Source organism: Camellia sinensis, chromosome 15, assembly GCF_055761805.1.
Source record: "Camellia sinensis isolate YWXY chromosome 15, ASM5576180v1, whole genome shotgun sequence".
In the NCBI taxonomy this organism is placed as follows: Eukaryota; Viridiplantae; Streptophyta; class Magnoliopsida; order Ericales; family Theaceae; genus Camellia; species Camellia sinensis.
In genome coordinates this window covers 13,815,261-13,887,349 of record NC_138975.1, presented here as the reverse complement: position 1 = coordinate 13,887,349, position 72,089 = coordinate 13,815,261, and the positions used below count along the sequence as shown (strand labels likewise).

Below are 72,089 nucleotides of genomic sequence, written 5' to 3'. Positions count from 1 at the left end.
AAATCAGGTTTTCTTACTTTTCAGAACGATCCAAAATGATCCAAAATGATCCAACATGGAAACACTTCAAATAATTTTTCAGTTTCTAGTATCTAGGTTTCAACTTTCAGTGGCTCAATAACACCTAGAAAAGTCAGAGGTTTCATCTTGTTAAATTTCTGAGTCAACCCGATAATGTCATTAATTATCGGTTCCACTTGCACTGAAGAAGGCGAAAGAGGTAGTTGTTGTCTCTGTTGTTATCTCATGGACTCGGTTAAAGCTTCTAACATTCTTTCCATTCTGGCATCAAAGGATTCAATCACATCATCACTTCTTGTTCTCTCCATTTGCTATAGGTAAATAGAGCACTAATAAAAATAGGCAAATAGCTCGTTTATAGTTTTCACAATGCTCAAATTCATTTCATGTCTAATTGTTTCAGACATGTCGTATAATTTCACATACACTAACACATGCTGATGTAATGCCCCTAATTCTTTCTAGGACATCTTGTAGCTTATATGGACTCATGTGTACGGTATAACTCGTGCTCTGATACCACTCTATCACGACCCAAACCCGCTACTATAAGTATGACCGGCCAGTAATCCTAAGATTACCGAAGGCCACTTAAATAGATTTACAAAATTAGGGGTTGGCGGAAGCAAATATCATAATTATTCTATCCATAGAGGTGTGCAGACATATATGCATGAAAAGAGTAATAAATTATTTTAATTAATAGTCCATAGCAATTTCGTACGTAAGAAGGGGAAAAAAAAAATTGGCACTTTGATGGGTAAGCATGTGTTTTGTAATACCAAATAATTGGTACGGATGGCCCGATAGATTCACATGGATAACTATCTAAAATGTAGTCCATACATTTAACCACCAACTTCAATTTAATTATCTCTAATTTTTTGCCATTATAAATTATCTCTGTAATTATTTTTTTATTTTTGTATGTGTAAGAAAAAAAAGGAGTAAATAAATTTAATTTTTTTCTTACTTTCCAGAACGATCCAAAATGATCCAAAATCAGTTTGTTGTTTTAATTTTATAAGAAAGCCTCTATGCCCTCTAAAAAATGGACGAGGGTTACTAGTTCACATAGGAAATAACTTTGTCATTAAGGTCCGGAATGGCACAAGTTGGAGCAAATCAAATTAACTTATATTTTCCATAAATCTGAACAATTACATCACCAGGTTAAAAAAATCTCTCTCAATGTTTGCACCCTGTATTTTATATTGTCCAAATCAATTGCGTCACCCTCTACTAAATATCTCTCAACCTATTTTATTTTTCGCCACTAATTCGAAAGAATTAAGACAACAAGTATACTTCTTGTTATGTGTTTTTTAGATTAAGACAATAGAGCAATGACAACAAAGAACATTCACGTTGAAAAGATAAGAGTCTTCACATAGGAAGTAAATGAGACACAATCTCTAACTCCACGTATAGATGAAATCTCAGCTGTTCTGTTATACGAATAAGAATAAGTGAAAAAAATGAGAAAATAAACAGTAATAATCAAGTTGAGACACAAATATATAGTTGACAAAATACAAATTGAATTAATGTTTCACCTCTACAGTTCCTTCAACCCTGGAAAATATAAATTGATAAAAAATTAGAGGGTTGCTTTTATTTGTGGCTTCTGCAAATTTTAATGTTTATTTTACAAGTACAATTCGATATATGTATATTGTTGATATTTTAATATTTATTGTTTCATTGAAGCAAGTATATGGCAACTGTTCCAATTATCTTTTACTGGGAGGGAAACATAATTCGGGATCCCGATGAAGGTGTGTCATATGATGCTGAGCCGAAAGGGATATATATGGTGCAACTTGGCACCACACTTGGCAATTTGGAGGAGATGTTTATGTCCAAGGTCGCAAGTTACGGGGAAACAGTCCGATTGATCTTCAAATGTAGATATCCTTATCGCCAGTGGCAAGCAACCAGCAAATACAAAATATTACCGATAAATGACGATGAGGCGTTGAACACCGTTTTAAGTATCGGTGGAAATTTTGAACCACCAAATTGTTTGGAAGTGTACATTCAGAAAGAGGTTGTACAGAATCTTCCGAATATAACACAGATGGATTCGCATCCGTTCACTACATTGCTGACACATGGGGTTGACACGACAGCATTTCAGTCTCCTATGTATGAATCAAATGAATGTTATGCAGCTGGCTACACACAACAGAAATTTCATGGTCATGGTGGAGAATCAAGTTCACATGGTGGATACGAGACTGAATTTCACAATAACACCCAAGATGTGCCCACCTATAGCCATCATACGACTCCAGTTGAAGTTGCTGGTAATATGGCTGAAACGGTTAATTTTGTGCAGTTTGCTGACAGTGACATGTACGGTCCTGATGTCGCCCTAGACAATGATGAGAATGAAATGTGTGATGAAGAAAATTTATTGGGCGGATCAGATGATGATGATGATGAAGAAGATGATGTCGATGCTCCCGTTGATATTCAAAATGCCCCCATTCCACCTAGACCTGAAATCACTTTCTTTGAAAACATTCACATGGGTGGTGATTTTGACATTAGTAACCGCGATGTCGTTCCCCGTAACCGAATCTGGAATGCTGAAAATCCAGAGTTGGACAAAGGGATGGTTTTCGTTGATAAGAAGCAACTCATACATGCTGTGAAATTGTACCATGCAACAAATAATCGAGAGTACAAAGTCGTAACCTCCAAGCGAGACGTTTGGGTGTGTGCTTGCAAGCACGACTGTAGATGGTGGTTGCGTGCATCTCTTAGTAAGAGACATGGGCTTTTTGAAATAAAGTAATATAGGGGTCCTCACCATTGTTTATACCCACGAACGAACAGGGACCACACAAATATTAGCTCCAGTTACACTGCTTCTCATCTTTTGGGACAAGTTGCGGTGAGTATACAAAATAAATGTTTACATTTATATACACATTGTTTATTTAAAGTGTTCACACCAAAATAATCTGACTCATAGGTATTGTTGTATGCAGAACGAACCTGATATGCCCATTAAGAATGTCATCGAAGACATAAAAAAGTCCATGAACTATACTATACATTACAAGAAGGCGTGGCATGCAAGGGCAAAGGCAATTAGAATGGTATTCGGAGATTGGGATGAATCATATATGATGTTGCCTAAATTCATGTATGCATTACAAACATCTAATCCTGGCACCATCGTGCATTGGAAGCATAGATATACCGGAAATACAACCATTATGCCCGTCTTCCACTTTGTTTTTTGGTCTTTCAAACCCGTCATCGATGGATTCAGACATTGTAGGCCTGTTATAACCATAGATGGTACATTCTTATACGGGAAATACACTGGTGTGTTGCTTGTAGCAACGATTGTCACCGCCAATGGCAAAGTACTACCGCTTGCATTTGCTGTTGTCGACAAGGAGAGTTTGGAGTCTTGGTCGTTCTTCATTTCAAATATTAAGGAACATATTTTCATGGACCGACAGGGAGTGACTTTGATATCCGATCGAGCTGAGAGTATTTTAGCTGCTGTGAGGCGGCATTGGTTGAATCCCTCGCTCCAATTTGTTGGATATCATCGGCACTGCCTTCGACATGTTTGTAGTAACTTTAACACTACGTTCAGAAATAAGGAGCTGAAACAACTTCTATGGAAAGCAGGAAGTGCTCATCAACGACGAAAGTGTAATGGTTACTTACAACAAATACAGGCTATTGACCAAGAAGCCATCACTTGGGTTTACAAGATGAATCCTGAGGAGTGGGCCCTTTCGTATGACGGTGGACATCGCTGGGGGGTATTGACTAGCAATGATGTAGAGTGCTTCAATAGCATCTTGAAAGGTGCAAGGAACTTACCTATCTCAGCTATGGTTGAATTTACATTTCGGCGGCTTGTAAAATATTTTGACGAGATGGGAGCCCAAGCTGAACTAGATGTACGAAATGAGTTCCAATACCCTAGACAGATGCAAAAAACTATTGAGGATGGCATCGCAAGGGCAAATACTTTCAAGTTGATATCATATGACAGGTTAGTTTGTAATATAAATTAAATTATTGTTATTATGTTGTCAATTTAACTACACCTAAAAACATGAACTTCATTAGTTTCTATTACAATTTTTTTATAGGCCACGCCGCGTGTTTGAGGTGCAAACATCTTTTCGCCATGGACGAGGTCGCAATACACAAATTGTGCGGATGAATCAACCCACGTGCAGTTGTGGGAAATATGAGATACGACACTATCCATGTTCTCATATGCTCGCTGTAATGTCTGAATGCGGTGACAATCCATTCGAGTACGTTGATCTAGTATATAGGCTTCCTGTATACATGAGGGTTTGGGAAACTAAATTCAATCCAATACCGCATCAAGATTATTGGGCTGATCCGCAGTGGACTTTAATGCCTAATGTACTACGTCTGCGACAAGTGAAACGGGGTCGTGCATCTATGTCTCGTATTCCGAATGAGATGGACATATCAGATAGGCGTTTGACCGCTCGTTGCAGTGAGTGCCAGCAGACAGGTCATGACAGGCGAACATGTCCGGCGCGACTTGGTCGATGAAGACTATGTAATACTTACATATTGTAATAGATCTTTTTGTAATTCTTTATTTGTAATAGATCATTTTCTTTTCTTTTGTAATTCATTATTTGTAAACGGGGTCATACATTTAATAGAACATTTTTTATTTGTAATAGATCATTTCTGTTGTTTAATTCTTTATATATTGTAATTGTTTTATTTGCTTGACAAAATTTACAACTATCATAGTTTTTATTCTCTACTTCATTGAAAATGTTTATTACAGAATTTTATTTAAAATCACATAGTTCTTCTTTCATTTTAAGATTTTAATATTTCGACTGATTCAAGCATTTTGTACATTTAGAATTTATGAATTACATGTACGTAATTTACAAATTTTTTACTTTATTGCAAAACAAAAATTACAAAATCAATAATGAAGTTGTCGAATATGCCATAAATGTAACGAATTTTGTCAAATATGTCAAAATCAATAATGAGGTTATGTCAAATATGCCAAAATCAATAATGAAGTTTTGAAAAAAAAAATGATCATTCCATTTTGTTTGTAAATATTGACATACAAAAACTATCCACATGTTATTGGTCATTATTAAGCTTATGTAACTGAGATCGTAAAATGACTTTGTAAAAGATTTTTATATTAGTCCGAAGCATAGATAACGATAGGTTATGTTGAATTGCTTATCATATTTAATGGCACATAATATGCAAAATTCTGATTTTAGTTAATTGCTTCCATGTTAATGGCACACAAATTTATACTTTTAAAATAATCGACCACATTTATTTTCCAAGTCGTCATGTACATAATAATTTGAGCTTAATTGATATAGTTAAATTACATGCTCACCAATACAGTTTTTCAAAATGTATTTGTTTTTCAACTGTATAGGCTTCATGGCACATCTACCTGATGAGGTCCCCCTTTTGAGTCATCCACATCGGGCTAACAGTATATGGGAGGACCCAGTATGCAATAACGTTTGTTGGACTTTACGCGTACAATGAAAATACACTGCATTTTGTTTTTGATTTCCTTGATAATGCTATAATTTAAAATACTCATTCTGTTATGCAGGACCAGTCACGCACCGTGGTGGCATGCCGACGGGGAGATTCCGGCCTGTGGGATCGTCCATTGGACCATAGAGTCTTGCAGTGTCTATTACGCGCGGGATTCTATGGTGTATATCGTATAGGCCATATCAGACTGGACCACCCACTCATTACTGCTCTCGTCGAGAGATGGCGCACAGAGACTCATACATTTCATTTCCCGACCGGTGAGGCCACCGTCACATTGCAGGACGTATCTGTCCTATACGGTCTACGGATTGATAGGCGAGCAGTTACTGGACTTGACCCATCATTGACGACGGAGCAGTGGATAGCGCTATGTGCTGAGCTATTGGGAGTAGCACCTACACCTGCAGACTTACAAGCAGGTAGAGTGAGGGTGAGGTGGCTGTCGAAGCATTTTCAGGGCGATTTTCCAGATCATGCTGCAGATGAGTTAGTACAGCAGCATGCGCGAGCATATATTCTGTGGCTTATTTGGGGGGTACTTCTCCTTGATAAGTCACAGAACCTGCTCAAGTTGATGTATTTGCCACTGTTGAGAGACATTGACGTCATCGGCTAGTACAGCTGGGGCGCCGCGGCTTTGGCATGCTTGTATAGGATGTTATGTCGAGCCACTCAAGTGGGTGTGACTCAGATCGGAGGACCCCTTGTCTTGCTACAGGTTAGTAAGAATTTTATTACATGTCAATTCATATTGTATGGCATATATCAGTATTGTAATTGCGTTCAAACTATTGCAGATTTGGGCGTGGGAGAGATTGATTCGCATTGCCCCGTCTAGGCGGCAACTAGTTGCTCCTGGTGAGGTTCCCATCGGGCAGGGAGACATGCAGATGCCGGCCGAACCTCGAGGTAGCCTGTGGAGGGTTAACATGAGCCACGAGGTCGTATCGACCCACGTAGTGGTCGTGTATAGAGACCAGCTTGACCGGATGATAGACGGCGAGGTATCAAATTTAAATACCTAAATTTTAATTGTCATATGGACTGTATATGTTTATGAGCGATTTTTAACAGACTTGTCGTTATTGTAGTTTATCTGGCAGCCTTATGCTGATGTCCTCCAGACGCTCCCAGACTACTGCCGCCTAGGTGAGGATATATGGATGGCGAGAGTACCACTCATTTGTTTTGACGTGGTTGAGTGGCATCTCCCTGATCGTGTCCTCCGACAGTTTGGTCGGGTCCAGGCCGTGCCGGATCGGTGTGACATCGAGTGGCGGTTGCATGCGACGGATAGACGTGGCCGAGCCAGCACTGACTGGAGTCAGCATCATATGCGATACATACAGTTGTGGGATGCCCGTCGCGACACTATTGTACAGGCTGACTGGAGCGATTGGGTCCTCCCCTCTCCTGACCCTTACATGTTGTGGTATCGGCGACATACACACCTACTTGTCGATAATCCGAGCCACCTGTCCGAGGCCGGATATCAGGGAGTTGGGCCTTCTCTCGAGGCATTGGTGAGTATCGTACTATATCTCCGATAATTGTTAATATCATAATTGATTATTTTCAGTCAACTATAGCCTAATATATCTGATTTTTTTTCCAGGTGGTTCGAGCTGGGAGGTCATATCACTTGGCTGAGGACGCCATTTTCAGACGTGATGGACAGCTTGGTCTGCAGGCCCTTGTAGAGATCAGAGAGTTATTGTACGAGGGGATCCAGCATGCCCATCGGGTAGATCGTCTGCATTTTGGAGACTACGGTGTACACAGTGCAGCAACTGCTCCAGACACATCAGTCCCGTCCACGTCAGTGCCTCCCAGTTCAGCGCCAGCCACAGCAGGTCCTTCGACTTCAGTCACCCCACCACATGATACCCCATACATTTCTCCATATTCCCCACACGTACATCTTACCCAGCATGCTGACCCTGACCTTGATTGGTCACCGCCCCGCTTCATGTATGATGTTATTACCCCACCCACCCAGTTACAGCCTACTTTTCTGGGGAGTACTTCGACCGCGCCCCGGTTCATGCATGATGTTGCTACCCCACCCACCCAGTTACCACCTGCTTTTATGGGGACTACTTCGACCGCGCCTAGGAGTACACATGATGCAGTTCTCACTGACATCTCCCACATTGATGATGAGGCCCATATTGAGCCCCCCCCAGAGCGCGAGGGAGAGGGTATGGTCGTGGGGGACGTCGCGGCCGAGGTCGGGGTGCGGGCAGAGGCAGAGGTCGGGGTCCAGCTGCAGATCGTGATACAGTTGCACCAGACGAGGGAGTGGGAGTTTCACAGCTCACAACAGTATCTGATCTACAGGCACAGGCAGGATCAGGGGCATCAGATGCAGGAGAGGGGGGGTCACACTCACACTCACAGGCTCCACAGGCAGTCAGTGGAGGGCCACATGTAGGGGAGAGAGTGCCAGATATTCAGAGAGTCTACCGTAGGAGACCGATGAGGGAGATCCACGGTCGGGGTTGTGGGACTGGGGGCAGGTTAGGGCATTAGCGGTTGCGATATGGACTATATAGGTTTTTTTTTTTTTCTTTTTTTTGTTTGTATGTGTCAAACTTGTACAGCTGATATAAGTGTCATACTTATTTATTCGCAATTATAATTTCACAATTTTTTATTCTTATTTATATTGATGAATCACACAAATCTGTTTCACATCTCTACCCCCCTCTCATTATCCGTAATTTAGGAGAACATAAATTACAAACGCGTTTGGTTTGAACAAAACGTGTAAAGAAGCTATAAAAAATATGTTTGTTCAAGGCTAAAAATAATTGAAATATCTCGCTTCATTGATAAGTCATGGATAAGCATTACAAATTGCATGCATTACAGAAATGCCCTGGGCGTTCATCCAAATAATTTCATTCATTATCATCATCATCTGACATCTCAATATCAGATTCATACATAACATCCATGCTCCAGGCGTAGTACTGGTGTGCATCATCCATTAACCCATCTTCGGCACGCTCATTTGTGGTCTTCATTAGTCCGGACCTTTGCAAACGTTGGGTCATGCGATTAACCTCGTCGCGGATACGATGCAATGCCCTTTGTAACGACTGTGGAGTGTCAGTTGGCATACGCATGGCTAACCAGCGAGGAAATTTAAGATTAACTTCACGGCATAGCTTAACGAGAACGTTTGCTCGAGTTTTGCGAAATTCCCACTCAGCTCTCATGGTATTGACGGTGGCACGTGAGTAACGCAAATTTGGATTTAATGGGTATTGAAATTCATCTCCATCTGCAACCCAATAGCGACCCATTGCTGAATATAGATCAACCACCGTATATGTCATGATGATATCGCTAGAAATAGCTGTAAAAATTTTGTTGTGGTATGCTACGATATTTATACCATATATACACATGGTAGCTGTATGTATGCAATTTCCTGTTCGATCACATGCATGCCACTGACCTTATCCAGTGCATTCGGCTGTCAGGACTCGACTTTGTGCAGTCATGAACGAATCAACGGCCTGTAGCATCGGCTATTGTGCCGCAGATGCAGTGATGCCTGTGACTTTGTGCATAATTCCAATGGGCACAGTAGGTAGGAGGTATGTGACTTTGTGCGGCGATGCAGGGATGCATCTGACTTTGTGCAATGATACAATGATGCGTGTGACTTTGTGCATCACTGCATCACTGCATGTGACTTTGTGCAGTGATGCAATGCTGCATGTCACTTTATGCAGTGATGCAGTAATGCATGTGACTTTCTTACTTTGCCATGCTTGTATACGTTGTGACTTTTTTCTTGACATTACGTGATGCATGTGACTTCTGCAGTGCAACTTACATGCTTTGTTTTTTCCGCACATTTCAGAATTCATCTAAGTCACATTATTACGACTGTGAAAAGAAGCAGAAAATGCTATTATGTTGGTAAAAAAATATGATGGACGGTTGTGTAATGACAATAAAAATCGGATGACTGTGAAGTTCATTAACTGAAAATAAGATAAAATACAGGCACCAAAGTTCCAATCATGTTTACCTACCAGGTGACCATTTTATTATGTTGGTGAGAAAAACAATGATAGTTTATGAACAATATTACTTTAATATAAAGAAAATTTCATTTTTCGATTTCATTTATAATTTCTCGAAAACACCTATACGTACTGAAATCGTCAATTCCAAGTGACTACTTATTGTATTACAAAAGTAAGCATGACAAAATAGTTTCATGTCGCGATGTGACAACTCACTACATTTTGTTTTATTTGACAACGCACTGCTCGAATATGAAGGGATTGCATTGTGATTCTATGGCCTACAATTATGATTTTATCTTACAACCACGTCCGTGACTACATCACAGGTACACAAAGTCACGGGTAATCAAAATTACATGAAATGAATAACATCAAATAATATCACGTGTATCACTTATTCCATAGTGCCCTAGCACCACTATGATGTCTATAAATACCCCAGTATGATGTTTGTTGAAGTCATAACAATAGTAATATATATACAATTACTATTATTATTATTTTTTTTAATTTTATTAACAATGTCTTCAAGAGGTGCAGGAAGTTCACGCCGGCAAATAAATCCGAAAGTGTGGCTGCTACCTCCATTTATGTATGACTACAAGAGCGAAAAGTACTCGAGTCCGAAGGATTATTATGCTGGTATCCGAGCAGAATGGGCGTTCAGGGTAACGAAGCAAGAAGGATTGTATAATGATCTACGTAACTTTGGGGCACCGGTACCTCATCGTCGTTCATTGACCATGGCTAGACGAAATGTGAGTGACTATGAAAAAGCAGTAAGCAGAATTAAGAAGGAGAACAGCAGGATGTTGATGCGGAGATGTCGACATTTCATGCTTCAGCTAGCCACTGAAATGGCAGAAGCAAGCAACAGAGATTTGACAATGGTTGAGCGAAATAATGTCTTAAACAATGAAAAATATCTCTCTGACTACTACATGTCAGATGAGGAATAAGAAATCAAACACCGTTATCTTTCATATGTTCGTTACTGGAGTGTAAGACAATGTTGTTGTTGGTCTAACGTACGGATGTGTTTCAAGTATTTTTGTTATGAACCTGAAGTTTATGAAATAACTACATTTATAAGTACACATTTATGAGTTCATGACTTTCTTTATTGAATTGCAATTTGTTAATGAATGTTTTGGATTAATGAATGGATTAATGTATGTTCAATTATGTGAATACTTAAAACACATAACATAGATCAGGCAACTCGGAGAAAAGGTTCCCTTAACTGGGGCTGCTGAAATAGGGATGAAATTACAACGAATTTCAATATCCATCGGGAAAAAAGAAAGAGTCACCTTCCAATTCTTGAAAGTCCAGTAAAAATGATGACTCCGGTAATGAATAAGGGGTTGACAAAAAACTAAACTCGGTGAATCGAACTACCGCCTTCAACAACACATAAAACATAACAGGTAGGTCGGTGAATAGCTTCCCAAATGACAAGAACAATTCAAATAGTCATACTTTTCAATGAAATACAAATAGCGGGTCGTAAGCTTCATAAGCTTCATTTTTTCACACATTAAGTAGTCAAATCGTGGAGAGACTTGTCAGTATATGCAGATAGATTGTGAAGTCATGTGACCTGGAGCACAGTCTTTGGTTTTATTGATTTGTTTATTACAGTGAGAACTCATCTCTTATTTACATATGTGGGATTCTCAACTCAGAAAGTCACATGGCAACAGTGAATTCACTGATTTACCTTACTGTCAGCATGCTTTTATTTTGTCTGTATATGCAGATGGATTGTGAAGTCATGTGACTTGGTGCAGAGGCTTTGGTTTTCTCGATTTTTTGCTCGATTTTTTTTATTACAGTGACAACTCATCTGTTATTGATATATGTGGGATTCTCAACTTAGAAAGTCACATGGCAACAGTGAATTCATTGATTTACCTTACAGTCAGCATGCCTTTATTTTGTCCTTATATGCAGATGGATTGTCAAGTCATGTGACTTGGTGCACATGCTTTGGTTTTCTCGATTTTTTGCTCGATTTTTTGTATTACAATGACGACTCATCTGTTATTGATATATGTGGGATTCTCAACTCAGAAAGTCACATGGCAACAGTGAATTCACTGATTTACCTTACAAACAGCATGCCTTTATTTTGTCCTTATATGCAGATGGATGGTCAAATCATGTGAATTGGTGCACAGGCTTTGGTTTCATCGATTTTTTGCTCGATTTTTTTTATTACAGTGACAACTCATCTGTTATTGATATATGTGGGATTCTCAACTTAGAAAGTCACATGGCAACAGTGAATTCACTGAATTACCTTACAGTCAGCATGCCCTTATTTTGTTCGTATATGCAGATGGATTGTGAAGTCATGTGACTTGGTGCACATGCTTTGGTTTTCTCTATTTTTTTCTCGACTTTTTTGTTACAGTGACAACTCATCTCGTATTGATATATGTGGGATTCTCAATTCAGAAAGTCACATGGCAACAGTGAATCCATTGATTTACCTTACAGTCAGCATGTATTTACCTTACAGTCAGCATGCATATATGTGGGATTCTCATTTATCCGTTCATAATCAACTATATAAACGAGTAAAGGTGAAGACACAACCTTACAACTCATTTCGCCCTACGAAATTATCATTCATTTGTTTTAAAAAATTAGCATGGCTACATGGTTCATAGGAGGGAGTGGGAGTCACAGAGGTGGTAGGAACTTGCAAAGGGGTGAAAGTTCACGACGAGGAGGGGGAAGGAGAAGTGGCGATGCTGAAGATGAAACACCATTTCCTTTCTTGGATGCCTCTTGTGCTTATCATGATAGGTTTGGGAAGCGACATTTTGTCATGCCCAAGTACTATCGAGATCCATGTGGTTTGGTGGAGGATCCATCAGAAAATCAAACAGGATATGGTTATGCAAAGGCTAGACTTCTTACGTGGCCCGCACTATTTATAGAGCGAGTGCAAAACGAAAGATTATGTCGGGAAAGACGACTGAAGGTGCCAAAAGCACGTTCTGTTGAGATCCAAAAGGAAGATCCTGATAATGTTGATCGACTATGTCAAACACTACAACGTGAGATTTCTCAAATGGGTCGTAGATTGGCCCGCGATATGCAGCTACTCATACTTAAGAAGGATGCCCAGAAGAACAAAACAGAACCAAATGTTGCGGCTATCAAGGCTATCATGGAGGATCCTGAACTTGTCTCTGACGCTGAGCTTTCGGATTGTTCAGACTCTGAGCCACCTGCCGATTTAAGCGCGAATTAGGTGTTAATGTCTACACTTCGGCAATATAACAACTTGCATTAATATGTAATGTCTGTGTTAGAGTAAGTATAACTGTTATGTTATGTTATGTTTATGTTTAAGTTTATGTTTATGTATTGTGTCTGTCAAATGTTACGGCTATTAATATGCAATATTAGGTCATGAATTAGGTGTTTGTCTATCTAACTGTTATGTTTATGTATTGTGTGTTCAGTTAAGAGTGTCCAGGATGTATGTAATGTGTGTTCAGTTCATGGTGTCCATAATGTATTTTTGTGGGAGAATTATGTCTGTACTACCTATGTAACTGAAAACTATTACATTTGCAACTTCAGTTATGTTGTTTTCATGCCCGTATGAGTATTTTGTAAAGTACTGACTTCGTATATTATGTATTAAGTATTATTACAAAAATGTTGAGAAAATTTATTTTAGGAGCTCTCGCTGTGGCCTTTGTCTTCTTGGCCTACTCCGCGGTGGTCTTCGCGTCTCACCCTTCGTCGTTGCTCGTCGAGTTGCACAGTGTGTGGGTGTGCTTCGAACTGTACAGCATGCATATCACATTCTAACCCATAACAAAGACGATACAAAAAAATAAATTTTATAAATGAAAACGGGTACAAAACAGTTTTACTAAACTGGTTTACTAAACTGATTTTCTGAATTACATTCTCACCTTCTAACCCAAAACAAAAGAATAAATATATACTCCCTCCGTCCCAAAATAATGGTCCCTTTTGGGGAATCCAACTTTTTTTGGTAGTACAATTATTGTACTTTTAAAAAGTTGGTTTTCCAAAATTACCCTTTGATAGTACACTTTTTTGAGAATATCAATGTCATAATTGTACTTTTTATATTATTTATAAATTTAAAAGAAGGGCAAAATGGGAAATTTATATTATTTTTGTACTTGATTTTTGAAGAGGGACTAATATTTTGGGACAATGAAAAATAGAATAAGGGACTAATATTATGGGACGGAGGGAGTATGTATGTTTAAATGAAAACGGCTTTCGTAAAACCAAAATAATTTTCTAAATAACACCTTCCAACCCAAAACAAAGACAAAAGAAAAAAAAAATTACATGAAAACGACTTTAGTAAAGCAAAAAAAAAATTATTAATTACATTATCACCTTCTAACCCAAAACAAATACAAAACAATAAGCAAAAAAAAAATTTACATGAAAACAACTTTAGTGAAGACGAAAAAAAAATTTTAATTACATTTTCTAAATCAAAATAAAGACAAAAGAAAAAATGAAAAATGTAACATGACAACGACTTCAGTAAAGCTAAATAAATGAACATGATTGGCTTAATAATATCTACATGAATATGATTTTGAAATTATATATATGAAAAATAGTATGTAAAATTAATATATGAAAAGAGGTTTTTTTTTCATATTATGTAAAATTTATGAATTACACATTCTAAACAAAAACAAAAACAAAAACAAAAGAAAAAAAAACATATTTTAACATGATAATGGCTTTAGTAAAGCCAAGTACTAAAATATATAGTGTAAATATATTTTTTAAAATATATTTTATGTTTTTTTCTTTTGTTTTATCTTGAAAATAGCGTTTTATTCCAACAAAGTTTATGTTAAAAACGCTGGGCGAAAAAAAAAATTTCTGTTAAAATCGCTATTTGTAATAGCGTTTATTATGTTAAAATCGCTATTCTTAATAGCGTTTTTATGGCAAAAAAATTTTGTGTAAAATCGCTATTAGAAATAGCGTTTTCTGACAAAACAGTTTTGTGTAAAAAGCGCTGTTCTTAACAGCGTTTTCTTTGGGAAAAAAATTAACCCTAGAAGCGCTATTCGGAACAGCGACTTCTTAATCAAAGTCGCTATTTGTAATAACGATTTTTCTGTTCATCTACTTTTACGCTCCTAACAGTAAAAGCGCGAATAGTAAAGGCGCTTTAACTTAATTTTAAAATTCCGTCAGAAGTTGGTATAGTTTTAAAAATATAATGTAAAAAAAGCTTATATTGGGAAAAGACTCCGATTGCAGCCCTGTCTATTTCAGATTACCCAAATAGGGCTAGGAAAGTACAACACAAACGACGGCGTTTACCATACCCGATAGCTTTCTTGTTCATGTAGAAGAGAGAGAGCTAGTGCAGTGTGTGTGGTATGCGGGCGGGGGGGGGGGGGTGTGTCTTTTCAGTTCGTGGGTGACTGAAGAAGCACTTCTCTTCTGAAGCTGCTTTTTCTTCATCGCCCTTCCTTCCTTCTCTCTCCTGCTTTTCTTCGAAACCTCACACAGGCACTCTCTCTCTCTCTCTCTCTCTGTTTCTTGATTATCTTTTTGTTTGTTTGGGTGTATAAGATTGGAATATCTGATTCAAGTAATTCTGATTCAGCTTGTTGTGGGTTTTGGTTGGAGTCTTTTTCTTCTTCTTCTTTTTTATTTTTTTTATTTTTTTTTAATTTGGATTTTTAATGAAGGATGAGGGGTTTTTTTTTTTTTTTTTTTTTTTTGGGGGGGGGGGGGGGGGGGGTGTTTAATTAGAGATTTTTTGTGGCATAAATCATGGGTTTTGTTTTGAATGTTTGGTTTGGGAGTTTAGGAAGCTGTTTACAAGTTTTCCTGATTTATTTCTTTTAATTGAAAGGGATGTGAATTGGGGTTTCTTGTTTTGATAGAATTGTTAGTGTTACATGCTTACCCGGTAGTCTTTGGAGCTGTTCTTGTTTGATTTCATGTAATTCTGATTCAGCTTTTTGTGGGTTTTGGTTGAAGTCCCTCCTTTTTTTTGTTTGATTTTTAATAAAGGATGAGGGTTTTTTTTTTTTTTTTTTGGGGGGGGGGGGGGGGGGCATAAATGATGAAATGAGATATTGGATAGAGCTACGCCATAATTTGTTCACTAGAAGTCATGCTTCCATGGTCAAATGATGGCAAGATTTTGCATCTTTATTAGGATCAGATCATATATTTGATCTTTTTCCCTAATAAAGGGAGCACTTTTGGAGAAGTAATCAACACCATATTGGTAACGAGGCGTAAATTTTGCTTTAAATGTAAGAAATGAAATTTTGATTGAAGCAGTTTGGGGCAAACTTGCACATGGTCCGTTAGGGAAAAATAAGATCACCCTATAACCCTGCTTTATTGACGCTTCTGCACTGCTGCAGCAAAGAGCTGCCATTTTTGGGATAGTTAGGTTGTTCAGTTGGTGGCTTATGTGGGTGGTACACCTTGCAACAGATATCATTATAAATGAAACTATCATCATGAACAATTAGGGTCTATTCCTATGTAATGCAATGCTGTTGTTAGTGTGAATTCTGGCTTAATTTTTAAGTCATTTTTTTTTTTTTTCCATTCCTTTTATTTTCTAATGGGGCACTTGTGTCTTCTCATAACCCTTGTCATCTTTTTGCAAGTGTCTTATATTATAATGTGGAGGTTATAGTCTAAATGAGCTTTCATTCTTATGCTCTAGGTTTTATTGACTTGGAAACTTCATATCATCCTAGTATAAATATAATCTATTATCTTTACAAAAGTTGCTTTAATTAGTTTATGTTTTATGTAACAGGTGCTATAAAAGAATCGGAGGAGCTTGTGACACAATCTGCCTAATTCTTTACCTTTGGATACATGGATCAGAGTACTCAACTTGCCTTGATATATGGTTTTTATTGCACCCTTCGTTATAGCCTACTGTTTGCTTACAGCATTACTAGTTTTCTGAAAGATCTTAGGGCCTCATCTTAAAAGTTGCATGGCATTTTCTTATAGGAGCACCCTAAAACATTTATTTATCTGCATAGCCAATTCATGCTGGTTAATGGGTTGCATGCAAACTTGCTTGGTGGACTGGGTAGTGATAGACATAACATTTTCATTTTGATAGAAATTTGGGTGATATTCAAGAATCTATATCAAAATAATCGTTGGAAGGGTTTGCAATGGCAAAGCACATTCTGTGGTTCTGCATGAGTGGTTGCAGAACACTTACACTAGGATCTGGTGTGTTTGGCATGTCTTTCTTTATTTCTTTATTTTTTGTTTGGCTCGTCTTGGCATGTTTGTAGACACTTCAATGTAAATTCTAGGAGTGTAGTTAATGCTGCTGCTGTGTTGTTGTTATGATTAGTTTTATTTGTAGTGATGCTGTATTGGACCTTGGTTTTGTAGTTTATGGTGGCTAATGTTGTAGTATCATCTTTCTGATAAGTGATGGGTTTTATTTGGGGAGTTTTATGGAAATGTATATGTTTTATGTGTTATGCATAACAATTTCAAACGTGTGTTTTTTGTTCTCAATGACATTGGTATAAATTTAGTTTTAAAGTGTAGGAAATTGTTTCATTTGCAGCTATTTCAATCTAATTACTCATTCTTTCTTTGACAAGCCTTTTGTCATTCTTATTTTACATAAACTTGATTGGAAGTTGTTTGCCCGTTCAAATGCCTATGGAATACAACCAATGCAATTAAACTCCCCCTTTTATGATTAGCATATAGTTTATTAAATGAATATGTTTGTCATGTTTCTAACTAACATTTATTTGAATTGGTGTACGAACATGGGGTAATGGACTGCAAGCATGTTTTGTGCTTTATGTTTGTTTCTTCCTAGGGCTTTGTGTTGTTGTTGGAAAGCATTTTATATTTATTGTGGTTGTGGGTCTGTGTAGTAGGTTCTCCTATGTGCCACATAGTCACCGTTTCATCATCTCCAAAGGCTTGGATCCACGTATCTGCCTTTTGAGATGACATGTGGACCCATGAAGTACCTCCACATGCTCCCCTCTATGGTGGAGCTATGCTGACTAAGGCTAACATAGCATCATGCCTAGGTGCCGAGGGACACTCAAGAGGCAAATCCTAATCTGCTTGATTAGGCATGCTTGGGGCACCCTTTGGCCAGGCCAAGCGAATTGCCTTCTCTGCCTTGAAGATGACATGCTTGTCACCCTCGACTTGATTGAGCACTTCTCCACTCATGTGTGTCCCTCTTATGCCTCCATCCCTCACCTCCAAGACTAATCCTCAAGACGTGTCAAGCACGCTCATTCTTCGACTAAGCATGCTCATCTCGTTGTGTTCCTTTCGATGTCTTTCCTCGGGTCAGCCGAGGGTTTTACATCAAAACGCACATCTCCTACGATCTATACTTGGTTTTACAAGGTACCCTAATAATGCTATCAAGCCTACCTAGGTTGGGGTGCAGAACGTAAGAACTTGGGGTTGGTGCCACGGTTATGGAACATTTGTGACCCTGTGACCCTCTTGCGTGATCACTGGAGTCTAGTGACTTGGTGTCTAAGGTTAAGGGTTCATCTTTGTCAAGATGGCCCATCCCATTTTTCAATAAGGCCTTTACCGGTCTTTTAGAGAGAAATTTCTACAGTAAGACAATTCCAGACTATGTCCGAGTAGTGGAGGAGCTCACCTAACCACTGTTGTAGCTGCTGAGGCCCCTAGGCCTCTGAGTATTCGACGCCTTTGCGGTGGCTGCTATCTTCAAATTGTTGGGCCAAAAAGGAGAAGCCACTTGTCACCTTTCTTCTTCAGTCAAGCGTGCGACCCTAGTGTGCGACCCTAGTGTATCTACCCAGAATGCTTTCCTCTCACCGACAAGCTTAGTAGCTTTGCTCTCTCTCTCTCTCTATACCTTTGGTGTTCATACACCAGCTCAGTGCCTATCGCAGCTTCCCAGAAGGCTGCACAGTTTGTCCACCCACCATCAACCATTCATAGTATTAATGGTCTTATCATTTTCTGATTTTTTTCTGGCATTATTGATTGTTAGTTTTAGCATTTTCTGATCATTCTTGATCATTTTACTGTCGGAGTTGTGTATTTAACTATAGTAAAATAGTTTACAGATACTTTGTAGCCATTGTCGATGAACGATTAATGTGAAATGACATGACCTAATTGACCTTGAGTTTTCATTTTCCATATGTACCTGTGTGAGCTGCCAATCATTCTCCTATCGTGCCTAGTAAAATTTTTACTAGAAAATAAGTGCCACGAAATGGGGTGTAACATTGTACACCGGATGTATAGAAAAAACAATAAGTATATTCTCCTATACATCTACAGGGATGTACAACTGCCCCAAAAAGTCGAGAAAACCACATAAGGAAATTGAAAAAATATCTCTAAGCCACAAATACAAGTAGAAAAGCACAAATCATTTAAAGCTACAAATCAAACTCTCATTACTGTCAAAAGATCTCCTATTCCTCTCATTCTAAAGAATTACTTGGATATGACCAAATAACATTGAGTAAAAAGAAATACGATTCTGTTAGGCATACAATTAACGTGTGGGAAATGTCTCAATTATTATGGTTCATCATTGGTATAACTCTGGTTTTATTGCTGAACATTAGATTTTAGAATTATTATTATCATTTAAGAGTTGTGGCAAAATGTATTTCCTATTATCAGGCATTACTAGGCTAGGTGATTGATAGCTTTTTCATGAACACAGGGTTATCAACTGATGTCAGGGAGCAACAGAGTGGAAACTACGTCCTTATAAGAGATGTGGAAAATAACCAATTGGGAAAGTTTGACAAACGCCTTCCTTGCTGTGGCTGTGGAATAGGATGGTTCTCGTGAGTTTCCCACTTCTTCTTCTTCTTCTCCCCCCCCCCCCCCCCCCCCCCCCCCCCCCCGACATGCACTTATATCTTCCTTTAACAGTTTTCTGCTTGGGTTTGTGTTTCCACTGATGTGGTATTATGCCACAATTCTTTACTTCGGGAAATACTACCACAAGGATCCCAGGGAACGAGGAGGACTTGCTGCTAATGCAGTTGCTGTAAGTGTCTTGCTCGTGTTTATTTGTTCATAAGTGTATTTTTCTCCATTTTGATTTTGGCATTGGGGAAAGGACCCTTCCATTCTTATTCCCCATGGATTAATTTTATTATCTTGCACGCATGCACATTCAGGAGTTGCATCTATTTACTACTCATCTCCTCTAAACCGTTGGTTCAATTTCTGATCTCTGCTATAATACATCATGCTTTTGTACCAATATTTATAACTTCATCATTATAAATGAAATTGAAATTTTTTAGGGCAGAGGTAAAATGCGACTAGGGCAAGATGTCCTTCTGGGATTGTCACGGACTATCAGTAGATTTTCTGTTCTCACATTGAAGATGATGTTGACTGTTTATACATGCTTTGTTCTAGAAAACCTCAGTATTTGTCTTTAGATCCTTCTAGGTTAGACAAACCTGAAAAAATCACTAATGACAAAAAAGTTAAGAAAAAAATGTGACTTTTTTAGCTATTGCCAAACAGACATGACTCAGAATCCAAACAGTAATGTGACATGGCATGCTGCTATGGGTTATTACGGGAGTTTCAATAATACAACACAAAGTAGTACATTCTCCTTTTGTCCGCCCTTTATATATATAGTTTAACACGAAGTGTGATGACTATTGCAGGCTTCAATTTGTACAATAACAGTGCTGATTACAGTAGCTGTTATTCTGCTATAATCCTTGTTGCTGCAATCCGCCTTTGTTCTTACTCTCTATGCATCACCTTCCTTGGAGAAGATTGTGAGCTGATGCTTTCTTGTACTCTTATTGGACGACGAGGAAACAAAATCGGTGTCACAAATGGATCATCAATCGGTGTCACAAAAGGCACTCCAATGTTGTACATAATACAAACTGTGTATCACAGAACTACGTTTTGAATCCCATTCATTGGGATGTTTGTATGTCGGTAACTCATATATGAAATTTCTCATTTCACTTTCATTTGGAAGTGGCGTGAAGGAAGACTTCTTGTACAGTGTAAATTTGTTTGCTGAATTCTAAGGAGGTGTTTGGTTACTTTACTGGGATGGAATTTTCTGATAATAACTTGACAGACTTGAAAACTGTAAACTAACTTGATAGACTTGAATTGTCAGTTCTTGTGAAAATGCCCTTTGGAAAACTACTACAAAGTTTTACAGATTGCTCCAATATGGCGAATGTATATTATTTTATTGGATGTTGAATTTTCCATGGTATGTCATATATGCAATCCAGCCTGGCAGAGGAAGCGGTTTTTCATGATGTCACAGATGTGGCTTTGATAGAACACAGGATTTTTTTAAAAAATGTTTTTTCCCTCTTTTTAACTACTTTCAAGTAGGGTCGTAAACGAATTAAGTTGTTTTTAAACGAATTAAGTTGTTTATAAATAGTTTAAATTTGGCTCGTTTAAAATTTATTTGAGCCTAACTTTTACTAAATGAATAAGCTCGAGCTTGATTTTTAGGCTTATTTATTAATTGAGCGGAGCTCAAGCAATTTTAAGTTTGGCTCTATAAGGTTTGTGAACATAAAAATAAATAAATTAATATTTATTTTTAATAATATATTAAATAAATTTTCAATAATCTATTTTATTTTTTTTATCTATATTTGGTGTTTGTGTAAATTTACATATTTGATTGGTGAAATTTATTATTAATAAACGTATTATTATATATTTTACTTATAATTTTGTATTTTTTTTAATCTTAATAAGTAAATTAATTTAAATTTAATTTTTTTTCAAACTCCAGTTCGAATTTAGCTCATTTATGTAATCGTGCGAACTCTAGCCGAGTTTGAGTTCAACAAATATTTGACAAGTCGAGTTGGAGCTCGATTTTTTAAGCTCGACTAGAGCTCGGTTCAGGCTTGAGCTCGAGCTCGAGCTTGACTAATTCTTAATAAACGAACTTGAACATCAAAAATTCGGTTCGACTCGACTCGTTTACAATCTTATTTCCAAAAATCTATTTTTGATGAAATCCTCACATAAACCCTAGTGAAAGAGAAATATCCAACCATGTTTGGTTCGACTTATTACATGACTAGGTATCTGTTCAATAATATGAAGCGCTCAATATTACAACATGCACATGACCTTCCTAGATACTTTGAACTATTTAATAAATTTTGCCATACTTCAACTTAATTACAATTATTCTTATGTTGTATTTGGATCATATATTTTGGTAAGAACCAGAAAACATAGTGAAAAAAGTGAAAAAAATATATATAAATAAAATATAAGTTAAATTTTTGTTTTATTTCTTCTCACATTTTTGTATTTTCTTTGCTAAATTTATGATTCAACCACACAACCCCTAAAGTTGCTACCATCTATGGAGTGTGTATATTGAAGGGAAGGTCTTAAAAGGAAGTGGGAAAGATAAAACGAGCTGTCTTCATCTAAAATTTACACTCATTTTAAGGAACAAATTTTAGGAATCCTAGGTTAGTAATTGTATGATACTTTTTTCTTTTTTTCTTTTTTTTTTTTCGGGTATGTGTGGGGCTTTTATGATTACCTTTTAAAAATATTGGAGTGGGCTTTTTGACGCAAAAATTGTTAAATAAACTAAAAAAATTAGCTTTTAAGTTGTGTGTGACCAATGACGTCATAGTTAATTGTCAAGTTTAATATAATTTACTTGATATTTATAAATAATCTATCAGGGACTGGGGGGGGGGGGGAATGTAAAATCAATGACCAATTGTCATTTTCCTTATTATTTTCTGCGTGGATATCATCACATAATAAAATAATGGATTCAAAAAGGTCAGTCCTCTAAAAAATTCTATTAAAATTTTTATCAAATGTCTTACATGGGTATAAAACTCACGTGGGACCTATATTATTTGGATCTCATAGACATTTGGTAAAAATTTTAATGGAATTTTTGATATCTCTAATATTACTCTTAGGCTCCGTTTGTTTGGAGAGTTAGAGGGGGGATTGGGATTAGTAGTGAAGTACGACCTATTAATATTGTGTATGTTTTGAGAGATGGAGAGGGGATTGATAGTGAGCTCCGGATTAGGATGGGCCTCCTTAAGGGGATTCGGATGAGTCTCCAGAACTTGGTATTAGAAAAATAATCCGGCAGACTAGAAAAAAAAAATTTATTTATTTTTTATTTTATTTTTTACATGTCGGACATTTTTTTTTGAACATTAATATTTAATTTTTTGTATTTTTTGTTATGTAAAAATCATTATTTTATTTGTTTTATTTTTTTTGAAAATTTTTTATTTTATTTTTATTTTTTAAAATTTTTTTACATGTTGGGCATTTTTTTAAAAACATTAATGTTTGATATTTTTGTATTTTTTATTTGTTTTATTATTTTATATTTATTTTATATAAAAATAATTTAACAATTCCTACACTAATAATTATCATCAAAACAAATACAATTTTACTTAATCCCCTCACTATCAATCTTTTCATTATCAATCCCCTCAATTCTATTTCTGAAAACAAACGGGACCTTAAGGGATTATTTGGGAAGTTGACATTTTTTCATACAATTACAAAAATTATTTTTAAATAATTAATTTTTTTATCTCAAAAAGTAAAAAATTAAAAAATCGGTGAAAAGACCAAACCAAATCACACCTAAATGCTCCATATTGTAGGCTAATAAATTGGCTTTCAAACTGTAATCAATGAAGCCACAGATGATTTTATCTAATTTAATATAATTTTCTTAATAGTTATAAATAATTTCATACCTATTAAAATAAATAAAAAATAAAAAAATTAATGACCAATTGTCATTTTACATATTGTCCTCCATTTGAATATCAGATAATAAATGCTCCGTGAAACCAAAAACTTTTTGTTGGCTAAACTGTTTCCATTTTAGCTTTTTATTGTGAATGTTTGTAAAGTTTGCTTATTTTAGTATGTTATTTTAATTTTTGGTAATTTTAATAGGTTAGAATTTTTGTATTTAGAAAAATGATTTAATTTTTTATAGTTAGATATAATATTTGTAAGAAAAAAAATAAAATAATTACAAATTTAATATGACATTTTATCTTATTAACTATTTTAAATTATTTTACTTTTTATAATATTTAATCCAAAAAGCAAACAATAACCTTTGCCAAACAAGGCCATTAATGTTGAAGTTGAAAAAGCTTTGGACACGCAAGTAATAGTTCCCAAATCTTGTCTTACAAGCACAACTGGTGGAGAGGGTATAATGAGAAGTTATTTGGTGGTGCCAGGCACTATGCACCAGGTATATTGTGATTAATAAATAAGGTAGAATTCATGATTTTGCGTGAATAATTAAAGAAAAACAAAAAATATATTGATTTATGATTAGTCAAAAACATTATATTTGAATTATGAAATAATTTTTCAATTTTGATTAAGGCGTTTAACAAATGTATATAAAAAGTATGCGTTTTCAATCACTTAGGGATGTTTTGGGGGATGGTTAAAAATTACTTTTTGACTTTTTTTAATTTTTTTGTGAGAGAGAGAAATGGATTAAAAATTGAGAAGTAACTTTTAACTCACTTTCCAAAATAGACTTTTCTTTTATGCTTTTGTTTAATTAATTAGTTAATTAGTAACGCTTTCATTTTTCATGTTTATTATTTTATTCTAGGAACTAGGTTTCGTTTGACATTAAATTTTTTTGTTATTTTTAAAAAAATTAAAATAATTAGGAAGTTAATAAAATAAAATATCATATTCAAACTATAATCATTTAATTTTTCCTCTTATAAAAATCAAAAAATTCATCTCAAATAAAATTTTTTAATCTAAAATTAAAAAAATTAAAAATTCATCTCCCATCTTAATCGAAAGCTAAGGCCTAGTTTGAAAAGACTAAATAAGTGTACTTTTTGACTTTTTTTTTGTATTATGTGCAGAAAAAATAAAGAAAAAATATTAATTGATGTGACCCAAAAAAAATAAAAAGATAAAATAAGTGCACTTTTTTTATTTGTAGCCAAACTTGGCCTAAGTTAGACGCTAACAAGTAACATGTGATGATGAGAGAAAAAAGTGCCCCTTAACGCGGAATGCATGATTGTGAGTGAGCGTAACTGGTGTGCACTCACCACTTCAAGCGTGTCCAATTTTTTTTTTTTTTTTTTCTTTTTATTTTAAGAAACTGAACATAACGTATAATCTTATTTAGGGGTGAGCAGCGGATATATCAATCTAGGGCTGAGTAAGAAATTTATGAAATTTGTAATCCGATTCAGTCCAGTCCAATCCAGTAAGTTTTGATTGATTTTTTAAATCCGTGGTTCAGTTCCGGATTGAAAAATTAAAAATCCATAGTTCACGGATTGGTTCTGGATTGAACCCCACGGTTCTGAATTGGAACTGATTCGGACCGTATACAAATATTCTATATTTTTATTATACACTCTCCTACATAGTATCTTCTCTTGTTTCATATAAAACTTAAATCTAAACCTAAACTCGCATAGTATCTTCTTTTATTACTTTTATTTGCTAGTTTTTATTGTTAATTTGTAATGGTCTAAATACTTATGGTGGAACCAGTTTTCTTATAGTTGTTTAAATTTTAGAACAGTATGTCACTATTATGAAAAGACATGTTACTATTGTGAAACTAATATGGTGCTATATTTATATTTTTATGAAATTAAAGTGTTATATATATATTTTTTGTTATTTAAATATGTAAATTCGTGATCCTAAACCGATCCAATCCGTACTTAAATGGATTGGTCCGGATTGGTTCCACGATTTAAACGGATTGGATTGGTTCCAATTTTTCAAGAACCATAGATAACGGATTGGTCCTGATTTTACCTCAATCCGGACCATGCTCACCCCTATATCAATCCGTCAAAATCGACCGAACCGAACCGAACCGAACCCAACCCAACCCAACCCAACCGATTCGCTGCATTTTGGACGGATGCATGATGATAAGCGGACGGTTGCGGATTGATTTTCTCTAATCCGCCAATCTAGCAGACGGATGGCGGATTTGAGATTCCTTTGGCTGCAACCAAACTGTCAAACCGTGAGCACCCCTACTAATTTATAAGATTTTGTGTTTTCAATTTGTTTAAATATTCTGTTTGTGTTTTCAATTAAAAAAGAGTTTAAATATTCTGTTGAAAAAAAGTTTTCAACTTGAATATCTTTTTTGCATTGAAAAAAATAAACGTATTATTTATCTATACTTTTTTGGTTTTTAAATCTATCTCTGAAAATAATAAATAGAAAATATAATATATACTGGTTGATTTTTATTTTCAAAAACAGATATAGATGTAACAATACAGAGACATACAATCTCTGCTACTTCTATGTTCATAATTTTGGTAGTTTGAATTGTTTTTATATTTTAAGAATGTAATACTTTATGTGGATGAGACATGCTGTGATTGTAGTATGTGGATGAGGTATGCACTGATTGTGATATTCTCAAGTTTCAAACTTTCTTACTTTGGATGAGGCATGTAGTAATTATAATATTTTTTTAAATCATTGACTGTAATACTTTCTATTTCTTTTTTTAAGGAAGTGCACAAGTTGAATTATGTTGAAAATTTATAAAATTTTAAACCGCCAAACCGATTCGCATCCATCCGCCAATCCGCTCAATCTACATCCGCGCGGATTGGCGAACGGATGTGGATTGATTTTCTCCAATCCGCCAATCTGGCGGACGAATGACGGATTAGAGGTTTTGTGGCCGCAACCGATCCGCGCCCACCCCTAATCTTATTAGGTGAATTACATTAATAGTCCCTATAGTTTGGGATTTGTGTCAATTCGATCCCTGACTTTTTAATTGTGACACATTTGATCTTGAATTTTGAATCTTGTTATAAATAAGAACAATTGAAGATATCATTAGATTTTTCAAGGATAAAATTGTCAATTTGATAAAAATAAATGTCAAACAAATATTTTTAAATTTTTAAAAATTATTTCTACCTACTAAAAATAAAATTATGTAAAATTGATAAATTTTTTAGACATTTATTTATTTGTTTACCAAATTAATTTTTATTATGTGTTTGGATAATAATCATGTAGAATTAATTTTTAAAAATTAATCATGTAATTTTTATCAATTTTACATAATTATATCATTGGTGGATAAAAATAATTTTTAAAAAATAAAAAATATTTTTTTAATATTTATTTTTATCAAATTAGTTTATATTTTATTAAATTGACAATTTTACCCTTAAAATTAAATAATAATATTTTCAATTGTTCTTATTTAGAACAGAATTCAAAATTTAAGATCAAATGTGTCTAAATTAAAAAGTCAAAAATAAAAGTGACACGAATCCCAAATTATATAAATTATTATTATAATTTGCCCAATCTTATTTTTGCCTTTGGTGATATAATATCTTATTTCCAAATCTCTTTATCTTTATGTTCCACTATAGGAAAATTATTGATTATTGCGACTCCCAATAACACTACATAACTAATACATGATCCTTGGTATTCCTCATCACCAATAAAAATTATCAATTATATTCAATTTGAGACGCCACGTGACCGTGTCTCTTGGAGCACCAAATAACTTCTCATCAACCGATTCAAAACCATTGATTCATTGAAAAATTTGAGCACAGCTATTAGATAATTGACAATTTTCAAAAGCCTTATGTTAAAAAATATCCACGTCTCTTCGAATTATTGCACCTCATTCTCATTTTCATTTTTTTTTTTTGTCCCTATGCCTTAATATATTCATAATTATTAGATAATTGAAAACTTTTCATTACTTTTGAGAGGGAGATTTGCGCTAGTCAATACGGCTAAGTTATGATAACGCGGGATATAACGATGAGCCTTGCGAGAACCAGACCGTGTCTGACCGAACTAAAGTGACACTATTCCCCGGCCCATCACGTTAGGCAGAGCAAGATTGTCGACCAGAGTATAGAGACATGCATGCGGCCCAACCGAGCTGACTCGATCTAGTATTTGGTTGGATGCGCGGTAACGCATTGGGACCGAGCTGAGTGCAGTCCGAGATGAATTCAGGCCGAGCTAGAGAACGGCAGCCTCACGGCCGGCCAGTTCAGAAGAACCGACTTATCATAGGTCGATCGTTTCAGTCATGGTGTTGTTGTCGCCAAGGGGTAGGTCGGTTGTGATAGACTGGTTGAGTGTGCCACCTGGACTAATGATATGATGAAGGAGAAATCCACTCCTGGTACGCGTCAATACCGTTTGGCAGTTCGACGAACGCTGTTTGGAGGTTTTGGTCTCTACACGTGTAAGGAAGCTAGAGGGGAACACAACCACCTGTCTAGGGAAGGACAACAGATGTAGTACACCCACAATCCCTAAGGCTGCATGGCCAGCCTAGAAAAATGAGCAAGGAAGGAACGTTGAGAGTAAGTAATCGGAGGAATTCCTAACTCTCCCTCTCTCTATAGTGTTCTCTTCTTCTTCTTCAAGTGTGCTGACTTGATCGTCAGAGGGTCTATCCGACAGCACACCACTGGGCAGCTCACCGTCTTTCTGTTTTCAGGTCAAGCAACGTTACGTAAAGCTTGAGTTCAAGGAGTACGGAGAACAGAGGATATTTCACTCACGTACACCTTTTGTCTCAAAATATTCACATCCATTTAATCATATTTTGAAATTATTGCACTACATTCCCTAATCTCTTTGTCTCAATCATTTTACAATTATTGGATAATTGGAAATATTGAGATACATGTTATCTCAATATATTCACATCTTTTGAGATTATTGTCCAAACCTCTCACTCTCTGTCTCAATACATTTACAACCATTAAATGATTAAAAATCTCGAGGTTCTTTCTATTTCAAAGTATTCACGCCACATCCATTAGGGCTTCGTTTGGGAAGCCATGGTTTGGGTTTTTTTGGCTATTTTAGCCACAAAAAACAAAATAGGCTATTTTAGCCATAACAAACAAAACATTACATCCAACCCATAATCATTACATTCTTCTCTCACAAAAAAACTTAAAAAAGCCAAAAAGTCCTTCCCAAACCAAGCTTTTAAGCCCAGGCTAAAATAACCAAAAAAGCCAAAAAGTCAAAAAGCCAACCCACTTCCCAAACGGAGGCTAGATCATATTTAAAAAAAATTGTAAATATAAAGGGCCCGAAAAATATACAAAAATATTTAAGTATAGAAAACATCCACTTCAAAAATAAATTTAGAAGATCAAACAAAGTGTGTATATTCAAATACTAAAAAATTTCAATTCAAAAAGTATAAAATAAAAATAAAAAATAATTTAAAGAAATAGAGAAAATCTTCTATTCCTTGAATTTGGTCATGGTAGTATAAACAATTAACATATGCTTAAGGCCTAAACCATTATCAAGTATAATAGTATTGTGTAACATAGATTTGGACAGTTTTGAATAGTTGTATTCTGGATTGTGCTGTCATTCTTACTAGAAAGCTGGAAATCATGTGATTTATGTGTTTTTTTCTTAGGATATAAGTCACACTTTCTCATGCACCAAACAAAAAGATAAAAAAAGGGCCCCACACTCAATTACCATCACCCCTCCACTTTATATTATTATTATTATTATATAATCAGTATGTTTGATTCTAATTTTTTTAATTTTCTTTTTTAAAAATCAATTTTTTTGTTTTTTGTATTTTTTGTATTTTAAATTAATATATTTAAAATTTCAAGTAATTTGCTTTTTATTTTTTTAGATGCATTGTATTTGGATGTATCTAACTAGTAAAATATTTGTGAAAAAATATTTTAAAAAGTTAATAAATACTCAAAATATGAAAAATGTACAGAATTTTGTTTTTTTTTTTGTATATTTTATATTTAGTGAATTTTTTAAATATTTTTTTTCACAAATATTATATTTTTTAAGTATTTTATGTTAACTATGTCTAAAAATAAAAAATAAAAAATTGCTTAAAATATTTAAAAAATTCATTGAAAACAAAAACAATACGGAAAATAAAAAAATAAAATTTTCTGAAAAGTGTTTTTTGAAAATCAAAACCAAACAAGTTGACTATGATTTCAATTTTTTGAATTTAATTTTTTAGAAATTGGAATTTTTTATTTTTAGTGAATATTTTTAAAATTTAATATATATATATATATATATTAACTTTTTTAGATGCACCTTACTTAGATGTATAAAAATAATAAAATATTTGTGAAAAAATATTTTAAAAAATTAATAAATATATAAAAATATGAAAAATATACTGAATTTTTATTTTTATTTTTTTATATTTTTGGTATTTAATGAATTTTTTAAAGATTTTTTTAAAAAATATTATACTTTTTAAGTATATTTATGCTAGGTGTGGCTAAAAATTAAAAACAAAATTGCTTAAAGTATTAAAAAAAATTCAATAAAAACAAAAAAATAAAAAAAAAAATGAAAAAATAAAATTTTCTAAAAAGTAAATTCTAAAAATGAAAACAGAGTGAATATTATTAATACGACAATGCTACGTAGCTCAAATTTTGTGACTCAAAAGTGGCTCAAATGGCCAAAACGACGTCGTTTTGAGTACAGAACAACATAAAAATAGCTAAAATGACGTCGTTTTGGCTATTTGAACCACTTTTAAGCCACAAAATTTGAGTTACGAGACATTTTCCTTATTAATAATAGAGACACATATAACTTTCTCACATATTCATATGAATATGGAGATCATACTAGTTGATGATGTACATGTATAATTTATTTATTTTTTTACACAAGATAACACATCAAACCCAAGTAATAAACATTGAGTACTTTGTTATATTAAGGTTTTTCTTAATTAAAAAAACTAATTTATTGAATAAAATAAGCTTAAATACTACATACATCAAAAATTAATTTATTTGGTACATTTTTAATTATTTATTCATTTTTTTATACTTTTTTAATAGTTTTTTAAAGTGGCTAAAGTGAATTTTTTTTGATGAAAAATGAAATTGTCCAATGAGTATGGGTTTTTGTTTTAACAAAAATAAGTTTGTTTAGTTAATAAACTGGCTTTTAAGCAATGATTTAGGCTTTGTTTGGGAATAAGGGTAGGGTTGGGTTGTGTTGGGTTTTGGATTATTTTAGTCACAAAATAAAAAAATTAATTTTTTAGTCTAATAAGATAAAATATCACATCTAACCTATAATTATTATATTATTTCTCTTACTAAAAGTCAAAAATTTCCTTTCCAAACTAGGCTTTTTAGTCCTATTTTAAAATAGTCAAAAAAATCAATCCGTTTGGCAAGAGCTTCTTTGGCTGTTTTAGTCACAAAAGACAAAATAGATTATTTTAGCCATAACAAACAAAACATCACATCCAACCCATAATCATTACACTCTTCTCTCACAAAAAAATCAAAAAGCCAAAAAGTCCTTCTCAAACCAAGTTTTTTAGCTCAGGCTAAAATAGTCAAAAAAACTAAAAAACTAAAAAGTTAATCCACTTCCCAAACGGAGGCAAAAAGCCAACACATTTCCCAAACGAACCCTGATGGCCTTTTGGGAAGCAAATAAAAAGATAACTTTTAATTTTTAACTCATTTTAAATCACATCACCGCTCACATTTCTTATCCATCAAAGACCAAAAACCTAAAAATTAATTTTTAATCAACTACCCAAAACACAGCTTAAAAACTTAAGTTTAATGGTCTTCCCTACTAAAATGGATTGAACTCTTCAGATTGGCTATTCTGCTGCATTTATAATCTAATGGAAAATTTTATTACATGTAGCCCCATAAAATATATAGCTGTGCTATTTTTTTCTTTAGTTATAATTATTATTTTTTTAATTATGATATTATTTTGAGATATTTATTTATAATTTTTTTGTGTTTAATTATGACTTTTTTTTTTAGTTATCCTCAATAAGTATGTCATTTTTTCTGTAGTTATAAAATGCATACAATACACATTTTTTTAGGAGTACATACCATAGTCTTTTCCTAATCGGATACATGCATTTTTCATAACTAAATGATTATAATAATAGACAAATTACACTAACAGTCCCTAAGTTTGAATCTTCTGTCACATTAATCCCCGACTTTTTAATTTTGATACATTTGACTCTAAATTTTGAATATTGTTTCAAATAAGGACAATTGAAAATACTATTGTTCAATTTTAAGGGGAAAGTCGTCAATTTGATAAAATTTAAACTAATTTGACAAAAATATAAGTTAATAAAATATTTTTGAATTTTTAAAAATTATTTCTACCCACTTGTACAGAGAGCAAATATTTCACGGAGCCCATACTTCTTTCGTCCAAGCTCCTTGTCTATCTGATCGACCTGCGAGCACAACGGCAGTGAGCTACCCGGCGGTGTGTGGTCGGAAAACCCCTCCGACGGTCAAGTTAACACACACACTCAGGGGGAGAGAGAGGAAGAGAGAGATATATCACAATGAGTGTTTCTCACCAAATGATATTCCATCCACAGCATGGGGGGCGTAGTCATGTTTGAATACTTTCGTTCACCTCTGCACCCATTCGTCTATTGACACGTGGAACTGCTCTCCCATCTGTCAGCGCAAATCCAGCTAAACACCACCTAATCAAACCGCCAGACAACATTAGTGGGAACGGACAGCCCGGTAGCACCATCCCGGCTTCCTTCAACCGTGCTACCTAACGAGCCCAACAATGATCCTCGCCGAGCACCATCACTACCGAGCTCAGCAGCACTCCGGTGCGACTGTGCTCCAGCCAAGTTAGGCCGGTCTGCGGCAGATCACGATCACCAAGCTAAAACGAGCGAACAAGAAAAGACAAGCTGGTAGAGGATCATCTCGACCAACTCTGGTCTGGACTTCGGTCGAACAAGCTTCCTCTCGGCACGGCTTAGCCCAACTCTGCCCAAATATGCTTGGACCAATTTCAGCTCGGCCAGAACCGCGACCCAAGTCGAGATGACAGAAATCTCTCTCTTAATTGCCCCTTAATTTCGTCCGCATTTGCGTGACCGAAATTACATTACAAGGCCGGGCTCGACTTTTTGCTCAGTGGTTCACTTTGCTTGGTTTAGAAACTTCAAAGTTAGCAAGCAAAGTCAGCTCGGCAACTTGTTTCTTGGTGAATAAAATCAGGTCAGCAACTTGTTTCTTGGCGAGTGAGATCAGCTCGGCAAAGAACTCCAAGGTCGGCGAGCAAGGTCAGCTCGATGACTTTCTTCTTGGCGAGCAAGATCAGCTCGGCAAGGAACTCCAAGGTAGGCGAGCAAGGTCCGCTCCGTGACTTGCTTCTTGGCGAGCAAGATCAGTTCGGTAAGGAACTCTAAGGTCGGCGAGCAAGGTCAGCTCGGCGACTTTCTTTTTGGCAAGCAAGATCAGCTCGGCAAAAAACTCCAAGAGCGGGAGCAAGGTCCGCTCCGCGACTTGTTTCTTGGTGAGCAAGATCAGCTCGTCAAAGAACTCCAAGGTCGGTGAGCAAGGTCCACTCCGCGACTTTCTTCTTGGCGAGCAAGATCAGCTCAGCAAGGAACTCCAAGGTCGGCGAGCAAGGTCCGCTCCGCGACTTCCTTCTTAGCGAGCAAGATCAGCTCGGCAAGGAACTCCAAGGTCGGCGAACAAGGTCAGCTCGGCGACTTTCTCCATGGCGAGCAAGGTCAGCTCGGCAAGGAACTCAAAGAGCGGGAGCACAGTCCGCTCCGCCACTTGCTTCTTGGTGAGCAAGATCAGCTCGGCAAGGAACTCCAAGGTCGACGAGCAAGGTCCGCTCCGCGACTTCCTTCTTGGTGAGCAAGATCAGCTTGGCAAGGAACTCTAAGATCGACGAACAAAGTCAGCTCGGCGACTTTCTTATTGGCGAGCAAGATCAGCTCGGCAAGAAACTCCAAGGTCGGTGAGCAAGGTCTGCTCCGCGACTTCATTCTTGGCGAGCAAGATTAGCTCGGCAAATAACTTCAAGAGCAAGGTCCGCTCCGCGACTTTCTTCTTGGGTGCCAGATCAGCTCGGCAAAGAACTACAAGGTCGGCGAGCAAGGTCAGCTCAGTGACTTTCTTCTTGGCGAGCAAGATCAACTCGGTAAGGAACTCCAAGGTCGGCGAGCAAGGTCCGCTCCCCGACTTGCTTCTTGGCGAGCAAGATCAGCTCCGCAAAGAACTCCAAGGTCGGCGAGCAAGGTCCGCTCCGCGACTTGCTTCTTGGCGAGCAAGATCAGCTCGACAAGGAACTCCAAGGTCGACGAGCAAGGTCCGCTCCGTGACTTCCTTCTTGGCGAGCAAGATAAGCTCGGTAAGGAACTCCAAGAGCGGAAGCAAGGTCCGCTCTGTGACTTTCTTCTTGGCGAGCAAGATCAGCTGGGCAAGGAACTCCAAGGTCGGCGAGCAAGGTCAGCTCGGCGACTTTCTTCTTGGCAAGCAAGATCAGCTCGGCAAGGAACTCTAAGGTTGGCGAGCAAGGTCCGCTCCGCGACTTGCTTCTTGGCGAGCAAGATCAGTTCAACAAGGAACTTCAAGGTCGGTGAGCAAGGTCCGTTCCGCGACTTCCTTCTTGGCGAGCAAGATCAGCTCGGTAAGGAACTCCAAGAGCAAGAGCAAGGTCAGCTCGGCGAATTTCTTCTTGGCGAGCAAGATCAGCTCAGCAAGGAACCCCAAGAGCAGGAGCAAGGTCCGCTCCGTGACTTGCTTCTTGGCGAGTAAAATCAGTTCGGCAAGGAACTCCAAGGTCGGCGAGCAAGGTCAGCTCGGCGAATTTCTTCTTGGCGAGCAAGATCAGCTCAGCAAGGAACCCCAAGAGCAGGAGCAAGGTCCGCTCCGTGACTTGCTTCTTGGCGAGTAAAATCAGTTCGGCAAGGAACTCCAAGGTCGGCGAGCAAGGTCAGTTCGGCGACTTTCTTCTTGGCGAGCAAGATCAACTCGGCAAGGAACTCCAAGAGCGGGAGCAAAGTCCGCTCCGCGACTTGCTTCTTGGCGAGCAAGATCAGCTTGCCAAAGAACTCCAAGGTCGGCAAGCAAGGTCCGTTCCGCGAGTTTCTTCTTGGTAAGCAAGATCAGCTTGGCAAGGAACTCCAAGGTCGGCGAGCAAGGTCCGCTCCGCGACTTCCTTCTTGGCGAACAAGATCAGCTCAGAAAGGAACTCCAAGACTGGGAGCAAGGTCAGCTCCGTTACTTTCTTCTTGGCAAGCAAGATCAGCTCGGCAAAGAACTCCAAGGTCACCGAGCAAGGTCAGTTCGGCGACTTTCTTTTTGGCGAGCAAAATCAACTCGGCAAGGAACTCCAAGGTCGGTGAGTAAGGTCCATTCCGCGACTTGCTTCTTGGCGAGCAAGATCAGCTCGGCAACGAACTCCAAGGTCGGCGAGCAAGGTCCACTCCACGACTTTCTTCTTGGCGAGCAAGATCAGCTCGGCAAGGAACTCCAAGGTCGGCGAGCAAGGTCCGCTCCGTAACTTCCTTCTTGGCGAGCAAGATCAGCTCGGCAAGGAACTCCAAGAGCGGGAGCATGGTCTGCTCCGCGACTTTCTTCTTGGCGAGTAAGATCAACTTGGCAAGGAACTCCAAGGTCGGCGAGCAAGGTTAGCTTGGCGACTTTCTTCTTGGCGAGCAAGATCAGCTCGGCAAGGAACTCCAAGAGCGGGAGCAAAGTCTGCTCCGCGACTTGCTTCTTGGCGAGCAAGATCAGCTTGGCAAAGAACTCCAAGGTCGGCAAGCAAGGTCCGCTCCGCGACTTTCTTCTTGGCGAGCAAAATCAGCTTGGCAAGGAACTCCAAGGTCGGTGAGCAAGGCCCGCTCCGCGACTTCCTTCTTGGCGAACAAGATCAGCTCGGCAAAGAACTCCAAGACCGGGAGCAAGGTCCGCTCCGCGACTTTCTTCTTGAGTGCAAGATCAGCTCAGCAAAGAACTACAAGGTCGGCGAGCAAGGTCAACTCGTCGACTTTCTTCTTGGCAAGATCAGCTCGTCAAGGAACTCCAAGGTCGGCGAGCAAGGTCCGCTCCCTGACTTGCTTCTTGGCGAGCAAGATCAGCTCCGCAAAGAACTCCAAGGTCGGTGAGCAAGGTCTGCTCCGGGACTTGCTTCTTGGCGAGCAAGATCAGCTCGACAAGGAACTCCAAGGTCGGCCAGCAAGGTCAGCTCCGCGACTTTCTTCTTGGCGAGCAAGATCAGCTCAGCAAGGAACTCCAAGGTCGGTGAGCAAGCAAGGTCTGCTCCGCGACTTCCTTCTTGGTGAGCAAGATCAGCTCGGCAAAGAACTCCAAGAGCGGGAGCAAGGTCTGCTCCGCGACTTTCTTCTTGGCGAGCAAGATCAGCTCGGCAAGGAACTCCAAGGTCGGCGAGCGAGGTCAGCTCGGCGACTTTCTTCTTGGCGAGCAAGATCAGCTCAGCAAGGAACTCCAAGGTCGGTGAGCAAGGTTCGCTCCGCGACTTCCTTCTTGGCGAGCAAGATCAGCTCGACAAGGAACTTTAAGAGCGGGAGCAAGGTCCGCTCCGCGACTTTCTTCTTGGCGAGCAAGATCAACTCGGCAAGGAACTCCAAGGTCGGCGAGCAAGGTCAACTCGGCGACTTTCTTCTTGGCGAGCAAGATCTGCTCGGCAAGGAACTCCAAGGTTGGCGAGCAAGGTCCGCTCCGTGACTTCCTTCTTAGCGAGCAAGATCAACTCGGCAAGGAACTCCAAGGTCGGCGAGCAAGGTCAGCTCAACGACTTTCTTCTTGGCGAGCAAGATCAGCTCGACAAGGAACTCTAAAGTTGATCAAAACCATCACCAAATCTCTCGTCGAGCAAAATCTGCCCGGTAAGCAATTCCAAAGTTGAACAAAACACCAACTTTCATCTTGTCGTGCAAAATCAGCCTGGCAAGGAATTCTGATCTTTTCATCAAAATGATTGTCAATTGCCCCTTTTCCTCGGCCTTCTGACTGACGTCTTCCAAAACCAAACTCCCTAGATCTCTTCCATGGTTGTTTGCACCACCATCCTTTGCGCTTCCCGCTGGCGAGTGTGCTCCTCCAACACATCTCTTAGGTCTTTCAAACGGTTGGAGCGTTAATATCCCAACGCCGTCGTCGGACGTAAGGGGTAGTAACTGTTGTCCCGCGTACGAGATGTCATCGTCGGCGTGACATAGTCTTCAGCTCTAAAGCTTCTCGTGATGAAGAGTGAAGGGGTACGACGTCTATTCTGACTGCCAGAACAGCGAGAGTGGGCGTGCTCACTATGGTTTCTCACTCTTGTGACGCCCTTTCCCTTCATCTGGCATCTCATGGCCTCTACCCTCGTCACCATTTTCTTAATGATGGTATCTTGGTCTCTCAACTTGTCTTCCAGGTGCCGAGTGTATGAATCTCACTGTCGGCGACTCTTTTCTGCACCGATAGAGCGCCTAGAACTCCTTGCGTGCTCGTTTCGCGCATCTCTGGAAAGACCTTGTGCGGAGGTCTCCAAATCAACCATCGTTGAAATGGCGGACGAGCCATCTCTGCGCCAAACGGACTCTGGCATGATGCCATCGATAGCGAGTAACGGAATGTCATCGTGGTTCACCATAAAAGATGACCGGAGAAGCTTGGAGGACAAGGTTTTGTCTATCGACTTCCCACAGACAGCGCCAATTGTACGGGGAGCAAATATTCCGCGGAGCTCGTACTCCTTTCGTCCAAGCTCCTTGTCTATCCGATCGACCTGCGAGCACAACGGCGGTGTGTGGTCTCTCAACTTGTCTTCCAGGTGCCGAGTGTATGAATCTCACTGTCGGCGACTCTCTTCTGCACCGATAGAGCGCCTAGAACTCCTTGCGTGCTCGTTTCGCGCATCTCTGGAAAGACCTTATGCGGAGGTCTCCAAATCAACCATCGTTGAAATGGCGGACGAGCCATCTCTGCGCCAAACGGACTCTGGCATGATGCCATCGATAGCGAGTAACGGAATGTCATCGTGGTTCGCCATAAAAGATGACCGGAGAAGCTTGGAGGACAAGGTTTTGTCTATCGACTTCCCACAGACGGCGCCAATTGTACGGGGAGCAAATATTTCGCGGAGCTCGTACTCCTTTCGTCCAACCTCCTTGTCTATCCGATCGACCTGCGAGCACAACGGCGGTGTGTGGCCGGAAAACCCCTCCGACGGTCAAGTTAGCACACACACTCAGGGGGAGAGAGAAAAAGAGAGAGATATATCACAATGAGTGTTTCTCATCAAATGATGTTCCATCCACAACATGGGGGGTGCAGTCATGCTTGAATACTTTCTGCGTTCACCTCTGCACCCATTCGTCTATTGACACGTGGAGCAGCTCTCCCATCTGTCAGCGCAAATCCAGCTAAACACCACCTAATCAAACTGCCAAACAACATTAGTGGGAACGGACAGCCCGGCAGCACCATCCCGACTTCCTTCGACCGTGCTGCCTAACGAGCCCAACAATGATCCTCGCCGAGCGCCATCACTACCGAGCTCAGCAGCACTCTGGTGTGACTGTGCTCCAGCCAAGTTAGGTCGATCTGCGGCAGATCACGATCACCAAGCTAAAACGAGCGAACAAGAGAAGACAAGCTGGCATAGGATCATCTCAACCAACTCTGGTCTGGACTTCGGTCGAACAAGCTTCCTCTCGGCACGGCTTAGCCCAGCTCGGCCCAAATAGGCTTGGACCAATTTCAACCCAGCCAGGACCGCAACCCAAGCCGAGATTACAGAAATCTCCCTCTCACCACTAAAGATAAAATTATGTAAAATTAATAAATCTTTTAGACATTTATTTATTTTTTTTTTATCAAATTAATTTTTATTATGTGTTTGGATTAGTTTCTATCTGATATCATTACATAATTTCATCTTTGGTGGATAAAAATTATTGTTAACAATTCAAAAATATTTTTTTGACATTTATTTTTTTCAAAATAGTTTATATTTTATTAAATTGACGACTTTGCCCTTGAAATTAAGCAATGATATCTTCAATTATCCTTATTTGGAACAAGATTCATAATTCATGGTCAAATGTGTCGCAATTGAAAAATTAGGGACCAAAGTGACACGATCCTTAAACTATAGGAACTGTTAGTGTAATTTACCTTATAAAAATTATAGTCATGTGAGTAAGGAAGTGTTTGATAACCTGATTCATCATTTAAAACTGAATGTATTAAATGATAATCAATTAAGTCCGTTTGATAATCATAATTAATATAACTTAAAAACTCAAATGCATTTTAAAACTTAGGCTAAAATGTAAGAAAATTTTAACTCATATGAAACTTACTTAATTTTGATTAAATTTATTATTATTAAACATAAGTATCGATATATACTATTATAAATTTACTACTACTCTCACCACCGCCACTGCCACTGCCACCTACCACCACCACAACCATTACTATCATACCGCCGCCGCCATCACCACTATTGCTACTGCTACTATTATTGTCACCACCACCATCTCTGCCGCCATAACAACCACTATTATCATGCCATTGCCATCACTATCACTACTACTACCATCATTATGGCGCCGCCACCGCTACCACCACCACCACCATTATTATCACCAGCTTCATCACTATTGTCATTTGCTACCATAAGACCCATTATCATTTTACTGCTACTACCATCCTTATTCCTACCACCATTACTATCACAATATAAAAATTGAAACATATAATTTGAAACTAATAAATAATAAATTTGATTTTATACATATCAAATAATTTATTTTTTGTTCAACACTCTATCAAATAGTCTTTATCTTAAAAAATTTAACATTTAATTTTTAATTCTAAAATTTATCAGACACTACCAAAGAATAATGGTATATGAAGTTAGTTTTGGTAATATTTTTTTTTATTTTACATTATCTTTTTGAATTTTATTAATTGTGTAACCTTCCAATCCATGTGACAAACGTACGTTCGTTCGGTTTTAGATTTTTGGTTAAAATGTATAAAAAGATAAAATTAATTATATAAATTAATAAGATAAAATATTACATTTAAATCATAATTATTATAATTTTTTTTCATAAAAGTTAAAAAAATCAAATCAAACGAGGTTAAAAAAAACAAGTTAAAAAAGTCTTAATGCAAAAACATCAATTAAAAAAGTCGATGCCAAACAAACACTCAAATGATATGAAGATGATTTTAGTGATTATCTTATAAGTTTTGAATATGAATAATTGGTTTATCTTGTGAGCTCTTAATTTAAATTATTCGAGAAGGAGTATTTTTTTAGATAATTCTAATTCTAAAACAAGTTACTTTAATCTAATAATTATAATTATATTATTTTTTAAATATATTTATTAGTAAAAATGAATGACTTGAAAGGAAAGGATATTATCAAGGATATATTTTTTAAATATATGTTTAAAATAGTCATATAAGATAAAATAGATTATTTTAATCAAATTAGATAATTATCACATTCAATTTATAATTATTTTATTTATTTCTTTTTTTTTCTCATAAAAATTAAAAAAGTAAAAAAAAAAACCTATTCTAAATGAGACTTCTTTTTAAGTCCTAGACTAAAAAAGTCAAAAAATTAATTCACATTCCAAACAACGGTGGTTTGGGATAAGTGTTTAAGTTAAAATAATCATATAAGACAAAAATGTTATTTTAACCAAATAAAATAAAATATCACATTAAATTCATAATTATTTTATTTTTTATAAAAATAAAAATAAAAATAAAAAGACAAAAAATCTATCCCAAATAAAAAAAATTAACTGCAAACTAAAATAATCAAAAATTTTAATTCACATTCTAAACCAAGCCTTAAATTCGATTAGTAATTAATAAACAAGCAACTATCAATTTTTATATAAAACCAAACATAGCCCGAAAATTTCCTTATAAAGCAAGCAAAACCACACCCCCAAAAGCAAAAGCAAAAACATCCCAAAAAGAAAAGCAAAAGCAAACCAAACACGTCTCCATTGTCTGAAAAAAGCTCCTCTCTCTCTCTCTCTCTCTCTCTTCTCTCCCTCAAAAGCAGACCAAACTCTCTAAACTTATGGAAGAAGATGGAGAAGACTTGACGCCATTTTGGCTTCAAAGCTCCACCAATCGCCGCCGCCGCCGCTCTCCCTCCTCCTTCTTCCTCAGCTCCGGCGCCCTGATCTTCCTCTTATGCGTAACTGCATTTCTCTTCATGTTCTTCATCATTCCTTCGATTCTATCTTTCACTACTCAAATTTTCAGACCTAATTTGGTGAAGAAAAGCTGGGACTCGATCAATATAGTACTAGTTCTCTTTGCTCTGGTCTTCGGATTTCTCAGCCGAAACAAGAACTATGATGAAGATCATCATCAGGATCATCAGACTGTTTCTAGTAATGTCAGAAATGAGGTCCAGAAATCGGATTCGTCTACGGTTGATCGGTGGTATGAGTATTCGGATCATCGTACGGTGTATGATTCATCTGGTGTTGGTGGATTGAGGAGGACTAGTAGGGCCAGTAGCTCGTATCCAGATCTGCGTGAAGCGTCGCCTTGGGACGCTGCCGCTGATGATCGGTGGCGATTTTCCGATGATACTCAAGTGGATGCGTATCAGCATTCGGAGTCCGATCGGTTTCGCAGACGACGGAGTTGGAAACGGATCGAAGAAGAAGATGAAGGATCTGATCGTAGCAAGACTATTCATGTTGATACATTGGTGATTCGTGCTAAGGAAGAAGATTCATATACTCCACCACTTCGGACTTCTCCGCCGCCGCCGCCGCCGCCGCCGCCACTACCAGCTGTTCATCGGAAGCCAAAGCGAACCTATGAAAGTATCGCACATAAAGAAAAACGAAAACAGCAAGTGAAGAATGAATCAGAACCGACGACATCGGCGGCGCCACCTCCACCTCCACCTCCACCTCCACCTCCGCGGCCGCCGTCGCCGCCGTCGATGTCATCGGAGAAGAAGAGCAGCAAAAGTGATAGGAAAAGAAGCGGTGGAGCAAATGTAACTAAGGACTTCTTGACATCACTCTACCATCAGAGCAAGAAGAAGAAGAAGCAAAGGCAAAAAAGCGTCGATAATTTCGAATCTCTACTTCAAACTCAATCTCTGTTTCAATCTCCTCCTCTTACTTTACTACTACCACCATCGCCGCCTCCGCATCCTCCACCTCCGCCGCCACCGCCTTCCGTTTTTCAAAACATGTTCTCATCCAAAAAAGGCAAAAGCAAAAAAATCCTCACAATTCCACCACCGCCACCACCACCACCGCCACCATCAAAAACAACGATCCAAACGGCACCGATCGCTGCTCGCGAACCGCCTTTGCCGGTGAAGATAAGCAATTTCAACAATGTCGAAGAAAAATCCAACAGCGGAGGAGAATCGCCGTTGACTGGATCCGAGTCGCCGTTGATTCGAATTCCCCCACCGCCGCCGCCACCCCCACCGCCGTTCAAAATGCCGGCCTGGAGATTCGTGGTCCAAGGCGATTACGTTCGGATCGGAAGCATGAACAGCTCTCGTAGTGACTCATCGGATGTTGAAGACGGTGAATCGCCGAGAAGCGAAGTGTCGATTGAGTCTGGTAGCGCCACCACCGCCGTGGACGGCGGGGAAGCGGTGGCGCAGCCGCTGTTCTGTCCGAGTCCGGATGTGAATACGAAAGCCGATATGTTTATTGCGAAATTCAGGGCTGGGCTTAAGCTTCAGAAAATCAATTCGATAAAAAGGCTCGGTTTGTCCAATCTAGGCCCAGAAACAAGGCCCGAACCAGGCCCAAGTTAAATTTATTGTTAATTATAATTTCATTTTAGGTCTCAAATTTATTCTTTCTTTTTTTTTAAAAAAAAAAACAAGGTTTAGAGGTTTGTTGATTTGATTTTGTTTTTTTCTATTTTTTTTCCTGACATATATATATATATACATATACAGTACACATTGAGAGTTTTTGGTAAGGGTGCAATGCATAGAGGTTTTGTAAGGGTTTGAGGGCTGTAAATTGTATTTTTATTATGTTGTTTTTTTTTGGAGTCCACATAACTGTTGTATTTTTTGAAATTTTAGAAAGAGTGATATGGTTGTGATGTTTTGTTATATTTATAATGTTATCAAATTCTATAAGTTTTGTTTTATTTCACTTTTTTCTCAACTCAACTTTACAAAATGGCTTATTCATAAACTACATGTATCAATTAAGTTTGAGTATAACAACCGGGTGTCTGAATTTGAGGTTCATTTTAGCCTGCCCCCTCCTTTGGCCTAATGTGCAACAAGGTGGAAGAACTAGAAATTTTACGTAGAGGGCGAATTAAAAGTATCAAATAAATTTTTGAGAATCAAATTAACACAAATAAATTAACTTTTTATTGACTTTATGATGCCATTTGATAGTTCATCAAAACATTTAGTGATTTGTAAATTTTTTTATCTAAACAATTGTAAATATGAATAAAATCATCTGTATTATGATTTTGGAGTAACTAATTTATCATGATTTCAAATTGACATGGCCAAATAGTACAAGAAACGTTAAATCACCAATAACTTATCGGATAATACAAAGAGAGTTGAATATCACGTATTGATTTTAAAAATAAATATATGAATATTTATTTGGTGATAAATTGCGAGAGAGATGGAGTAAGAATCTTGTTATCAAAAATTGAATTTTGACTGTATTTCATTTAAAGTGAAAAATCTTGTATTAGGAGTGTACGGGGAGCAAATAGTCCGGCAAGCCCGTACTCCTTTCTTCCAAGCTCCGTTTCTGTCCGATCACCTGCGAGCACAATAGCGGTGAGCTACCCGGCGGTGTGTGGCCGGAAAATCCCTCCGACGATCAAGTTAGAACACACACAGGGGATAGATAGAGAGAAGGGAGAGTGTTTAGTGTTTAGTGTATGTCTCACCAAATGTTCATCTGTCCGCGTTTGGGGGGCGCAGACATGTTTATATACCCTCTGCGCCCCATATCCACTCCTAGTCATTTCCTGACACGTGGCTCCGCTATCCCATCTGTCAGCATAAACCTTGCTGAACACCACCTAACCCAACTGCCAGCCCACTCTACTGGGAGCTCGGCAGCCGGGCTGCAGCTTCTCGGCTGCCAACAGCCATACTCCACTTCAAGACCAAGTGCTTCCAATAACCGAGCTTCGTTTCAGCCGTGCTCGACCGCATTCCGGCGACGCCGAGCACGGGATTGGTCATTCCGGTCAACCAAAGGCCTTCCTGCTGAGCTTCAGGCACGAATCTTCACGCCGAGCTATGGGTGCGCGCCTTCCGACCGAGCAACGCACGAACCATGAAGCCCTTCTAGGCCGCGGACGTCTCAGCCGAGCTCTCACTTGACCGGCCTTCATACCAAAGAGCCCAAGTAGCTCGGCTCCGCAGGCCCTTTGCCATTACTGAGCAAAACCACGGCACAATCTTGAAGCCAAATACCTTGGCCCAATCTTGTTTGGCCGAAACTAGATCATAAATCTCCCTCTCAATTGCCCCTTAATTCCGTCCGCACTAGCGTGACTGGGATTACATTACAATGTCCGCTCGGCGACTTCCCTCTTGGCGAGCAAGATCAGCTTGGCCAAGAAACTCCAAAGAAGGCGAGCATGGTCTGCTCCGCCACTTCCTTCTTGGTGGACAAGATCAGCTCGGCCAAGGAACTCCAAAGAAGGCGAGCTAGGTCCGTTCCTCGACTTCCTTCTTGGCGGACAAGATCAGCCCGGCCAAGAAACTCCAAAGAAATGGAGTTAGGTTCGCTCCACGACTTCCTTCTTGGCGGACAAGATCAACTCAGCTAAGGAACTCCAAAGAAGGGGAGCAAGGTCCGCTCCGCGACTTCCTTCTTGGCGGACAAGATCAGCTCGACTGGACTCTCGGAGTTGAGCAAATCAACAACACGCTAGCTGGAGTAAAACATCTCGGCTGGAACCTCAGAGTTGAGCAAATCATCAACTCTTCAGCCGGAGTAAATCATCTCGGCTGGAATCTCGCAGTTGAGCAAATCATCAACTCTTCAGCCGGAGTAAATCATCTCGGCTGGAACCTCGCAGTTGAGCAAATCATCAACTCTTCAGCCGGAGTAAAACATCTCGGCTGGAACCTCAGAGTTGAGCAAATCATCAACTCTTCAGCCGGAGTAAATCATCTCGGCTGGAACCTCGCAGTTGAGCAAATCATCAACTCTTCAGCCGGAGTAAAACATCTCGGCTGGAACCTCGCAGTTGAACAAATCATCAACTCTTCAGCCGGAGTAGATCATCTCGGCTGGAACCTCGCAGTTGAGCAAATCATCAACTCTTCAGCCAGAGTAAAACATCTCGGCTGGAACCTCAGAGTTGAGCAAATCATCAACTCTTCAGCCGGAGTAAATCATCTCGGCTGGAACCTCGCAGTTGAGCAAATCATCAACTCTTCAGCCGGAGTAAAACATCTCGGCTGGAACCTCGCAGTTGAACAAATCATCAACTCTTCAGCCGGAGTAGATCATCTCGGCTGGAACCTCGCAGTTGAACAAGTCATCAACTCTTCAGCCGGAGTAGATCATCTCGGCTGGAACCTCGCAGTTGAGCAAATCATCAACTCTTCAGCCGGAGTAAATCATCTCGGCTGGAACCTCGCAGTTGAGCAAATCATCAACTCCTCAGCCGGAGTAGATCATCTCGGCTGGAACCTCGCAGTTGAGCAAATCATCAACTCTTCAGCCAGAGTAAAACATCTCGGCTGGAACCTCAGAGTTGAGCAAATCATCAACTCTTCAGCCGGAGTAAATCATCTCGGCTGGAATCTCGCAGTTGAGCAAATCATCAACTCTTCAGCCGGAGTAAATCATCTCGGTTGGAACCTCGCAGTTGAGCAAATCATCAACTCTTCAGCCGGAGTAAAACATCTCGGCTGGAACCTCAGAGTTGAGCAAATCATCAACTCTTCAGCCGGAGTAAATTATCTCGGCTGGAACCTCGCAATTGAGCAAATCATCAACTCTTCAGTCGGAGTAAAACATCTCGGCTGGAACCTCGCAGTTGAACAAATCATCAACTCTTCAGCCGGAGTAGATCATCTCGGCTGGAACCTCGCAGTTGAGCAAATCATCAACTCTTCAGCCAGAATAAACATCTCGGCTGGAACCTCAGAGTTGAGCAAATCATCAACTCTTCAGCCGGAGTAAATCATCTCGGCTGGAACCTCGCAGTTGAGCAAATCATCAACTCTTCAGCCGGAGTAGATCATCTCGGCTGGAACCTCGCAGTTGAGCAAATCATCAACTCTTCCAACCGGAGTAAATCATCTCGGTTGGGGATCCGAAGTTGGACAAAACATCAACTCTTCCAACCGGAGTAAATCATCTCGGTTGGGAATCCTAAGTTGGACAAAACGCCAACTCTTCCAACCGGAGTAAATCATCTCGGTTGGGAATCCGAAGTTGGACAAAACACCAACTCTTCCAACCGGAGTAAATCATCTCGGTTGGGGATCCGAAGTTGGACAAAACACCAACTCTTCCAACCGGAGTAAATCATCTCGGTTGGGAATCCGAAGTTGGACAAAACGCCAACTCTTCCAACCGGAGTAAATCATCTCGGTTGGGAATCCGAAGTTGGACAAAACGCCAACTCTTCCAACCGGAGTAAATCATCTAGGTTGGGAATCCGAAGTTGGACAAAACGCCAACTCTTCCAACCGGAGTAAATCATCTCGGTTGGGGATCCGAAGTTGGACAAAACACCAACTCTTCCAACCGGAGTAAATCATCTCGGTTGGGGATCCGAAGTTGGACAAAACACCAACTCTTCCAACCGGAGTAAATCATCTCGGTTGGAACAGAAGAGTAGGCCCCTCATCCACTATTATTTCGGACACAACAAAGCTCTTCAGCAAAAGTAATTCACTTCTATTACATTGACAAAAAGAGTATTTGCATTCAGAAGTGTAGGAGAAACAAGTCCCTCAAAAAATTACATAAGGCCGCATTCCATGGCCGGGGTAAACCTTTGCCATCCAAATCCTCTAAGTGGTATGCCCCCTTGCCCGGTTATCTTGTAAGGCTCTTCCTAGTTTGCCCCTAGCTTGCCTTCACCCGGCACTAGTGCGTTGCCCATAACCTTCCTTAAAACCCAGTCGCCCACTTGCCCGTTACCATCGAGGTTGTCTCCGCGGTGGACGTCGCTGCATCATCCTCTACTCGAATGTGCTCATTGATGCGTTGCATTAGGTGCCACATGGATGTCTGCTGGCTCATTGTAAGCGAATCCCTCAGCCTATGTCCGAGCCGGAGACCGCGCTTATATTGGGTGATTGCCAAGTTGACCGGGCAATCTAGGATCTCATTGTAGGTATCCCAGTACCTGGAGTTGTACGCCTTAAGAGTGTCGCTCGGTTCCATCCTGACACTGAGAAGGTGGTCAATTTCCTTTGGCGTTTTGGTGTTGGTTTTGAAACGCGTCACAAAGGCTTCGGCCAACTGATTCCACTGTTGTATACTCCCTTCTGGCAACCTCTCGAACCACTTCAAGCCCAGCTCGCCTAAACTCGACGGGAAGATCAGGCACATAAGAGCGTCATTTCGCCTACGTCCGGCCATGACCTGTCGGAAGTGGCTTACATGCATATACGGATTGGTTTTTCCATCATAAAGCGTGAACTTTGGCTGGTGGAAGCCCGCGAGAAGTGGTGTTGTTTCTATCTCCAGGGAGAAAGGGGTGGCGCTCAGCCTCGTCAAGTCTGTATCTACAAGGAGTGGCGCCGCTAGGCGGGGTGGGGGCATTCCGGCCTCCTCGCTGGCATGAACCCTGTAGGATAGCCGCTGGAACGCCGGCACCCTTTGAGCCTCCCGCCGGCGAGCCCGTTCCTTCAAGACTGCCCGCAAGTCCTCTGAACGAACGGAATAGGAATATCTCGACGTCGTCACCGGACGTGAGGGCTGGGAAGTGCTATCTTGCGCGCTGGACTTCTCTGAACGGCGGGATGGGGTGCACTCTCTGTGGTCTACCACTCCATCTACACCCTTCCCCTTGACATGCCGCTTCAACTCCTCCATCTCCGCCGCCATTCGCCGGATGACAACGTCTTGGTCCCTCAACTTGTGTTCCAGACGTCGGGCATGTGATTCTCTCCGCCGCCGATGACCGTCTGGACTTCGTGAATGACCATAACTTCTTCCGCGCTTATCCCGCGCGTCTCCTGACTGTCCTCCAGTGAACGTATCCAAGTTCGCCATTGGAAGGATGACAGGATGTCCTTCTCTCCGTCGGGTGAACTCCGGGGTAGCTCCATCGATGGCGAACAACGGAATCTCGTCGTTGTTCGCCATGGACGGCGATCAGATGAGCCTGGAAGACAAGGTTTTATCTGTCAAGCTTCCCACAGACGGCGCCAATTGTACGGGGAGCAAATAGTCCGGCAAGCCCGTACTCCTTTCTTCCAAGCTCCGTTTCTGTCCGATCACCTGCGAGCACAATAGCGGTGAGCTACCTGGCGGTGTGTGGCCGGAAAACCCCTCCGACGATCAAGTTAGAACACACACAGGGGATAGATAGAGAGAAGGGAGAGTGTTTAGTGTTTAGTGTATGTCTCACCAAATGTTCATCTGTCCGCGTATGGGGGGCGCAGGCATGTTTATATACCCTCTGCGCCCCATATCCACTCCCAGTCATTTCCTGACACGTGGCTCCGCTATCCCATCTGTCAGCATAAACCTTGCTGAACACCACCTAACCCAACTGCCAGCCCACTCTACTGGGAGCTCGGCAGCCGGGCTGCAGCTTCTCGGCTGCCAATAGCCATACTCCACTTCAAGACCAAGTGCTTTCAATAACCGAGCTTCGTTTCAGCCGTGCTCGACCGCATTCCGGCGACGCCGAGCACGGGATTGGTCATTCCGGTCAACCAAAGGCCTTCCTGCTGAGCTTCAGGCACGAATCTTCACGCCGAGCTATGGGTGCGCGCCTTCCGACCGAGCAACGCACGAACCATGAAGCCCTTCTAGGCCGCGGACGTCTCAGCCGAGCTCTCACTTGACCGGCCTTCATACCAAAGAGCCCAAGTAGCTCGGCTCCGCAGGCCCTTTGCCATTACTGAGCAAAACCACGGCACAATCTTGAAGCCAAATACCTCGGCCCAATCTTGTTTGGCCGAAACTAGATCATAAATCTCCCTCTCAAGGAGGTATTGATAATTTTTATTAAAATATAAAATTTATGCATTATTAAATAGGGGGATTTTTTTTAAGGTCCCTGATATTAAGAATTTATAGTATAAAGGACACTCAATATTTTCATAATGTCTAAGGTCCTTCAACATCAATCCAGAGAAAATTCGATCCAGAGAAAATTCGGTCCAGAGAAATTCTCTCCAGACATCTAGAGAAATTCTCTTTATCCAGAAAAAATTCAGATAGTCCAGAGAAAATTTAGACATCCAGAGAAAATTCACACAATCCAGGAAACTCTGCATCATCGTGCATTTTATATGTTCTCTTACAAATATCTTTTCATGAAGGGTTACTATCAAAATTCTGTTTGCTAATCCTAGTGCTCTTTGTAGATCAAGTTCAACAAGATGAGGTGGTTGACAGTAAGATTTTGCCATACCTTAGCATAGATAAGAAAGAGAGAATTTCTTTGGACTTTCCAATTTCTCTAACATTCCCTAGAATTCCCACTGTAAATTTCTCTGGCCTTCCATTCTCTCTAGAGAAATTTCCTTTCTCTCTAGAGAAATTGTAATGTGCTTCATCTTGTTTGAATATGCTATATTGTTGATATTGATTCAGAATTTCTACAATTTGTTTGGGAAATTCCTATCATTTTCTTTGAATGAATTCAATAAATTTTTGTTGTACTTATCTACAAAATTTTCAGGGTATATCTATCCTTACCTAATTCTAACGGAGAGTGGGAAATATACAGAAGGCCAGAGAAAAAAATTTCTCTGGAGAGAAGGGAAGACCAGAGAAATTTGCAATGGAAAGTCTAAGGAAGGTAAGTCCCTGCACCAATTTTCTCTGTGAAGTCGAATTTAGCAAAATCAATAATTATTACCAATTCTACAACTTGAATTCTGTAGAATCAAATATCAAATTTCACAGAGAATTCTCTGTGAACTTCACAGAGAATTCTGGTTCACAGAGAATTTCTCTGGTGACTTCACAAAGAAATTTCCAAATTTCTTTGACTAAATCATATACTCATCTCTGTGATTTTCTCTGGCTATCTAGAGAAAATTTCTCTGGCCTTCCCCTCTCTCCAGAGAAATTTCTCTTCTCCAAACCCAAAGAAATTCACTTAAACCAAATAAATTTCCCAAACCCAGAGAAATTCGCAAAGAGATGGAAAAGTCAGTGTATACGCAAAGTGCTTTCAATTTTCAGAGCTTTCAGGGTTTTTAAAGTAAGAACTCTTCAGATTCACACTCTCAATTTGTCCCTTTCTTGTTTATAGGAAATGAGTTTGCTAAAAATGAGGCCAAGGGTCTGAAATTGGCATGGGTTTGTATATAGAGACTCTGTCTTGTTCTCGGTTTGTCTCTAAAATGTTTTTCAATCTCGTTTATAGTGGTGGAGGAGTGAGAGATTCGTAGATTCGAAGAATGAGGTTCGGTGGATGATGGACTTATGGGACGCCATACTGGAGTTGGGCAGAGTCAATACATGTGGGGGAGAATATGTCTGATAACAATAGAAGATTTCTTCGATGATCTGATCCGAGAGGCTGCCAAGAAGACAGAAGGCTTCTCAGGTCGAGAGATAGCGAAACTAATGGCCAGTGTTCAAGCAATCGTGTATGGACGCCTGGCAGCGGCAGTAGGTTCATTGATGATACGCATCACATTGAGTCCAGCAATAACATCATCATCCTTTGTTGCCTGACGTTGAGAATCATTGAAGTAGGCAGCCTCCATGTCTGTTCAACAGCTCTGCAATGCAACTATAGCGCTCTCTCTCTCTAGATTCTCTCTCTAAAATGAGGTTCGGTGGATGATGGACTTCTGGGACGCCATACTGGAGTTGGGCAAAGTCAATACATGTGGGGGTGAATATGTTTGATAACAATCGAAGATTTCTTCGATAATCTGATCCGAGAGGCTGCCAAGAAGGAGCGGCAGTGGGTTCATTGATGATACGCATTACATTGAGTCCAGCAATTACACCATCATCGTTCGTTGCCTCACGTTGAGAATCATTGAAGTAGGCAGCCTCCATGTCTGTTCAACAGATCTGCAATGCAACTATGGCGCTCTCTCTCTCTAGATTCTCTCTCTAGAATGGAGAGACAAATTATCGAATTGGTTTATGGAGGTTTGAAGGGTGAGGGATATGAAATTTCTCTACAGGGACCTTAGACATCATAATATAATTTTGTGGACCTCTTCCATTACGAAAAGTGGGAGAGGGACCCTAGACCGATTTTCCCTATTAAATATATATGATCAAGAGACTTTTTATGTTATCAGAGCCATGCATTGTTCTAGACACATGTTTCATATTAAAAATTATATTTAGAGGTTATTTTAATGTATTTTAACATCTTGTACATTCAAAGAGTTATTTTATTTTTATTTTTTTTAGTGCAAATGAGAGGGCTTAGACCATCTCCAACGCTTCACCAAACCTGGCATTAAATTTAAAATTTGGTGAAAAAAGTACTTTTTTATGCTCCGACGGTTTCACCAAACTGGTATCAAATTGAGAATTCATCAAATAAATCATCAAAGTGAGGACAGAATACAGATTTCAACAAATCACTGTGTGTGACCGTTGGAGGGAGGAACTGGTCAACCAGTCGGTTGTCCAGCCGGTTGACTAACCGGTCGACCACTAAAAGGTTCATACAGTTCAAATTTGTAAGTTCAAACAATTCAAAAAAAAAAATTGCCTTACCGGTCAACCAGCCGGTCGACCACTAAAAGGTTCAAACAGTTCAAATTTATTGGTTCAAACAATTCAAAAAAAAAAATAAAAATTTCCTCTTACCGGTCGACCAGCCGGTCGACCAACCGGTTGTTCCGGAGCAGATTTGATGAAAATGAACCATTGGAGCAACTGATATCAAATTGAGAAAATAAATAATTTTTTACTCAAATTTAGTGAAAAAAAAAAATCACCATTGGAGATGCTCTTAGAGAACAAAAGTAACAAAACAACTAAAGAGAAAACTTCCATTTTTCCAATCAAAAAAAAAAGAAGCATTCTGATTTGCAAAACTACATAAATTTTTTTAAAAAAATTAAGGGGTCTTTTTTTTTTCTTCTCATTTTTAAGTAGGTCATGGCTACCAACCCTCTTCTTCTGCAAGTGCAACACCATCTTATATGATATTATTATAATTTGGTAATTAGTTAATAAAATATTGTAAATAAAATTTAAGAGACATTTTTTTTATATATCTTATTAATTTAATTATATAATTCCCACTATCACATTATAATTTTTTTTATTAATTTATAATATTGCCACACAAAATTATAATATTTATGGAACACTTGATAACATTTCCTTGTACATGAAATTATATTTTTGAAAATTTATCACACGACATTGTATTCAATGTTAATTCAATTCTGACAAGCTAGAAGGAACCCATTCTTAGCCATATCACTGAATTGTATGCATAGAAAATACAAATGATTTGATGTCTACTATGCAATTAAACTATTACAGACAAACATAACCATAGAATGGGTATAGTGTCGTCATGTGAGATTGTAGTAGTTGGTTTTAGTTTTGATTGTGGTGATACTTGCTTGAGATTTGGTCAAGTACTCAAAAATACTCTAATCTAATCTAATCTAATATATTATCTTATTTATTTGGCAGTGAAATTTGGAAAGTCCAACCCTGTGATGGATCACATCAAATCCCAAATTTTGTCATATTGGGTAATTTGTTAAAAAAAAATTAAAATTAAAAAAAGAGAAGATTTAAAAGCATAAAATGGAGAACTAGGTCAAATATGATAGCTGCAATCTATTTGGTGTAGTTTTTTTTTTACAAGTTACAACCTAATATTTAAATGCAAAATAAAAAAAAAAATAGTCGTTTCCAATTTATCAACAACAATCAATTTTTTTCAGTTCATTTAAATCATTTTTGCTCCATGTTTGTAAGCAAACACTATGCCTCTTAGTCAAAAAATAAAAATAAAGATAAAAATTGACCAAACAAACAAAACAAATCTCGGATATCTTAAACTCAATAGTGTGACACAATGAGTTTATTTTACCAAACTTAGGCCATTTTAAAATAAATTTTTCAAACCCAAGCAGTTTTAAACTTATTTTCCAAACCATGCCGTTTTATTTTCACACCTTCACAAAACATGGGTTTGAAACATAAGTTCAAAACTGTTTTGGATTTGAGAGTTTGTTTTAAAATGGCTGGGTTTGGTAAATAAATAAATAAACTCACACAACAGCAATAGCATTACAGCAATGTAGAAAACCTAGTATATGATACAACAAAAGCAATATAGTACATAATAGTTATAGCCAAAGAGCTCAAGTGTCAAACACTATTGACTATGCCTCTCCTAAAGCAGAGTAGGCCAGCCATTATACAAGCGGAACCTTCCATGACGCGGGATTTAAATTTTATTCTCAGGGTTGATTTCATTACAAGAACCCTCACATAATCACTAATTAAACGTGCTCGATGTGAATATCATTGACTTAATTCATGGGTGAAGCGATCATCTAACGCGAGCTAGTTCTCTCACAAGCTCCTCTAGAGATTCTTCTTGTTTTATGTTTTCAACCCACCTCGCTTTGATTCTGATTTGCTCAATGCTTTGCTTCAAAATCCTAGCAAATGCAGTAATATCACGGCTAGCAAAAAACGCTTCCACTTCATCTGCCTTTTCATGGCTGGAAAACTGAAGCAAGACAAAGACATAAAAGGCCAATGCTTTGAATCAACCATAATCCTACATGTTGACTAGCAGTGATCCAAATAACTAGTCATTTTCAAATACACGTCCTCTTAGCAAAAACAATGAGAAAAACTTCCAAATATATATGAATAACTTCTTTCGACTCCATTTGGGTACTCCAAGGTTGAGGATGTTAAGCAATGATGAGCCTGATTATCCAAATGAATCCTACACTTCTCAAGTGGTTATTGTTATTTTGGTTTGTTGAGGTGTCTCTGCTTAATAATTCCTCCTTGACAAAGTCATTGTACTCCAAAATGATTTGCATGTTTGGTTGTGTTTTCGAATTATGTTTTCATTTTATGGAAAACACATCTAACATTTCTTGAAAACTATTTTCAGAAATCTCTCTCTGAAAACAACATAGTTGTTAGAAAATACCAAAAAGTCGTATTCAATTTTTCAAAAACTATTTTGCACAAAAAATTAAAACATTTGTTGTTTCCAAACTTTCCGTTTTTATTTTCAAAAACACGAAAAATGAAAATGAAGAAAAAACGAAAACACAACCAAACTAGTTTAATATTCCCATGGAATATCAACAGGACATGGCTGGACTCGAACACTAAGGATTATGTATGCCAACAGCATTTAGAAACTAGAGGGTTCTACTTTCTTCTTTTTAGTTATAAGTTACCAGTGTCAACTAGTTTTCAAACACACTCAAGTTCCCAGTTTCCTAGAAATCCAAAGGGAGAAAAAGATCTATTGAAATTCAAACTCGGCAATTTGTAAGCTGCAAGCAATGACTTGGATTGGATACTGTATAAATGAAAATAATAGCACACACAGATGCATCATATGTGCATTGTAAGTGTGTTGAGGGAAGTTACTTACTGGTGTGACGATGCCTCTAACAAAAGAGTGAAGTATTGGCCCAGCGCATTTTTCAAGGATTAAATCCCAGTTCTCCTGCATTCATTTCCAAACATATATATAACTCCATGAACCATAAAAATTCAGAAGATAAGGCGCATGCAATCAGCAATGTGAGGAAAGACAAACTAGAACAGTATAATTATTACTAGAACAATAATTTAGGGAAAATCCTTACTCAAAACCCACTTTTTATCAAAATTGAACAGGAACGTTTCAGTCATTCTGAATCATTCATGCGTGTTTATAGCTAGCATTTTGTTTTCATAATGACTTGTGACTTGTGACTTTACTGTGGCTTCCCTTCTTTTTCACAACATTTTGCAGATCGAATTTTCAAGTTTCGGTGATACTACATGCACCAATTGGTATAAAACTAGTATACCAACATGCCTTATGACATTATTACTAACCAAGGTTGTTAAAATCGGGATCCTGCGTTGGATCGTTCGGGGTGTTTATAGGATCGGATCGAGAATCGCAAGATTCTACCGAAAAAAACAAATTACATAATAATTTAATTTAAATAAATATTTCTTAAAAAGTATACAAAAAATGAGCCTATATTCTATTAAAAAGAAATGAAGATATTATGAAAAATATAATACTCCATGTAAAATGTAAATATAATATTATACAATAGAAAATTTGATGGTAAAAGTTTTGTATTTCATCAAAAAAGGAGGTGAAGAAGAAGAATTCTATAACAAAATACTTTACAATCTACAATAATGCATAAAAAGTGAAGAAAAAATATTTAACAAAGTTGGATATGAAAATAGATTAAAAACTCAAAAAGCAGCTTAACCGAATGATAAGGTTTGTCGTTAGCATCCTGGTGGAGCGGATTCAACTCACAAAAATAATCTCTCCAAAAATTGGGATAAAATTGCAATCATCTTACCCTCCTTCGACTCCGCTAAAGCTAAGTTTATTTTTTCGACTAGTTAATTTTCTTAAATTACCGCAATATTTGAATGTTTGTTTCCTAGTTTGTTTTTTTTTAATCTATTTGATTCAATACTACTTAATTTTTATTATTTATTTTGATCACATAAATTGATATTTAGACAACAAACATAAAATTTACAATAAAATATGTCATACAATACAATACAAAACAAGGCTTGTAAATCGGATCGGATAGGATTGGATTCGGATCGGGATTCCATGATCCTATAAGATCCCATTACCAGAATCGAAAGATCCTACCTATAAGGAATTTTTTACACGATCCGGATCGATTGTACTCAAATAGATCGTAAGATCATAGGATCGTAAGATCCGGATTGGGATTTTGATAACCATGTTACTAACCCCACCCATATTATAAATTACAAATATCCAAAATCTCTAAAATTATACCACATCATCTATTAGTACACCAATTGGTATACCAATTAGTGCATATAGCATTATTCTTCAAGTTTTGGTAATTTTCAAGGGTGGCTTAAATGCACTCCAAAATTATGATTGGACACCCCATTCTCAAGACACTCCATTCTCAAATTTGATTTTTCTTCTTTTTCTTTGAACACCCCAATTAATACCATCCCTACCCCCACCCACCTCTGACGCCAGCGCCACCTCTGTCACCGCCTACCACACCCTCCCCTTTCCTCATGGCCGCTTGTCCTTCCCTTCCTATGGCCTGCCTTCGCAATTTCTCCCTCTCTCCGTCATGATTCTCAGTCTGCTCTGTTTGTGATTCTCTATGTCCTCTCTTGCTCTGCTCTACTCAATCTTGATGATTGGTGGTGGCGGAGGAGGGGAGAGGCGGGGGGTGGCCTTGGAGGGTGGAAAAGGAGTAGGGTAGGGGTGGGGGTGGGGGTGGGGGTGGTGGGAGGGGTTGGCCAGAGCTGAGGAGGGGCGGGGGAGGCTGACCGAAGCTCGGGGTGGTATGGGTGCTGTGGCGGCAACTGGGGTGGACGATGATGGTAGTTGCCACCAGAGTGGGGGTTGAGAAAAGGTAGGTGTCCAAAAATTTTAGGGTTTTTGTACTTCATTGAAATTATACATGATGGTGTAATGGTATTTATAAAAATCATTAAATGTGGATTGTCTAACCAAAATTTTAGGGTGCATTAAGAGGCTCCCAATTTTCCCAATTTTTCATAGCATGATATTTCCCAAAACCCCAAAATCACCACTATAGCAGTAACTGTCAACATGTTATTCATTTATTATCTTGAATCTGTAGCCCAGTTTCCATGTACATACTTTTAACCATTTCCATGCTGTCTTGCGCCCTTCTAAGCTTAATCCGGGTAATATATACAATCTATCTTGACCTCGAACCTGAGGACAAAATGATGAAGTCAATAACTAGAATAGTGGAAATAAAATTTTGATAATTGTCAAAAACTGTAGGGTACTAGACAAGTTGTGATACCTCATCAGATAACATGAAATTCAAAATCTCCAAAACTATATCGGGGTCTGGACAAGATGCGATACAACCTGTAGAAGTTAAGAATGTGAATATATATAACCCTAAATCCACGCACGGTTTCTGTGATGCGACATCCCACATAGCCTGGATACAGTTGTAATGTGTGTAATATATAAGTGTGAGGGCACCCTCACCTCAACAACTAGCTTTTGGGGTTGAATTCTACCCATGACCGTGCAACAGTTTTAACCAGATGACACGATATATAACAAATGCAAAAGAAAATGCCATAATTGAAGCTTACGCAGAACCCGGGCCTTTTCTTGCATCGCCTCTGCTTCCTTGTATACATTTATTAGGGATTCAAGCCCGCTCCTATTGCTAGTATTGGCATTCCTCATTACAGCAACGTAAGCAGCCTTTAGGACAAAATTTCCAAATATCAGCACTTGAAATGTCCACAGAATTAAGTATAACGATCAATTTGAAATGTTTACCTTTCTACAGTAAACCGGAAGAAGCGTAGTGTTTCGATCACCCAAGTATGCTTCAAAGCGCTTCGTTGCTTCAACAATGGTACTGTCATGGCCAAACTTAACCAAGGCCAGCAAAACTTCTTCTCTCAACATCGAATTCAAATGGTTCTCTCCTTGGATAGGTTCCCAACCTAATTTTCTGCAAATAATAACGAGCAAATATGATTTTAACTGTGAAATAAGAAACTCAAATCTCTTGATTTGTTGATTTATTTAATTTTTTTGTGCTTCTAAACCCCAACCCAGGCACTTGGGCAAGCATATGAATCATTCATTCTTTAGTCAAAATTAAGATGATTGGTTGAAATCAATCAGCATACAAACATGTTAATCAGATATAGTGGATCTTCTTACTCAGCGGAGAAAAGGAGGAGATCAATGAAAAATTGTTTCATACGATTTGCTAAATTCGGTACGGCATCACTTGCGATCTTCGCAACATTAGAACTTATCTGTCATGCATACAAAAACTAAAAAATCAAGTTGAAAATCAATTGTGCAATCTATGGTAGATATATGGTAGAAACCTTTACATTAATGATTCGTGATAACACGATATAATCAAGCTCCTTTCTGTATACGTTCATCAAGGAAAGCAAAGATGACAGTGGCACTTCACACGCCTCACAAAGAGCATACGTGTCATCCAAAATGCCTGAAAAATGGTATGAAAAGGAAGTTACAGTTTAAATGGAGAGTACGTATGTTGTATTTGTTGAGATGAGTTAAGGAAAATAGCGAGATTCCTAGTAAACTACTATATCAAATATATTTAAAAAGTATGCACCAAATTTATCTGCTGCAGACAAGCAATTGTCCTCGATAGCTTTCCTTAGTTGTGCAGTGACTTTTTCATCATATTTCACCCTATAAAATCCAGTCTGCCCAATATTTAATTTGACCCAATAATTTTCATTAAATTTCTCTTGATTCTTCTCCTCAAAAGAGCTTGAATTGCCATCAGAAGAATAAAACAGTCCGGATATATCCAACTTGCCAAATTTTGTCTCTAAAAGAAAATTCTTTTTCACGTTGCATGAACCAACCGACAAAGTTATTGGGACAACCCAGCAATCATCAGAGTGCAAACCAGAAAACAAAAACTGTGACTGCAAATTTCAAAAAAAAAAAATGTTTATTAAACATGAGAGAGAGAGAGAGAGAGAGAGAGAGAGAGAGAGAGAATCGTATAAAGATGATTTTGTGACTGCCTGATCCATAATGCTTTTATATTTGATTCTCGATCAGAAAGACAAGAAGTAATAATAATAACAATAAATCAAGAAAACCTGTTCAAATTCTAAGTTAAAATCTTCAAGTTTAACAGAGATAACTGGATAGCCCTTTTTCTTCGTCCATGTGTCCATCATTGTGTTCACTTGGATGCCAGATTCTTCCGAAAGAACACTCCACAAGTCTTCTGTCTTTGTGTTTTTGCAAGCGTACTTCTTCATGTATGAACTTAAAGATTTCTGTTTGTAGACAATGTGATAAAGTTAAGAGAAATAATAAGGATCCTTTTGTTGCATGAACAGCTAACAAGACTGTTTGAATTTAGAATCCTGCGATAATAAGGATCCTATTGTTGCATAAAACTTGAAATTTGGTAGATAGTGGTATGACAAGTCACAACAGGAGAAACGAAAATAAAGAATACACACAAAAGAAACGAAATTTTGTGGTTCACTAGATGAAGACATAAATTAAGTATGAAAAATAACCAAAAGTAGTTTCCAATTTTCCACTTTAATAAGAGTTCAAAAATCATATTAGATCAGCCTGCAATCCAATCCTAATAAATAGATTACCAAATCCGAACCCAAGTGAAATAGTGAGAGAGAGATAGCAATGATTCTAGCTGTAACTTTTTTTTTTATAAAATAGTTCTGGATAAAACCCAAAATACTAGCAATATCAAAACTCATAGCCACTGTAAAAATAAAATAATAATAATAATTCAAGAAAAAGCCTAGGAACCAAGGTTTTAAAAAGCGGCCGCAACCGTTACGTAACGCCGTTACGTAACGGTTGTGGTAGTTACCGCCACCCGTTACGCCCGCTTTTGCAGTGTGATTGAGATTCACAGGTGTATCGGCCGTAGCGGCTGCTATAGCGGTCGTAGCGGTGCCGCAACGGCCGTAACGGCCTGTTATGCACCGTTACATAACGGTTCCAAATTGCTTCTTTCGAAAAAAAAAAAAAAAAAAAAAGAAGTTGAAAATGGGGGAAGAGAGATAGAGAGAGAAGAGGGAAGATAGAGGAACGAGAGATAGAGAGAGAGAATAGGGAAGATGAAGAACATGTTATTGATTTGTTGAAGTTGTAAGACTTATGCTATTCTATTCAGCTGCTATCACTCAACCATTTTGTTTGTGTGTGTCTATCTATATATTGTTTGAAAATAATAATAATAAATATGGTCATTATCTATTTAGCTTGATTAAAAAATATATATATATATATATATATCTATATATATATTTAAGTTTTTATTTATTCTCTTACTTTTGTCATTGTTTATCTTATATATAATAGTTAGTGATTGATTTTTGTATAATATAAAGTCATTAATTAAAATAAAATGTAAAAAACTCAATTTATAGTGATTTAAAAATATGAAATATATTGGATCAAACTTAAAAATTTATCAAAATTGATCAATATTTATTTTAAAACCCAATAAATATGATCATGGAAAAAAAATGTGTGTATCGGCAAGTTTTTTTTAAATTGTGCGAAAAATGAAAAAATTCACGATTCCGGTTACCGCAACCGTTACGCTACGGCCTTTACACCCTGCAACCGCAACGGCGCCACCGCCACCGTTACGGCGACTGCAACCGCTTTTCAGAACCTTGCTAGGAACACTTGCTGGCAATAGATGTCCTTTTTCCTGCCTACTAATCTATAGCGACAACATGGATCCAGGACATAATCCTCGACATAATTGTAATATTTTAGGGTATTTATGAACTACCTCGCGTCATTAAGATAAGAAAATTAGATAGCTGCCACAGCTCAACAAGCGCATCGTCGCATCATCTACCACATAATTAGATTTGAAATACTATTTAAGGATCTCTAATTTAATGTTTAATAGGCAATAGCAGGTTTATGACAAATTGCAAATGGAATTTGACTATATATTTACAGATTACATAGAATGAATAAGTAATTTATATGACTAACTACTAAACAATATCCTCATAATTTCATAAATGAAACATTCCCACCTGGAAAACGTCATCACCAAGATAGTCCATTAACATTCGAATAACAGCACATCCCTTTGTATAGGTTATATCATCAGCAACTTCATCAATTGAACGAGCATGATGTATCTCCACCTGCAAAGATATGCTCACCAACATCAAATGGACAAAACTGGAATTCATGGTGCACTTTCAAACAGCAATACTTGTTGAGCTCCAGTAATGTTGCTTTGATTCTCAAAAATAAACTTCTTAATGTCATAACCATATAAAGGGTGTTAATTGTAAATCACCAGCAGGTGATGCATACATACGCTTTCAAGGAAACCTATTTTTACCTCTATTGGGTGTGAGGTTTCCAATGCATCCAAATGTAAACCCCCAGCAGTGTCTTCAAGAAATTTAGTCCAGATTTCCCACTCAGGAAATAAGGTGTCAGTGACTAAATAGCTCACCTGGATAAATAAAATTAGGAGGCAGTGCAGATATAACATCAAGTCCAAGGATATGCCCAAAAAGCAGAAGCAACGAAGTAGAAAGACTAAGATTAAAGAACTACCCATGTTGCAAAACCTTCATTAAGCCATAAATGAGTCCACCATTCCATTGTTACCAGATTGCCAAACCATTGATGTGCAACTTCATGTGTCACCACAATTGCAAGCTGGCAGAACAAAAGTATTCAATAGAAAAACCTTGGTAAAAACTAGTACTTATTTCTATGAATATAAATATGAAGGGAATGAAGATGAAGTACACATAAAATAATCAGCAAAAACCTTCCACCTCTATTCTCAAAGTTTAAAAAAAAAAAATTGCGGCAAAAAGGTTGGTGCTTTTTAATTTTTTTTTAATCTTGGAATCATCAAATTATGAAAGAGAAGACAGCACTTGCCCTCTGTTTGTTAACAGCTGTAGAATACAAATTATCATAGAGCAGCTCAGATTCACGATAGGTGATCAAGCCATAATTCTCCATGGCCCCATACTGAAAATCAGGGACAGCAACCATATCCAGCTTAGGAAGAGTGTAAGGCATGGAGAAGTACCTAAACAGTAACCAAAATTAACAAAACAATTGAAGAAAATTTACAGTGGTTCCAGAAGTAGAATGTACACCACATAACAGAATCAAAGTTGTTTTTTGAGATAGAAAAAGGAAACTTTCTCAGACTTGACATTGTCAATTATCACATCTATGTTCAATTTTCTCTATCATACTTCTTGTGTGTTGAACTACGTGGTAAATTGATTCAACCTAAACAATCTTCTCCATAAGTTTCTAGTATTATTTCACAACAAATTAAGGTTGGAATTACTTACTTCTTATATATATCAAGTGCCTTCACTGCAACATCTAGAGCAAATCTTCCTTGATCACTCTTACCAACAGGGCAGTACGCACGAACCTTAATCCCTACAAGAGAATCAGAGAAACTATGGAACAGAAACAAAAATCTATTAAACAATTTAAATAAACCTTTTAACTCGTATGCATACCATCAGCCGTTGTTTCTTCTATATGATCAAATAAACCAATCACAACAGCCACCAGATAAGTTGACATAATTGGTGATTCTTCAAAATGTACTGTTTTTAGATGCCCGTTAAGCTTTTCGTGGACAACTGGCATATTAGACAATGCAGTCAACTCGGATGGCACGTTCAGTGTTATCTTGAAGGTGGCCTGTTTTAAGAACCATGTACGTTTCAATTGAACGTATAAGAGAAAAGCACAAGCAGAATTATGATAGATTATGATAAATCTACCCTTTCAGTTTTTCTGGATTTTGGTGGTTTTTAATTCAGCTCCATAAACTTAAAGCTGTAAATTGCAACAATGGAAAAACATAAAAGCAATTAAATGAACCTTGAGAGCAGGTTCATCCCAGCAAGGAAAACACCGTCGTGCCTCCACTGCTTCAAATTGAGTCGACGCCATATTCTTCTTCACTCCACCATCCATATATGTACTATTAAAACTCAAATATCAATTCATGTGTATAGAAATATCATAGAAATCTAAAAGGCTCTGGTGGGTTGCTAAGAAAGTCATTCCTTTTCAAGTTCTCCTTATCTGAACCAAGAACACTAAAATTTCCACTCTACTCCAAGTCTCCAACCATTACAAGTAATTGGCTCAGTTTACCTGAGTTTTAATCATTTTTTTAAAACACTAATCCATTTGGTAAACTACGTGAAAAAAGAAATATATATGATTATGGTCTCTCACTTGGATGAGAAAATAAAATAAAAAATGATTGTGAATTTTCATAATTGTGTTAAATAAAAAAGAATATATATATATCATGTTATTTTTAATGTTTTCTATTTTGGACAATTTAGATATTTTGAAAAAAATTAAATAACAACTTTCATTTCTCATCAAACCTGAAATAAAATGTAATTTCGTTGAGTTTTCATAACTTATTTTCTGATTATTTATTTATTTATTTATTTGAAAAATTGGAAACTAGTGTGACAAAAATAAATACAAAAAATATATTTTTGAATTTTAAAAAATGAAATAATTAGCATTTTTTATATTTTTATTTTCTTTATGAGATGAGTTTTAATTTTATTTTATTTTTCAAATAACAAATTCTCAAAACTAACCAAACAAACCTATAATTCCCTCACTATTTACCATCTTAATCATCAAAAACTAATGATAAAAAATTTCTTTTTTTCTCCCTATCTTTTTTAATTTGACCAAATCCTTCAATCCAAGCGGACCCAAAACATAAAGGGTAAATTACGCCAGTAGTCCCAATACTTTGGTCCTTGTGTCATTTTGGTTCCTATAATTTCAATTGGCTTGATTTTGACATTGAATTTATGATTTTGTCTCAATTTAATCCAATTGATTACAACTATTAATATTTTTTTAAGAGTGATGCTACGGATTTCAAATAATCCACCAAACCGGTGTGGGACCTACACACGTGGTTTGTGTCGGTCCCACACCCATGCGGTTTGGTAAAAAAAATGATAGATTATTCTGGATCCATAGCATTTTTCATTTTTTAATGAAAAAATACATACATTAGTGGTATTTGTCATAATTTGAAGGGCAAAAATATAAACTTAACTTGTCAACCAATTCAGTAATAATTTCTATCAAAACACTACCGATATTATTAATTGGATCAAATTGACACAAAATCTAAAATAAGGGGCCAAATGTTGAACCAATTGAAAGTGTATGAATAAAAATGACAAAAGGGTAAAATATAGGGACTATTATTGTGATTTTTCCAAACACAAAAGTACGAAGCTTTTTTTTCACCATTTTCCCTAGTTTTCTCAAGAATCAAGTCAAACAGAAGGAAAATAAAATAAAAAAGAGAAAAAGAAAAAGAAAAAGTACCCACTGTAGAAACCCCTCATGTGTACATTAAGCACACCAGAAAAGCTAATCTCCAGAACTCCATCTCCTACAACAAGACCCTCATCGAAGACCAAAATCAGTATCTCATCATCACCGTCCAGCACCACATCCGACGGCACACATTTCTGCAAAATCACGAAAACCCTTTGATCACCACAGCAGATATGAATATGGGGATTGCGAATTTGGCGGGTAAATTGAAAACCTGGTTCTGGGGGTTAGTGAAAGAGGCTTGGTCGATGACGAGTTCAACCGCATTCAAGACGATGAATTTGGTGATTTGGAGGATCGAGAGGTTGATTTGGACAGTACCGGAAAAAGTACAAGCAAAGAGATCGGGATTTAGAGTGAGATCGTAACGATTTGGGATTGCGAATTTGGGAAGCCTGGTTTGATTTTTGAATTGCTCAATGCTCTGTTTCTCTGCCTCCATGCTCTCTCTCTCTCTCTCTCTCTCTGAGTGAGTGAAGTGTAGTTTGAGGGGGGAGGTATGGATTATGTGGATAAAGAGTAATGCTCTCTCTCTCTCTCTCTCTCACTCTGTTTTCAGAGATTTCTTTTCAGAGCCGCCATGTTTGAAATACAGTGGTTGGCCGTGATGTCTCAAGAAATTATTCATTGCCCCCAACAACATTGGTTTACGCCAGTTGTCTTCTCAAACGAGACAAACAAGTAGTGGGAGTTTTTATTTCAACCCATTGGAGCCTCTCCAACCCAATCCTGATAATGAAAATAATTTTTTTTATTTAAAAAATAAATATAAAGTATGCTACTATTCATTTAAATGTCAATTCCAAACTTTTAAAACCATTCATTCTCTTTTTATCAAAAAATAATTTTTGTTCATTAAGACCATCTCCAACGGTGAATCAAAATTGGTATCAGATTCAAATTTTGATGAAAAATGTATTTTTTTATGCTCCAACCGTTGCACCAGATTGATATCAAAATGAGATTTCAGCAAAAAAAACATCAAACTGAGAATGAGACACAGATTTTAGAGCATCTCCAACGGTAACTCAAATTTTTCACCAAATTTGAGTAAAAAATGACCCATTTCACAAAATTGATATCACTCGCTCCAACGGTTCACCTTTCACCAAATCTATCCCGGGACAACCGGGTGGTCGACCGGCCGGTTGACCGGTTAGGCAAAATTTTTTTTTTTTTTTTTTTTTTGCGAATTGTCTGAACTTTTTTTTGAACTTTCTGAACTTTTTCGGGACGACCGGGGTGGTCGACCGGCCGATCGACCGGCCGGTTGACTGGTTAGGCAATTTTTTTTTTTTTTTTTTTAACGGTTTGAACTTTTTTTCCTGAACTGTTTGAATCTTTTACTGGTTGACCGGTGTACCTCTTTCAACGGTCAGTAACAATAATTTGGTAAAATCTGTGTCTCGTTCTCAGTTTGATACTTTTTTTGCTGAAATCTCATTTTGATATCAATCTGGTGCAACGGTTGCAGCTTGAAAAAGTAAGTTTTTCATCAAAATTTGAATTTGATGCTGAGTTTGGTTCACCGTTGGAGATGGTCTTACCAAATCACAGATTTTACCAAATCACTGTTACTGACCGTTGAAAGAGGTACACCGGTCAACCAGCCGGTCAACCGGCCGGTTGACCAACCGGTTGATCAACCGATCGACCGATTTCCTTTAAATTAGGTAGGTTCAAACCGGTCAAAAAAGGTTCAAACAGTTTTAAAAAAAAATTATTTTTTGCCTTACCGGTTGACCGGCCGGTCAACCGGCCAGTCAACCAACCGGTCAACCGTCTCTCAATTTACCCTTCTGAACAACTTCCAATTTTTTCCAGTGTTTGGAAAATCCACACAAACCTCAGTACAGTGGAGGAATTGTAGTGAACCCAGAGTTAGATGATGGATTGAAGGGCTGGACAGTGTTTGGAGATGCAAAAATAGAGCATAGAGCATCGAAAGGAGGCAACACATTCGTTGTCGTGAGACACAGACACGAATCGCATGACAGTTTTTCACAGAAGTTTCAATTGGAGAAGGGAATGCTCTACACCTTTTCTGGTAATTAATTAAAGTGTTCTTGGTAAATTTATCAGCATTGTTAATGTACAATTTAAAGCTGTGAAAAAAAAAAAATTACTCTTACCGGTGGACCGGTGAGTCGACCAATCGGTCAACCAATCGGTCGACCCACGAGATTTGATACAGGATTTGATGCACCGTTGGAGCTAGGGATATCAAATTTAGTGAAATTGATCATTTTTTACTCAGATTTGGTGAAAAATCTGATTCACCGTTGGAGATGCTCTAACATATATTTAACTTTAAAATTTTTGTAAAATATATTTAATATTATACTCATTTTGAAGGTATGATTTCACATTTTTTAATGATGTCAATTTTATAAAAATTAAATTTACATATTAAAAATTATTTGTAATATAATAAAAAATATAGAATGAATAGTATTTTGGAGGGCATCATTTATTTTTCATCATCTCTTCATATTTGGAGGATCAACTCATCCTCCTCCCAAATATAAATGGGTTTAGAGGATGGATTTAAGGAACAAATCCTTTATATTTGAAGTTATGGATGATGCATTGGAGATGCTCTAATACTCAAGTTGTGGCACCGTTTGGATGGAAGCTAAAAATGATGAGGAAGTTTTTTTTTTTTTTTTTCGTGTGTAAGTACGGCCTGTTTTGGAATTTTTTAAATTAAAAAGTAAAAAGTAAAAATACTTCTACTTCTGTTTTAACTTTTAAATAATTAATTTTTTTTAATTTATTTAAGTTATTTATGTCTAATAGGTTGTTGGCTTATTTTTTTTATGAAGAAAAATATTATAAATGCGAACGTGCCAACAAATATTGAAAATTTCTTATAGATTCAATTCAAGTCAATTATCAAGCGATTATATTGACAGTTCTTTTGTCTCAACGAAGAAGATTTCAAAATTATTAAGTGTAGAGAAAATAAAAATTAATAGAAGAATAAGAGAGACGAAGAAAGATGATTGAGTAAACAATCAGAGTGATTGAGTGAACAATCAAAATAACAATTACTTACTTTTATTCCTATGTTTTGAAAATGAAGTACATAAAATAAAATATAGGAAATATAAATTGACAAGAAAAATATAAATCAATTGTCTTTGATTGTTCACTCAATCACTCCGATTATTCATTCAATCATCTTTTCCCGTCTCCCTCCTTCTTCTATTAATTTTTCTTTTCTCTACACTTGACAATTTTGAAGTACTCTTCATTGAGACAAAAGAACCGTCAATATAATTGCTTGATAATTGGCTTGAATTTAATCTGTAAGGATTTTTCAATCGTTACTAGTACGCTCGCATTTATGATATTTTTCTGCATAGAAAAAATAAGCCAACAAATTTTATCCCAGCATCCATTAAAAATGATATTTATTTGAATTTTATAAAGGCCGAACCAAACACATGACTAATCTAAGTAACAAAATGCTTCGAATAATATTAACAAAGTGCTTCAAATGATATAAAAGCACCAATAAGGCACTTCGAATGAGTATGAAATTATGACTAGATATCTCAAATTACATATATGCCTTGAAGGGATATTACATATATGCTTCGAATTGGCATCAATCTTTTAAAGAAAATTAAACAAATTTTGTTTACTTGTACTTTAAACACTTAGAAAATTTGAAATCCTTTGAAGTATGTTGATGTTGCTTGCACTTAGAATCATTCAGAACCTCATATTTTCAATCTAACAAGTTGTTACACACGCTAGCTATTATTGACTAATAACAAGCTTCGAAGGTGGTATAGATAACCAAAATCATCCTTCGAAGGTCGAAGGTACCGACAAAGGACAAATTACATTCTTGGAAATACTTGACAAAGTTTCGAAGGTTCACAACCACCATTATTGTTTCTTCGATGTTGTTGTTGATGGAATATGGAGTGCTTCGAAACTTATAAAATTATGACAAAAGGGCTTTTGAATAAACTTTTGGCCAACATTGTGGTTATTCAAATTTTGTATGTTCTAGTTCATACAAAATTAATATTAATGAAAATATTAATTTTGTGTTTCGAACCAATTATTAATTCTCCGAAAACACCAAAATCGTTGTTTTCCAAACTAACTTGTGTAAAATACTAGTTACATTTTCATGTAATAAATGACTATAAAAATGTTTATCAGTAAAGTCACTGATTATCATGCAAAAAATATGCATTATTCGACAATTAATTAATGCCATTTTACATATATTTGAAAGGAGGTACACATTTTGAAAACTTTCTCGTCCTACTGGGCATGCCAAAAACTTATTGGTTTATTTTTCCTACAAAGGATAATATCATAAATGTGAGCGTGCCATTGAGGATTGAAAAATCTTTACAGATTAAATTCAAACCAATTATCAAGCAATTATGTTGACAATTCTTTTGCCTTAACGAAGAGGATTTCAAAATTGTCAAGTGTAGAGAAAAGAAAAAATAACAAAAGAATGAAAAAGACAGAGAAAGATGGTTGAGTAAACGATCGGGATGATTGAATGAACAATCAAAGCAACAATTACTTACCTTTGATCTTATGCTTTGAAAATAAAGTGCACAAAATAAAATGCAGGAAATATAAATTGACAAAAAAATAGAAATCAATTGTCTTTGATTTGAGTTTCATCCCTTTACAATGTAGTCATGAATAACTATTTATAGGCAAACATTTGTAAGAAAAAACTACTTAAAACTACCCACTCTTCCACCTCCTCCATTTCATATTCCATGATTTTCCATAACTTCCTTCAACCTTCCTTTCATACTCCATGTTCTCTGTCATCTTTCAACATTTCATAACTTTTCATACCTCAAAATGAGTAGAAGAGTGCCACATGTCCTGCAATTATATAAATAATAAATAATAAAATTATAAATTTATGGTGCCAACATAAGCTATAAGTAGAAACTGCACCAAATAGTCTAGCACAGGCTTTCAAATCAAAATAAGCTATAATCACTCCCAAAAGCTATAACAAACAGTCCCTACATCTTCAACGTTTTATTTATTTTCGTATTAAATTTGAGCAAAAATTAAATTTGATTTGATATGATGAGTTCCAACGATAAAGAGTAAGTTTTTATCAATTCAACCAGTTGTCCTGTCAGTCACCCGATGAAAAGTAAATTTTCATCAAATCTTTTTATAAAATTCATAATTCATCCCAAAATTCGGTTGACAAACAAGTTGTCTTGCGAGTCATTCACCAACGGCCACTTGCAAAATTTGATAAAAAGATAAAAGTTTTTTTAATTTAATAAAAAATATAGCACTCCATTTATTTGATATCAATTTGATGAAATGGTTGGAACATTATTTTCATTATTTTTTTAATCAAATTTAAATTTAATAAAATATTTGAAGAATGATTGGAAATGGCCTAAGTTTTATTATTATTATTATTATTTATTTTTTATTTTTTTGAACAAGATAAATTTATTAAAAACAGAACCAGAACCAGAACCAAATACAATTAGAAGTCTGGGACAAAAAAGCAAGCTCAGGTGGGTGGAGATGCCTAAGTTGAGTGAGAAATAATGAAAAAATATGATAAATAATGACAGAAAATATTCTCACATCTATCTCATTTATCATTAAAATTGTGAAATTTAGTGAATAGAAATTGATTAATTGTAAAATATTTATAATATTAAGATTATTTCTTAAAAGGTAATTACAAATATACTCCTTGATGTTTGCTTAAAATATAAATTGTCACTGCTTCTTGTGGTTTAAAAAAGGGAAATTTATCAGAAAGTCCGATATGGCAAAATTATATTCCATTTGGTCCCATGAATAATTTGTTTGATTGAGCAGTCCACGATAGTAGAGATATCTTACTGATAACTCATTTTTAAAATTATATTGTTATGTGGGGGACAAATATGCCCTCACATCAATTGTGGGACGCCAACAATGCTCAAAAAGAAAAATAGAGAGACCATTTGATGATGTGAATAATGATCGAGAAACCCCCAGATCGACGTGAACAATGGGCACAAGATGATCGTCAATCCGGAAGGTCGGTGTACCATGTCGGCCCTGCGAATCTTCTTCTTGGTATTGAAAACATCGTTTTTGTCGTTGTTCTTGACGTCGATTGAAGCTTCGGTGACAGAGGAGTCTTCGATGGTCTTAGATTCGTCGATCGAAGCGTCGTTGCTAGAAGGATCTGAGGGTGCCTGGTCCTATAGTTGTTATGGGTCAGGGGTTTTACTATGATTTTCCTCTTTCTGCATGGTTGGGATTGGGATCGGGATCGGGGTCGCGGTCGCCATTGATGTAGCTGATAAATGATGTGATGAGAGAGAGAGACGAAGGAGTTGGGTAGCTAATCTGGGATGGGAATCAGTGGGATTGGCTGAAGAACGGTGGAATCGCTAGGACAAGAATCGGTGGAATCGGTGAGATTGAGAACCAGATCTGTGAACCTTAGGGTTCCACACACCAACCAGATCATTCACAACACTCCACCAGATCTGTGAACCTTAGGGTTCCACACACCAACCTTAACCCACACAAATTGTTCCTACAAAATCTCTCCAAAAAATCCTCTGAATATGGAAAGTGGGAGGCAATCACAGATTTTTTGCAAATTCAAACACAAAATATGACCGTGTTCTACGTCGTCTATGAACGATTTCCACACCACCGCTTCAAATCATTCACAGCACTCCATCAGATCTGTGAACCTGCGTGAACCCAACCAATGGTAAGGTTCACGTTGAAACGTCACAAATGTCAATTGGAGAACAAAGGGCCAATCTGTGGGAAAGAAGAAACGTGACACAACCCACGTCACAAAAAAAAAAAAAAAAAAGGGTTCAAATTACTTGTGTTCACGTCACAAAGAAACGTGACACAACCCACGTCACAAAAAAAAAAAAGGGGTTCAAATTACTTGTGTTCACGTCACAACCCACATCTCATGTTTTGAGTGTTACACATTTACTAAATTAAAAAACGTATTAGTTTGCTTTTTCGATCAGCATGACATACAAATACCCATTCACCTTATCCCATACAAACCCACACCAAATGTCAATCAATAATACTAGCAGTGACAAAATTGTCAACAAACAAATTAAGGGACCACCCAGTCACTAAGAAAACATTCAGGACCTTATGGATTACAAGTTCACAAAATGGGATTTACTGGTCAATTCCCCTTTAAAAAATTACAAATGCCCCCTTAGTAGAATTTTTTATTTAATAGAATTAACTAAAAAAAATAAAATTCATAATTACTCTTCTATACAATAATAAAATTACTTAAATTATTAATTGAAATATATTTTTAACATTATTAAAAATAGTTAATTGATTTAATAATTTATTAATAAAATGGGCGATTTTGTTATGAAATTAGAAATCTCAGGGGTGAAATGTAATTTTTAAAGCTACATGAGACAATTCATATTTTAATCAAATCTCAGGAGTGTTTGTAATTTACCCTTTCTTAAAATATGAAAGAATAAAAGGAAATATTACTCATATATTTTTACCACATGTTTTGATTTCCCACTTATTCAAGGGTTGAGCTTGTCTTATGTTGTGATCAATATTAGACTTGTCCAGTCTGGCTCATGGACTCATTTTTAAGTCCCGTTTCGATAATTCGAACCGTTCAATGTGTAAAACTTGTTTAGTATTACATCCCTTTAAAAAATCACTTTGATCGAATATTGATAGCTATTTGATCGGTTCATATTTGTATTAAAAAAGTGACGATGAAAAAATAAACGATTGACAAAATTATGTTTTGATATCCAATTAACGTAATTTTTTATAGAGATATAGTACTCAACGATTTCTACACATTAAATAATTTAGATTATCAAACAGGACCCAAAAATAAATGCATGGGTCGGATTGGACGGGTCCAATATTCATCTCAACATGAGACAAGCTGGACCCCTCATTCAAAAATAACAAGAAAACATAATCATTTTGTTGTCTCACCTAAATAAGAGATCATAATCAGCTTGTTTAAATTTTTGGGATTCACTTTTTAAAAAATTAATTATTTTTATTTTTCATAGATTTTTATTTTTATTGAATTTTTTTAATATTTTAAAATATATATATT

The 72,089-nt window shown here is 37.4% G+C and overlaps 4 protein-coding genes across 7 annotated transcripts; 3 read left to right on the top strand and 1 right to left on the bottom strand.

Annotated features, from left to right (window-relative positions):
- The first annotated feature begins 3,025 nt into the window (after positions 1 to 3,025).
- LOC145813603 (uncharacterized) lies at positions 3,026 to 4,686 on the top strand. The gene is made up of 2 exons (XM_082909262.1): positions 3,026 to 4,051; positions 4,152 to 4,686. The coding sequence occupies exons 1-2, from the start codon at positions 3,033 to 3,035 to the stop codon at positions 4,591 to 4,593; spliced, it is 1,461 nt and encodes a 486-aa protein (XP_082765388.1). The 5' UTR covers positions 3,026 to 3,032; the 3' UTR covers positions 4,594 to 4,686.
- A 10,272-nt stretch (positions 4,687 to 14,958) lies between these two features.
- On the top strand, positions 14,959 to 20,775 carry LOC114316674 (large ribosomal subunit protein eL20z). 4 transcript variants are annotated; one of them, XM_028263354.2, is made up of 5 exons: positions 14,959 to 15,209; positions 16,489 to 16,584; positions 19,402 to 19,528; positions 19,617 to 19,734; positions 20,375 to 20,775. In XM_028263354.2, the coding sequence occupies exons 2-5, from the start codon at positions 16,551 to 16,553 to the stop codon at positions 20,426 to 20,428; spliced, it is 333 nt and encodes a 110-aa protein (XP_028119155.1). In that variant the 5' UTR covers positions 14,959 to 15,209; positions 16,489 to 16,550; the 3' UTR covers positions 20,429 to 20,775. The 4 variants fall into 4 exon arrangements, with proteins under 4 accessions (XP_028119155.1, XP_028119157.1, XP_082765043.1 ...); XM_028263356.2 differs by having other exon boundaries at positions 14,974 to 15,209; positions 16,489 to 16,560; XM_082908917.1 differs by lacking the exon at positions 14,959 to 15,209 and adding an exon at positions 15,746 to 15,967 and having other exon boundaries at positions 16,489 to 16,560.
- A 19,922-nt stretch (positions 20,776 to 40,697) lies between these two features.
- Positions 40,698 to 50,308, top strand: LOC114316672 (uncharacterized). The gene is made up of 4 exons (XM_082908028.1): positions 40,698 to 42,372; positions 49,499 to 49,618; positions 49,704 to 49,777; positions 50,192 to 50,308. Exons 1-4 carry the CDS (start codon positions 40,698 to 40,700, stop codon positions 50,306 to 50,308), a joined length of 1,986 nt encoding a protein of 661 aa, XP_082764154.1.
- A 2,761-nt stretch (positions 50,309 to 53,069) lies between these two features.
- LOC114316671 (aminopeptidase M1) lies at positions 53,070 to 64,748 on the bottom strand. The gene is made up of 19 exons (XM_028263350.2): positions 64,176 to 64,748; positions 63,950 to 64,095; positions 62,450 to 62,552; positions 62,080 to 62,266; positions 61,903 to 61,996; positions 61,475 to 61,628; positions 61,139 to 61,243; positions 60,918 to 61,034; positions 60,601 to 60,714; positions 58,657 to 58,839; positions 58,155 to 58,476; positions 57,901 to 58,022; positions 57,722 to 57,819; positions 57,329 to 57,506; positions 57,136 to 57,250; positions 56,832 to 56,899; positions 56,660 to 56,737; positions 54,401 to 54,475; positions 53,070 to 53,506 (listed from the first exon to the last, which is right to left on the bottom strand). Exons 1-19 carry the CDS (start codon positions 64,401 to 64,403, stop codon positions 53,324 to 53,326), a joined length of 2,670 nt encoding a protein of 889 aa, XP_028119151.2. The 5' UTR covers positions 64,404 to 64,748; the 3' UTR covers positions 53,070 to 53,323.
- Positions 64,749 to 72,089: the final 7,341 nt, after the last annotated feature.

Bases quoted from the DNA above. Each gene is read 5' to 3' on its own strand.
- LOC114316674 (XM_028263354.2), top strand. From the start codon at position 16,551: ATGGATCAGAGTACTCAACTTGCCTTGATATATG. The intron at 19,529-19,616 runs GTGAGTTTCCCA...TTCCTTTAACAG, and splicing joins TGTGGAATAGGATGGTTCTC to TTTTCTGCTTGGGTTTGTGT. The intron at 19,735-20,374 runs GTAAGTGTCTTG...TGACTATTGCAG, and splicing joins TTGCTGCTAATGCAGTTGCT to GCTTCAATTTGTACAATAAC.
- LOC145813603 (XM_082909262.1), top strand. From the start codon at position 3,033: ATGCCCATTAAGAATGTCATCGAAGACATAAAAAAGTCCATGAACTAT. The intron at 4,052-4,151 runs GTTAGTTTGTAA...ATTTTTTTATAG, and splicing joins AAGTTGATATCATATGACAG to GCCACGCCGCGTGTTTGAGG.
- LOC114316671 (XM_028263350.2), bottom strand. From the start codon at position 64,403: ATGGAGGCAGAGAAACAGAGCATTGAGCAATTCAAAAATCAAACCAGG. The intron at 60,715-60,917 runs GTAAAAATAGGT...ATATCTTTGCAG, and splicing joins AAACCTCACACCCAATAGAG to GTGGAGATACATCATGCTCG. The intron at 54,476-56,659 runs GTATGTACATGG...AAATGAATGCAG, and splicing joins CAGCATGGAAATGGTTAAAA to GAGAACTGGGATTTAATCCT.
- LOC114316672 (XM_082908028.1), top strand. From the start codon at position 40,698: ATGGAAGAAGATGGAGAAGACTTGACGCCATTTTGGCTTCAAAGCTCC. The intron at 42,373-49,498 runs GTTTGTCCAATC...CAAAATTTTCAG, and splicing joins CAATTCGATAAAAAGGCTCG to GGTATATCTATCCTTACCTA. The intron at 49,778-50,191 runs GTGACTTCACAA...TCTCGTTTATAG, and splicing joins GTTCACAGAGAATTTCTCTG to TGGTGGAGGAGTGAGAGATT.